The sequence below is a fragment of the Prionailurus viverrinus genome, chromosome E2, assembly GCF_022837055.1.
Source record: "Prionailurus viverrinus isolate Anna chromosome E2, UM_Priviv_1.0, whole genome shotgun sequence".
NCBI lineage: Eukaryota > Metazoa > Chordata > Mammalia > Carnivora > Felidae > Prionailurus > Prionailurus viverrinus.
In genome coordinates, this window is record NC_062575.1 from 41,597,273 (window position 1) to 41,669,361 (window position 72,089).

The following is a 72,089-nucleotide window of genomic DNA, read 5'->3' on the forward strand; positions in this document are numbered from 1 at the left end:
GAGAAAACCCAGCACAGAGACTGGAGCCTGTGACCCAAGTTGTAAAATGACAAGGATTGAGTGAGCAGTTTTTAATACAGATAATATTGTCCGTGTAGTCTATAAATATAAAATTAAATGCTGACCTCTCTGGTCCATGTCAAAAGTCCAAGCCAGTGTCAGCACATATTGTTTTTATTTGTTTCAAGAGAAAATAGATCAACAACATTAACCTCCCAATGAACAGAGAATTGAATGAATTAAAAAGCAGAGCCATAAATCGCGCTGGTTTTATTGGCACGGTGATAAACATACCCCAGGCTTCTCGGGGAGTGGGGTCTGGGATATTCTCAATACCCCGCAGCCTCTCCGCCACCACGAGAGGAAAAGAGATATTAAGGCCGGGGTCCAGCTCTCCCACCTCCACCGCCACTATCCATCACCATATGACAAAGGCTCCAGCTCACGTTTCGAGAAATATTGGAAAGGAGGAGAACCTGGGAACAGGGCAATTTGGAGAGGCCCGCGGGGATCAGGGGCGCCCAGTGGCCCACCGGCCAGCTGCATTTGACAGAAGAGCTGTCAGGGGAGAGGGGAGTCGTGCCGGGGACGGCCAGGGCACATCTGGAGCGCGGGGTCCCCTCGTGGGGGCTCCGGCGGCCCCCCAGCCACTGCCTGGGCTCCAGCTCTCTGCGGCCCAGCTGCTTATTCACGGGAAGAGCCGCTTGCCAACTAGGGAGACGCGTTTTATTTCCAGCTCAGGAATTCGCACCATAACCGGGCAGTTGCTAAAAAAAGCACCCTTCCTTTTACAGAGCCAGTTTCATGTGAACCTTCAGCACCAGCTTCATGATGAATCTGAACCGATTCTTAATCGTAGGGACGAGCCGAGCTCGGGCGCTAACAGGTAGACGGAATGCTCACGGGAGCCAAGCTCTGGGCCTCATGGGCTGGCCCCCCGGAGGCCGCGCACAGAATTCCTGGAGGCTCGGAGCCTCCCTGCCGTCCATTCCCACCCCCCACTTTCTTTTTAAACTTTCTCTCCCGGAGCTGTAGTTCTGGAGGTGGAGAGGCAGGCAGAGTGGAGACAGAATAAATTCCCCCAAATCTCTGCCGGACTCTTCGATGATCCTTTAGCTGCCACCACCAGTTGAAAAGAGGAGGGCCCCTTGATTTGGGGACAAGACTCTTCCGTGAGAGAAGGACATAAAAGGCAAGATAAATCAGACCGAAAACCACTTTCCTTTATAAACAAAAGAAATGTTATATATGTATAGACCAATGGTAAACAAATTGACTAGATCATTAAACTCAGAAATAATTACCCTTTGGAGCAAATTTACAAAGCAATAAGGAATCTTCAGCTCTTAAACTATTTGCAGATAAGTGATTATTTTACAAAGCTCTTATGCGCTGTACAATTTCTGCTGATTTAGTCGCAGATACTTTTAAGTCTGTCACTGATTGTGACAAAACTCGGTCAGATCGACCCCGGAGTTCGTGCGGGGCTCACGGACAGAAATTTTTGAACCAGTTAAGATCACATTAACCTAACGAGATCAGAGAGGCGTTCTCTTTGACTGTGTGAGGGTATGCGGGTGTGCGCTTCGGCACTTTGTCCTCAGCCTCTCAAATTAGGATTTTGTCCTTTACGGTGAAGCAGGAGAAATAGCGGCCGGCACATCCGGGGCTCACCGCGGGTTTCACTTCTACAGATTCATTTCATTTCCCCAACACCCCTGTAGGGCCAAGTGCTAGCGTCACGTGCAGAAACTGAGGCACAGAGAGGCTAGACGTACCCACGGCCACCTGATAAATGGCAGAGTTAGGCGTCCAGCCCAGGAAGTCTAGCCACAGAGTCTCTGTTCTTGGTCACCATGCCGTCCTCTGGTTCCTTCCCAAGGCACTGCCTAGCAGCACCCAGAGATGACCTCACATGGTGTCATCTTAAAGGCACATTGGATCTCGAAGAGATAAGTGCTTCACTATGTTCACTTCCGCGTTGTTCATGATATTCAAGATAGGGAATCAACGCAACTGTCTGTCAACAGATGAATGGAGTAAAAAAATGTGATATATATATGTGATATATATATATGTGTGTGTGTGTGTGTGTGTGTGTGTGTGTATAAAATCTGGATGACATTTTGCAAAATGAAATAAGCCAGACAGACAAAGGCAAGTACCAATACTGCATGGTGTCCTTTATATGTGAAACAGTGAAAACAAAACAACAAAAAAAGTCGAACTCATAGAAAGAGAGGAAAATGGTGGCTGGCAGGACCTGAGGGTTAGGGAAACAGGGAGATGTTGGTCAAGGGCGCAAACATTCAGTTATAAGATGAATAAGGTCTGAGGATGTGACACACGGCACGGTGACTCCAATTAGTAACACTGCGATACACTTGAGATTTGCTAAGAGTAGATCCTAAGTGTTGCACACACACGCACACACACACACACACAGATAACTGTGGGAGGTGGTGGACATGGTAATTAACTTGATTGTGGTAATCATTTCACCATGTATACGTATACCAAATTGTCTCATTGTACAGTTTAACCATATATCATTTTACTTGTCAATTACATTGACACACAATAAAGTTGGGAGGACAAAGGCCACATTTGTCCTTCACCGTTCACACACAGCGTGGATCTCTCAGGGCTGTCTGAACAAGGCAACAGCGTGGTTTGTGTGAGCCACCAGAGCTTGGCTGACACCGGGCACGCAGGACCCCGGTCCCCGAAGACACCTCCCCTAGTGTCTCTGGGTGTCCCCTGGTGACGTCTCACGGCGGCTCATATCCATGTCAGATGGTGCAGGCCAGCCCTGTACAGCCCCCATCCACACCCCTCGGGTCAGAGCAGAGCCAGGCTCTGGGGACACTGGGAGAAGGCGTCGCTTCCCAGCTCAGAGGCACTGTCGCTGGGCGGGGTCCCTGCAGGGAGGAGGCAGCGCCATCGAAGCTCCTGCCCTCCTCGGTGTTCCTCGGGAGGCTGCCCCTTGGGTTCTTCCCTGCTGCCCCACCACCTCAGGGCACGGGGTGGAGAAAAGGAACACCCCTCCTGTCCTAAGGATCCTCTCCTTGGGGTCCCCAGCATCCACCTTCAACGTGGACAAAAGGACCTTTGCGTAAACGAAGTCAAGCACATTCCTATAAACCTGTCCATCCATTTGTCAGACTTGCTCAAGTGGGGGCAACATCCACGGTTGAAACTTAAAGCAGGTGTATACGAGTGAGCATAATTTTTATGTTCACATCACCACAGACAAAAACAATTGCAAATCCCCACGATCTGACTTCTCTGCTCCCACTGTCCAGCTGACCAGGGTATGTTGGATGGCCCGGCTCTGGTCACCTGGGCAGAACATATGAGTGAGCCACCACGGCCTGGGGTTTTTAAGGCTCGCTACCAACTCCCGTGCCCTACCCATCTGTTGCCGTGAGACCCGGGAAAAGGGGCTCAGCTTCTGTGAGCCTGTTTCCTCAGCCTCCCAGGGCTTGTAAATGCCTACCGTGTAAAGCATCTGACACAGAGAAGATGCTCGATAAAATGGAGACAAGATCAGGGGCCACAGTTCAGGTTATCCTGCAGCCCTCTGTCAAGGGTCAGGATGAAAACCTCACGGCTAAGCAGCTCCCAAGACCCCATACTCCCTTAGGTGGTCGGTGATCTACCTTTTTGAGAAACATCTCTGGGAGACGGGCCGTGGCCCAGATGCTACGAACTGTGGTGACTCTGGGGGATTCTCCTCTTGACAAGAGTTCAGTTCTTGTTCTACAAGCTCCAGGAAGCACGCAACCTTCCAAGGACATGGCCGGCTAGTGGCAAATTTCTCCCGTGTGCCACATCTTGCCAGGCCTGAGCATAGGTGCACGGTCAGGGCTCCGAAGCTAGGTAAATGCATCCTGGTCTCGCCTGATGCTCCCGCCATCTCCTCCTCACCTTGAAGGACGCCTTTCAGTCAGGGCTCGGAAATGTCCAGAATGAAGAAAGGGAATGACGACCCGGTGATTAAATATGAAGACGCACACCATGCTGGACCCCAAGCGATACCGGCTCCACCCCAGCTAATAGATGTAGAAACAATTTCTGTTAATTGCTCTGCCTCGTAGAAAGAGACATTTCTAATTCAGATAAGGTCCAGCCAAGCTTAAGACCAATGGGTAAACTTATACCTTCAAGATCCGGGTTTGTTTGTCAGGGAAACATAAGTCAGTTTCTTTGGGGGTAAATGTTGAAAAGAATTTCAGGAAAGTGGCTGTACCGGCACCAATCTACGCAGGTTCCCAGGCAGTGAGTGCTCCTGCGTCTGTTTGTGTAGAAGATTTTCTGCCTAGGAGGTGGAGGTCTCGTCTATGGCAATTTGGATGGATTGACAAGTCGAGAACGATGAGGTTAATTAATTCAGGTGGTGTAGACACTCCAACGGGGTAATTCAAGATGAAAAGATGGAGTTCAGCACGTGTGAGAAATAAAAGTATTAATCTCCTTTATCACTCTGTTTTATATAGAACTTTTATTAACATGTGCTGGAGAAGGAGGGGCAGAGGATAAAACATCCACGTGTCAGCCCTTTTCTAAGGGAGACTGGCAGGGGGCTGGCCCATAGATCTTCAGAGAATGATGTTGAGTTATGACCCACCATTAGGAGGGAGTGTTCATTTCTCATTTGTCTGGGATAGAAAAGCTCCTTCCATAATATTGAGAGCTAATAGCTCCACAAAGAGTAGAGTTTTGGTTCCTAAATTACCAGGCTTGGCTAGGTACCAAGCTGAAAGTCAGGTAAGTTTCCCATTTCTCACCTCCCACCTGAGCACAGCGCTACCCTACCCGCCCGCAGACGTCGTTGGGGAGCAAGGGGGAAGCAGTCGAATACCCAGCCAGCGACGAAATATCATCCAGCCCTTGCATGGATCTATTTTGCTGATTTCTCAGGTTGTATCCAGAAGCTTGATCTCACGTGAATCGGGGCTAGTTTTTCTATCTTCTTTTTGAAAATGTTTCTCACTAATTTCCAAACTAACGAAAGATTCCCTGACCCCAAACAAGAGGGCTCATTTTGAAAATGATGACTTCCCTCCTGCCCTGAAGGGGGCCGAGGCAGGTGCATTTTTGGCCACGCCGTGGATATCTGTCCTCCTCTTGGCCTTGCGGGCATCTAACACTCCCACCAGTGGGGACACGGCTCCTCAAGGCAGACGGGAGGTGACTGGTTCAGGTGTTGATTAATTCCTACTCACGTCAAAATTTTCACCTCCCTCAGAGCCTGACGGCCACAGCCAACATCTGATATTCACATGTGGAAATAAGACTGGAATATAAAAATCCTGCGTCCATGATGACATGGGCTATGACCTCATTTGGTGCCCCACACCAAGCAGAGGGAGGGCCCCGACGAGCCAGGAAGATCGTGGATCAGAGATGTTGGAGCCACAGAGCCTGCTGAACAATCAATCCACTCTGTCACCAGGACCCATGCCCACTGACAGTCTTCACCATTTGGGGTTGGCAACACAGGAGGGAACGTTGGCCCTACAGGTAGGTCATCACCATTTGCTAAGGTTGTCCAAGCACCGCACCGTGGGCTCTACACGTATCTTCCCACGCGGCCCTCCTGGCGGTGCAGGTGACACGGGACCAGAGGCCCATAACCAATGGCTCAGGAGGAGCCCCTGGTGGGAACCAGAGCTCCATGCCAGGAAGGAGCACTCAGAGCGCCTTCCTACTTCATGCTACGATTCCTCCATGCAGTAGCCCTGAGAAGCTGGCAGGGAACGATCAACCCATTTCTGATGACAAAGTGGAGGTCCAGAGGTTATGCACCCACCTTAGCCCTCAGCAAGACACTCGTAGTGTTTTAAAAAGACTTAGCATGTAGCCAAAAAGTGAAGAAATGGCAAGATGTGGTTGATAAATTATGGCGTATTTTAAATATTTACTTCTTACAAGTTAACATCTTTAACAAAAAAAAAAAAAAATCAATGTAATAGTACCGGGATAATGACAGGGTTTATTATACCATTAATTCAGAACACATTATAGATAGGGTGGGCCAGTGATTGGGCCACTCGTTTAAAATCCGTGCAAGGTGGGGCGCCTGGGTGGCTCAGTCGGTTAAGCGTCCGACTTCGGCTCAGGTCACGATCTCGCGGTCCGCGAGTTCGAGCCCCGCGTCGGGTTCTGGGCTGATGGCTCAGAGCCTGGAGCCTGCTTCCGATTCTGTGTCTCCCTCTCTCTCTGCCCCTCCCCCATTCATGCTCTGTCTCTCTCTGTCTCAAAAATAAATAAACGTTAAAAAAATTTAAATAAGATAAAATAAAATTTGTGCAAGGATCCCAGCCTCCACGTGTAACTGTGCATAGATATGGCTGAAGGTTGAGCCACAGGCTTCTGTGTCAAGGCTCTGATTCAAGGTAGCACCGGGTCTGCCTCCCCTGACTCCCAGGCATGTGGGGTTTGGGCCATCCCAGGGCCATGAGGTGATCAAACGTCCAAATGGACAATTTCATGTCTGGGCAGTATCCAGGGGAAGGGACATCTCTCCACGCACAGACCTTCCATCCTGTTCAGCAAGGGCACCCTACAGAGTGAAATCGTCACTGCTTGCGCCCAAGATGCAAGGATTCATTGTGGGAATGCAGCTGACGGTGCGTAAGGCATACCCGGGTGCCACCAGGCCAAAGGAGCCTAGAGATGCAAGTCTATCACCTGAGCTTCCGTTACTCGATGTCCTGGAACACTCTTGGAGGGAAGATTTGCTCCAACTCTCATTCCCCTTCACACTCTGGAAAGTGACCCATGGAGCAGCTGTGTTCTGAATGTTCACGATGGTCTTGGCAGGGGACCCTCAAGGAGCCTCAGAGAGCATGAGCAAGAAGCAACTCGGGGACTCCTGCTTGGGCAGTTTGCAGAGGACCGACTTACTGGGGATGGGGATCCAGGGCAAGGCAACATGTGTCATCTGGCCTGTCCACACTCATCTTTACCTTTTTTGGTCACACAGCACGTGCATGGTCCTCAGGGAAACATCCCTACCCTTTTCATGGTTCTGCGGTTTGGATGGGTTGCCTCCAGTCTGGGCTTCAAGGGAGCCACTGGGACCATTAGGGTGCACCCCCAAGTCACAGGTGCAGGGAGTGCTTCCTTATCCCAGAACTTTCCTTTAGTGCCCTGTTCTCAGTTTACAGGAGTAAGACTGCTCATTTATACGGAGGTGTGAATGACTGAAGGCCGAAGACCAAGTGACACGCTTCAGAGAGCATTTGGCAGTTACGGAGTATCGGAAAGTCACAAACTTTGTTGTCAGATCCCGTCCCAGCCTCTTCTCTTCGTGACTGTGTGAACTTGAGCGATCATTGAGTCATGGAGCCTCTTTTGGGGCGTAGTCGACTCCTCCACAAAATGACGTTGGTAACATCTACCTCTGCTGTCCTCCCATGATTTAGCTGATACAAACAGCTCAGCGTAAAATATCCCGGAAATGGCCAGTGCATCGCGGGGTTGGGATGAGCGGGGAGGTATATTCACGAGCATTTGGTGTCTTCAGCGATGCCTACAGACCCTGCACCTGCCAGGCTCACGCAGGATGCTCCCCAGGGTCAGGGCCCAGTGCTCCTTCCGTGCATGGTGGTTAGGTGCCTCTCACCTCTGAAGGTCTCTTGAGCTAGAGTGTGAGCTGGCCCGTCGAGACGGTGGGAGGTCCTGAAGGCAGGGTGGCAGTGGGGGTAACCAGGGCAGTGGAAAGAGGTTGCAGCAGGTTTCTGGAGCCCCGCTGGTCACTTGCCTCTCTGCCTCCCGTTCCAGGATGTCCCTGGTCATCACTTCCTTCTTTGGACCTGACCTCCACTCACATGGCCGCGATGAGCATCCTGGGGTTGTGTCAGCAATTGGATACTTCTTGCCACGGTCAGGTCAGCGTGGCTGCAGACCTTGACTGCCACAGGCGGGAACCCCCCCCCCCCACCATACTTTACCCCCACGGGCAGTCCAGAGTGATGCATTCAAGAGCACTTGGCGTTGATCCCGGAGTCTGCTGACATGTGGGAGTTGGAGAGAGAGGTGACCTACCCTCAGGTACCTTTGGGGAAAATTCTCCAGGGCAACATGAAACCACTTCTGTCTGAAGCAGACAGAAGCAGAATTGGGGGAGAAAGAGGAGACCACCTTTGCCTGCGCTTAACCTTTCCTTTGGGTCTCACAGAGGGACATTTATTGTACACGACGAGCCCCCGTATAAACACGCACGTGTATGCTTCTGTGCGTGGATGTCAAGCCGTGTACATTTTCATACAAACACATACGAACTGCTCTGTGGAGGTGTGCACGCACACGCTTTCTTTCAGGCTGCCGGAAGGCCTGTTATGGAAATAAAATTAGCCTGAGCATTCTCATTCATGCCTACACCAGACTCTGCCTCCTACCCAGACCCTGGCCATCTCACGTCAAGCCCGTCTCTTACTTCTAACACCAAACTCCAGCTTTGGGCTTTTCTGGAACAGTGGGTACGTATCAGTTCTTGCTGCATACAAAAATACCCCCAAATACCGCGGCTCCCACAACAAGCTGGTTCACCATTCTGTGAGTCATTTGCTTGCACTGGGTTCAGTGGGGCCGTTCTGGATTTGGCGAGGCTCACGCACACGTCTGCCGTCAGCTGCCGGGTGGTCAGGAGGCTGGCCGCTCTCACGCCATCCCCATCGCGTGGCATGTCTTACCCTCCTGGGTGGCTAGTCCTCCAGCAGGTTGGCCTGGGCTTGTTCCTACAGGGTTCACGGACTTCTAAGAGGAACGGAGCAGAGGCCTTCAGGGCCTCTTGAGGCCCGGTTTCAGAAATGCACATCGCTACTTTTGCCTACCGTCTTCCGTGGCCAGAGCAAGTCCCGTGGCCAGCTGAGAGTCACGAGGTGGAGAAAGAGAGTCTGCCTCCTGAGGGAAAGGATGACAGCATTGTGTCGCCGAGGCAGAGAGAAGGCATTATTTGTGGCCATTGTTTTCCGACAATTAATCAAGGGGTATGGGGCCAAGCGCCCCGGAAAAGACTAGGTCTGGAGAGTTATGGAGAGTCCCAACTGAGCAGGGCAGGCCTGGCTTTCCCACGGCGCTACCCCCGTGCCCTCCGCCCCTTTGTTGCTACAGCAACCCTGCTGTTTCCCCAAAACACGAGAAAACCATTTTGCTCTGTTGCATTTCTCACTGACAGTTGAGAATACTTTTTTACCCATTTATGGGTGCAAATTAATGAGATGACAACAGGCTGAAACCAATGACAACTGCTAATCTGTAAGCAAAAACAAGGGATGAGAAGCTGAGAGCAGTACAGCTGTTTTATTTTAATTGAGGAATGATTTTATGTTAGAAACACTCAATATTCACAGCAAATTAAAAATAATGAAGTGAATTGATACCAATGATACTTTTTTTTCCTTTTTTTTCTTTCTTTTTTTTTGCTTACCATCCCTTTGTAAATCTATTTCTTCACACAAATTGACAGGCCTAATTGATACATACGCTATTATTCCTCATTAGTAGGCTGAATAAAATAATTCTTGATTAAATTTATTGCAATTTCCCAATCCGGCATAACGTTTGCAAGCCATAAAAGTCAATCAACAGGAAACCAGGGGGAAGCCAATGACATTATTACATTTTATGTCACACAAAAGTGGTCTCCCCACACTGGCAAAGGGAAGGCCACCAGAAGACCCCCAAAGACACCGTGAAGAGGGGACTCCAACCTCACACTGGTTTTCGTAGATGTCAGTGAGAGCGCCAAGGGGCTCTCATCCAGTGCAACTGGCTTGGGCTCAAGCCATCCCTGCTCTCCTGGCCCATGCCCATCCTCAGACAGGCCTCCAGCTGCTAGTGATGACGAGCCACAGGGACCCCCAGGGCCTTGGGGCTGGCAACGAAACCTGTCACCCACACCCATCTCCCCTCACAGGATACCAGAAGGGAGGCTGGCTAGAGGGAAGACGGCCCCCAAGAGCTTGTCGGCCTCAAGCCCACATGCCAGGACACACAAGTCGGAGGAGGTCCTGCACCCAACTGAGATCTGCATGGAGTGTCAGCCTCCCCAGGGTCTCAGGGGTCACCCACTGGTGGCATTAGATGCTACATGTGGCTCCATGGTTGTGTTCTGTTTGGGTCAATGGGATTAAAAACCAGAAGAAGAAGAATTAGTTTCCCATCTTTTTTTTTTTTTTTAATTTTTTTTTTCAACGTTTATTTATTTTTGGGACAGAGAGAGACAGAGCATGAACGGGGGATGGGCAGAGAGAGAGGGAGACACAGAATCGGAAACAGGCTCTAGGCTCCGAGCCATCAGCCCAGAGCCCGATGCGGGGCGCGAACTCACGGACCGCGAGATCGTGACCTGGCTGAAGTCGGACGCTTAACCGACTGCGCCACCCAGGCGCCCCTAGTTTCCCATTTTTAACAACCTAGAGATGGCACAGAAAGGCCTGGCGTCCAGGTTTCTCTTGAAGAATAGGACTGTCTGGCCACACCGGCCTCCTTTCTCCACGGGACAGAGTCAAAGCTGCCCCCTTTAGTGCGTTCTCTAATCCCCATCGTCTTACATTGTGCCCCTTCATTGTCATTACCCACTGCCCCAAAGGTATGTATGTTTGTGCGACTTTTGTAGGGTGGCTATTGAGCACTCGGAGCTCCACCTCTGGTGGCTCTGGGTTGTCTCAGGGTGGCCGCACACTCCAGACGAGGCTGTATTAGTGGACACTCGGCTTTTGATATGGCAAACCTGTAGTGACGCCCTGGACAGTGAGGGTTGTCCACGGCATCTCCCCACCAGCCCTTCTCTATTCCATGCCTGACACTACATTCTGTGCTAAACTCTAGCCCTCCCTCCCTGCTTCCCAGTCCTCCATAACCCCCTCCACTCTCTGTAAACTCACCCCTAATGTGTCCCGTTCCCCAGGGTCCTGCTCTCCAAGCTCGTAGCTTGGAGAGCTGTGAATATCCACTCCTTCCCAAGGTCGTGATGATGGCAAAGGGTCTTCTGGACCCTCTCCCATCTGGATCGGTGCCCTGACAGCAGTAGAGACAAGGATAGTTCTTTTGACCAAATGGCCCTTCATGGAACCTTTCCAAACAGACCCATAGCATCAGAAAGAACTCCTGGAACATAGCAAGTATTCAATAAATGTTCGTGGACTTTGGTGCTTTGACTACCTCCCTGACCATTCCTGACACTTCCTTCTTGCTTCCAGTAGCAATAGGCATCATCCGGGAGATTATAGAGCAGATTCAAAGGTGCCTCGAAGTCCCTCGTCTTCTGACCCTGGGATTCTGGAGGTCTGCTAGGTGTGGGAGGAGCAGAAGACATCTCAATGGGGGAACCACGTGAGGCAGGACTGGCAAGAAAATGTCTCTGGGAACAGAGAGGAGCTCCCCGACCCAAGACACCATGTGTACAGCCAAATGCGAGTAAGGCGCGGTGAGCCAAGTTCTCAGGGCGAGGATAACCACTCTGCTGGGGGTCTCCCCGGATGAGCCTGGAAGCATGCTGACTTCTCTGCAAAGGCCTCCGATGCTCCTGGGGCTCTGGGAGCTGTGCACACGTGTGCCTAGTAGCTCCGGTCCAAATCTCTTTATGCTCCAATACCGAGAATCTGACCTCTGACAGACCTGTCCCCCGGAACAGATACAAAGCGGGCCGCCACTTCCTGGCCCCAAGCCTCTTCCCCTCCATCATGTCCTCCTCCTCCTGGTCCCAGTCTGCCACCCGTATGTACTCCAACTGCGGACCGGGAAGCCACCTCCACCTTCTTCCTGTATGTTCTACGGCCCATGTCCCATATCCCCCCCAGCTGTAGTGTTCCCTGGGTTATTCTTCCTCTCTCCCCCCGCACCATGCCATTGACTTAGTTCAGGCCACCATCATGCCCCTGCATGTAGGAGACCCTGTCTGTCTTACCCACCATTGCGGCCTTGCACCCAACAAAACTCCTGACACACAATAATAAAAATAGGAATAGTGACAACGGTATGGTCCCTTATATTGGGCGCTTACGTGCTGGCTCTCGTGTAAAGGTTTTATGTGCATAGTCTCGCGTAGTCATTCTCTGGGGTGCTATCATTATCATCCTTAGTTACACGTGAGGAGAATGAGGCTCAGCGAAACCGGGCCCAAGGTCCCATGGCCGGTTGAGTCCCAGAGCCAGGATTCAGAGTAGGTCCTCTCCACCTGCTCCCGGAGCCCGATTTCTTCATCCGTAGGCTGCCTTGCCTCAAAGGGAGCTCAATGGGTCTTTGTCCATTACGCAACTCCGCTCAATCTCCCGGCCCCCAGCAGGCCTCCATCCACGTCACTGCTCATGTTGCAAGCCCCAACAGCTACAGCTGGAAGTCGTCAGCAGTCTCCAACTTCCGATCCCGGCTTGGGAGATCTAGCCCCTTTTTCCTACCCTGCGGCAACTTCTTCACTCTTCCGTCGGCCATGCTGATCTCCTCTGACGTTCCCAGAACAACGCTCCCGTTATTTCTTGCACAAGCCAGCCCCCAGGCCCAGTGGCCTCCCACCACCTGCTCCACCAGACCTGGAGCTCTCGGCCTGGACACTGCTTCCTCCTGCCTCATCCTGCTCGCCTGGTCAGGGAGCCCATCTTCTGTGTCCCCACTTTGCCCCACCCGTGTCCCGGAGGACCAGAAGGGCCAGGTACTTTTGCCTCTGCTCTCTTACTCTGCCGGCTCCCTGACCTGCCAGGGGTGTGGCATGTGTTCACTCTTGGCTCCCCATTGGCCAGCATAGCGGCCAGCCTCGTCGGTGTCAGTGCCTGACATCCATGCCTCTTTGGTCTCTTGAGGTGATTCAATGGCTATTAGGGACCAGAGGCAAACGACATACAACTTAAGTGGGCTGCAGGAATCAGTGATCAGAAAAACTCATGAAACCCGGTGAGGCGGTGTGACTGACAGTCTAGGTGAGTGGTCTCAAGGCTTGGTGGCATCAGAGTCACCTGCTGGGCTTATGAAAACAGATTGCTGGGCCCCATGCCCAGAGTTTCTGATTCAGCAGATGTGGGAAGATGTGGGTGGACTGCAACGTTTTTGATACATGTCCAGGTGACGTTGATGGTGCTGGGACAGAAACCACACCATGAGCGTTGCTCTTCTAGAAGATTCTGAATGGGTCCAGCAGGGAGCCCAGTAGCGCCCAGTAAAATTAGGATGAATGCAAAAAGAGAAATGAAAGGCAGGCTTTTATTATATAGTTTGCGAGGCACCACAGTCTAATGTAAAGTTTGCTGTCTGAACAAAAATTATTCCGGGGGCAGCCACACTCAGCCCAGTGTCAACGTTGACGTGAATTCCACCCGGTCCCTCGCTGTGGAAATCCTGGCTTCGTACAACATACTGATACAGAACCACCACATTCGGCACCAGGCTCTGGGCACCAGGCACGCCGGCCCGGAGCACGGGTGTCACCGAGGTGTCCCGTGCAATTTGCTGGCCAGGCAAACAGCGCCTGACCCCTCCTCGCCGACGGGAGCAGCTCCAGGCAAACCAATGGCATCACTAACAGGGAGGAAACAAACAGATTAATCTTTGAAATCTGATACCCGTTCCAGACACAAGTAGCAACAAACTTAGCGACAGAGCTGTCAAAATATGTTCCACAGCCTCATTGGCAAGAGATCTGGACACATGAAGGAAATTCAGCAAAACCAGATCAGTTGCCAAACCGGGAGGTTCGACAGCGTGTTCGGGAATACATTTAGATCAAAACAGGAACACGTCCAAAGGAGCGAGTGCCTCCATAAATTATTATGGAGTGATTAGAAATAATTAGTCAGTGATTTCAAAATATTACATATATTTTTCAGTGGTATTGAGGGGATGTGTTATATAACGTGGGATTTTGTTTTTACATTGGGTTTTTCAACTTTTTTTCCTCACTGCTCTCCAGCAGTTTTTGGTTTGTTTTTTTTTTTTCAAATGGGGGCCACAGATGTGACGCTCCACCGTGCAAACCACTGCAGCTTAAAAGGATAGGTTTTCAGGCAACAGGATTCCTTCGGAAAGGTTCTGGTGGAAGCGAAGTGGCAGAGAGAGATTCTCCTTCCTTTCTGGGCCTTGTTGGTGGCCGCTGGTCTGTAGCTGTCGTTCCCGAGTGAGAGGCTGGTCTAAGCGGGGTTACAGAATTTACCTTCCAAAGGCCGTTGCGCCAGCCCCCGATTCTACCGGGTCCCAGAGAAGTTGAGGCCAGCCTCGGCTCGCGTGGCCCTCAGAGAGCTCCAGAACCAAAAGGCCCCTGTGGCCCTTTCTGCAGAAGCCCCGTTCTGGGGAGAGCTCCCCAGAGCAGATCTTCCCCAGGCTTCCTGCCATGCATGAGAACTCCCGTCCAGGCAACAGGGGGAGACCTCACGGGCTGGCCCCGGAATCTCCCGCCGGACCTGAAACAGCCGCTCCAAACCAGGGCGGCCTCGACAGTTGGCGATACTTCTTCTAGCCTTGGGATCCTGGAAGACAGAGACGGGAAGGCCTCCTCTCCTCAGTGCAGTGAGAGCCCAGCTCTGCCCCCCTCGCAGAACAGGGAGAAAATTCTGGTCCCTCAAACGTACGGAGCCCCACAAGGCCGCACGGGACTGACGAAAACGTAAGCCCTCCGTACCAGCTCTGCCGACCTCTCCGGCCCGAGTCTGGTTCACCCTTCTCTTGAAGACTTAACATCCAGCTAAGGAGTATTAACTTTTAAGCTGCCGTAAAACCAAGTAATCTTATTTATCAATTTGTTTTAATTACGGAGCACGGCTAAGCATATGTATGAGTTAGCCTAAAAAGCCAGAATGTGCACCTGCTGTGATGACTACTCTCCAAAATGAGACGTGAAGAAAATATTTGAATTCCGTTTCCCTGTTCCAAAGACCCATTTGGAAAAAAAAAAAAAAAAGAAAGCAAGAAAGAAAGAAAAGGGGGGGAAAAAAAAAGGAAGAAGAGGAAGAAGAAGAAGGAAGAAAAGACAAGACTTCCAACACCGAAGCAGGCCTTTACAGTTACGGCCTTTTACAAGATGATCCTGAGCTATGTTCCCTGTCTCTGAGGAAGGCACCAGCATATAAAATGGTAGTGAATTTGCATTACTTCCAATCCATCATTCTCTGGGTGTTCGGGAAAAACCAGGGGACCCGCTGCAACAAAGCTCAGCCTTCGTGTTGACAGATTCTTATTTAAGTGACTATGAATACAACAATTCCACAAATAATTTGTCAAGTGTGTGGCTGAACTGGCTCTGAACCCTGATAAATACCGACTCTCCTCTCGCTACAAAAGCAGCGCATTTCGGAGCGCGGACACCGCAGAGCAGGCTCGAGGATTTAACAATCCATGCCGCTATATTTCTCTCTTCTCTGTGGTTTAACACAACACAGCAAAACAAACAAACAAAAAGCCCAACAACTTTCAAGGAGGCTTTTTTTTTTCCCCCTCCGTGTTGCATTCCCCGGGATGGAGATGCCTCTCAACTCTACACCAAGCACGGTAGATGGAGCGACAACGGGGGTCCCCTTGCAGCCCGCGTTGACGGCCCCGCCCACACAAACCTCTGGCTTCCTTCTTGGCCGCGCTAGTCAAGTCACCTGAAGCTTCCGGTTCCCCGAGCTGCCGGCCAGAAGGGCGCACCACGCGGCCGGGAGGCCGGGCCCCGGAGCGCCCGTGACCGTGACCGCACAGGGCAGCCGGTAGTACTCGGGCGCACGGGCAGACTTGCAAGACGCGTCTGGAAGATGGGGTGACAAGTCTCCTTGAACAAAACGTAAATCCAATCATCTTTGAAGACTGCAATATACACCTAAATGTCTCTTGCAGATGTAATTTAGTATGCATTATTAATTTATTTTTCATAAAGCTCCCCAGCTCCTGAGAGGGTGAGCGAGACCACGGAGCTGCCCGGATGATAAGGCTCGTTTGTCAGCGGAAGGCGGGCACAGGCACACAATTTCCCTTCTTAAGACCCCATCCGGGAAAATGCACGGACTCTTCTTAGGGAAAGAAGCCTCCTGCAAACTAGATTACTCCAGACGTTTTAATAAAGTGCCGACCTCTAATGGGACATGAACGCTCCTGCACCATTTGCAAAGTGAAGACACAACTTCCAGATGCTGGGCAGCCAGGTATCTGAAGGGATGTCTATGTGTCACTTACACTGAAACTTTTGGCTCCGGGACCCTAATGCCTCTGGAAATAATTAAGAAATAATTAACTGGTCCTAACACAAAATGCTAATTATTTATTGTGTATAAAGCAATTTTAAATAATGCAAAAGCTCGGGCAGTCGGGCTATCATGATTTTCCAGTCATTAACTTAACCAGAATTTGCATTTTGGGACTCTAGCCAGTGACTTACATGCAGCCCTTAAGTCATTTTTCAAACACCCTGTCCTATCTTAATCTATTCATCATTAATCACATTTGGTCACTTTACATAGAGAACACTATTCAGATGAAAGATAAAAGAAATACATTAATAAAACGAAAGCAAGTTGGAATACTTCAAAACATAAGGTAGGGGATGAATATGGTTATCAAAGCAATTTATACCTTGTGCACTTAGTGTTTAAGTGCCACTGGTGGAGCTCTTGCTTATTATTTAAAAGGGGTGGTGAGGAGGAGCTGGGCTTTTATCACATCAGACACCCTTTCGCACTGTTCTGAAATGAGAGCACGCATCTCCGCTGGTCCCGGGAGCAGCTCTGCCTTCTGACGGTCGAGGGCAGGTCGACAGCACCTGCCGGCATCCCAGCCAGGCTGCTGCTGGAGACCGTGGGCCACCCCGAGAACACTCAGAGAGCCGCTCTGAAGGCCCAGTCCGTCCTCACCCGGTGTTGATCACTCCGGTTTCCTTGGGGGGGGGGTGGTCACAGGGAGGCCACGCCGGGCCCCACTTAGTACCTCTTTGCCCCATCATGCCCAGGCTTCGTCCTCAAGGACGCGGGGTCCAGCCCTCTGCAGGCTCCTGGACACGATGTGCCGTGTCCCCTCCCTGGAGCACAGGCAGAGCAAAATCACGAGCTGGCTTCCCGCACCAACAGAGGCAGAGGGAAGAGTCTTTCAAAGAAAAGCAGAAGAGAGAGGGGGCAGGTGGAGAGGGAAACTCTGTCTGCCCCTCCATTTCTCCCCCTTCCCTGGAAGGGTCACAGGCATCAGGAGCGTGCAACCCGCTCAGCGCATGCCAGCTGGGGCCGGGGCCCTGTCTCCAAGCCTACAGACTTCCCATGTGCCCGTGTTTCTTGGCGAGGGCCACCTTGGGGCACGTACCAGGGGTGAGCCTCCAGGGTCCCATGGGAGATGGTCAGATACGAGGTGTCTTCTTCAAGGATTCCCACCGATTAGATGGCGGTGGGGTACAGGGATCTGGACTGTGGCCATGGGCTCTTTGGTGAACCTGGGGTCAAACTGACATCTTCTGAGGAGGACAGCTGAGTCCCTGCCCAGCCATACAGCTGGAAGGAGAAATAATACCGCCCCCCCCCCTCCCCCAAGCCAGGTGATGCTAATACTGGGGTCAGCTACGCTTTGGTAGATAAGCATCAAGTTCAGTTTGGAGGCATCATGGGGCCCAAGGAGGACGACATATTCTCTATATTGCTGTGTATACTCAGCCATTTGGACCACTGCAACGAACTAGTATAGACTGGAAGGCTTATAAACAACAGACATGTATCTCTCACACCTCTGGAGACTGGGAAGTTCAAGGTCAAGGTGCTGGCAGATTCAGTGCTTGGTGAGGGCCAGCTTCCTGCTTCATAGATGGCCGTCTTCTCTCTGTGACCTCACAGGGTGGAAGGCGTGAGGGAGCCCTCGGGGCCCCCTTTCACAAGAGACTAATCCCGTTCATGAGGGCTTCACCCCCATGAACCTGAGTATCTCCCAGAGGCCTCACCTCCAGATACGATCACACTGGGGGATGGTTTGGGCGTGAATTTCAGGGGACCTGAGACATTCGGTCGATAGCATTTCGGATACAAGACTGATAGGGCGGACAGGAGTCAGACAGAGAGAACTTTGAAAATCTGGCTAAGGTGCTTCAATTTACTTCGCAAGGAGCAGAAGAAAAATGACAGAGCACAGATGAACCCAGGTGTTTGGTCAACGCACTAAAATGCACTGCTGTGCTGCGGTCTTCAGCAAGGTCCCCTCCGACGTGAAGTAGCTCTGTGAGGTCAGGGACCTCCAATCTGTTTGCTTCCCTCCGGATTTCCAGCACCCACAACCGTGCCTGCCGTAGAGCGGGTCTCCTGTCTACTGCCCGCTCGCAGGACGCTAATCGAAACTAACTCCAGTGGAGTGGTTTTAACGACACCAGGCACATGTGACCGACCCATCCCAAAAGGAATGAATGAATCTGGACATCTCCGCGACACAGAAGGATCTGGGATAAACAGTTTGGACTGCTCTCTGGTGTCTTTGGGCCCTAATCTGTATTATTTTATTCATATCATGTTTCGGGGCTCTCCGATGTGCTGCTAAGTGCTGTGTGAGACGAAGCCAGTGCCCAGACCCTGCCGGAAGGGGTGGGGGAGGCTGTCTGCCAATCACGATGGGGGTTGGCCCAGGGATGTTTCCAGAGTGCCCGAGAGGGATGTCACTGGGGCACAGAGTGCTGTGAGAGACAGCGTTGGCTAGGCAGTGCAATGCTTTTTTCCTATACAGTGCGCTGCCTGAGCTCCCGAACGTGGGACACACCAGCACAGTAGATCTGACTCTTTAAAGACAGCCATTGTTAGATGAGAGGGGAACGGGGGTGGGGGAAAGAGGAGGGACCTGAAAAAATGTGCTGGGTGGGGCCCATGACAGGGCAAGACAGGCAGGCTCTCTCCAGGGTCTAGCCTTTGGTGACCAGCGTGTGCGGGTCACCACACATCCTCGGCTCCTTGGAGGCGCCGTGAGGCCAACGCCCGAGGCTCCAGCCCTTGCCTGGACACCAGCATGGCTGCACTGGGAGCGAGCTGGTGAGCAGAGCACCCAGAACGCCACCTGAACAAAGGAGCAAAGACACAGAGGAATGAGAGATCTACTTCCAGGGCCCGTCCCTTTCTCTCTGACCTGCCATGCCACCAACAGGAAATCCAGAAGCAACACTATCCCGTCCTTGATTTCGGAAGGGGTGGGATTCCCAAGGCGGCCGCACAATCACAGCCAGGACGGGTGCTGTCCTCTGCAAGTTTGTTCCCGTCCTTCGCCAGTTTCGATGCAGGTCAGATCAGAGAATCACAGGGTAATGTGATGGGTGGCCTTTCAAGCAGCTTCTCAAGGGTTTTTTGTGGTTTTTTTTTTTTTTTTACTGTTGTTTTTTTTTTTTCCCCCATGAAACAAAACTCCGGCCAAAAGAAACTGGTTTCTGAAGTCCCAGTCAAAAAGTAGTAATGTTCCAGCCACACATTAATGATTCCAAAATTCTCCATTATGAACAATATTTATCAAAAACAGCCCACTATCAGATGAAAGATGCGCCTTATCTTTTCTTGTCAACTAAAACATTATTCACTGAAAGTTTCTTTCATATCTGTTTCAGGGGCTTCAGTGTCATTTTAAATTGCAAATCAATCATTGCTCTCGTAGCCCTCGTTCTGCAGGGGAGATTAACGCTCTGGCTAAAATTGTTTACAAAGCCATTTGTAAACCTTCTGCGGATGCAGATGAGGAAAGTTTACCAGTTTAACATTGTTGATCCCAGAGAAAGCCTTAAGCAATGACTTCAGAGGGCAAAAAAATTTGTTCATTTATCATTATTGTCATGGGCTTTCGCAAATGATAACAATTTATCTTCATCCTATTTTTAGACAATGAGCCACAATAGAGTCCAGAAAGCCATTTTGCCAGATGGGAGAAGGTGCTTTCATTGCAAAATGTTGTCTTTTCTTTCCCTGCCCTATAAAATTGGCTTAAGTGAGAAACCAAGGATATGTTTTAATGTCAGGATTCCCAGAAGACCTAATGACACACAATAAAGGCATTGCCAGCCCCAGAAAGGATGTGGTTCAAGTGCATTGAATACTATTTTCAATCCAAAACAGCGACTTCGGGGATGCAAGCTTGGTAAAAGCTGGGAAGATAGTTATGGATTTTAGCACGCTTTCATTCCTTATTAATATTCCCCCTTTTTAAATGAAACACTGGAATAGGAGGCCCAATTACTTCTCATTAAGATGAATAAAAATGTTGGAATAAGCCGGACATAAAATAAACATTTAAAGTGATAGATGGTTAATTCCACCGAGCTCTGAACTACTAATCAGGAAGAGTCTATGGGAGAAAAGATAAGGAAATCCAGTTTTCATTAGAAACGTTCCAGATTCTGGCAAATTTCATCAGGCTGCTTGCTTGTGTGCTCGCCTCAGCCGGTTTGGGGCAGCAACCTCAGGAGGAGGGGTGTGCTCTTGATTTGGGGGCTCTGACACCCCAGGGCTCAGTGAACCAACCCTTTCCCAGACAGCCCCCAACCACCCTGCCCGGTCCAATAGTCCGGTTCCCTCGGCCCCCCTCGGTTCTGTAAGTCTATCCGTGATCATCGTTTTATGGTTAGTACATCTTTCACACAAAGGGCTCTTTCACCTGTTTCTCCTCTGTTGAGGACAAATAAACAGGTAAGCCGAGCAAAGATCTCGCAGTAAAACATCAGTACAGATGTCATAATACGTGGTCCTTTTTGGCTTGGGTCCAGGTGTAGGGGGAACACACAACTTCGTATTCTGGAAGCCTCCATCATTGAGCGGCCATGTCTCAGCCAAGGGTACTGTTGGCGCACGGAGCACGTGTTGGAGAAATGAGAGCGTTCCGGAGCATTAATCGGTCTGAAGACACGTGGCATGTTCTGGAACAGCCCGCAGGTGTGCACGGGCACGTGGGTGCGGGCACTCACGCACGCACACACGCACGCACGCACATCTTGGAGTCGCAGGGGCCAAAGCGCTCCGCCTGGGGAGCCAGGAGAGGCTGGTGGCCCAGGTCGGGGTGTCGGGGCGCGCCCCGGGCTTTCGGGCGAGGCTGTCGCCGGCCCCGCTCCGCACAGGGCACAGGGCGGCTGCGGCTGCAAGGAGCTGACAGCCTGCCGTGACTGTTGCCTGCTTTAATTTAGCAAACCGGGTAATGGCCCCGTTTCTGCTTCTGTTCCTGCTGTCTGAATTGCAGACCTTACCTGACAGAAAGCTGCTTCTTCACCAGCCGTTTTCTTAAAAGCAGACAAAGAGACACCTCTGCCGTGTGATCTCCGTGCTGCTTCCGCACCGCGAAGCCTAATCACAGCCCCGCTGCGCCACCCGCAGCGCTCACCCTGCCCCTGCCCTCCCTCGCCGTGCTCCCGGCCCCCGGGTGCTCCCGGCCTCCCTTCCAGCCGCAGCCCCCCACCTCCCCGAAGTTCTCAGATGGCCCCAACCCCAGCCACTCCCCCCCCCCCCGCCCCCGTCCAAGCTCCCCGCCGCCTGGCTTTTAGTCCAGTCTGAAGGGGGACAGCTTCATTTCCCAGTCTTGTGTCTTTTTCTCTATTTTTTTGGTCAGTGGGAAAGGATTTATGGACTGGGCATTTTATCGCTCAATCACTTTAAGACCGCGTAGAACAAGACATAATCCTATACGTAAATTACCTTTTTCCTTCTTTTTGCTTTTTATTTTTAATTGTGGTAAAAGGCAACTAGCGTAAAATTTGCCATCTTAACCATTTTAAAGTGTGCCAATCTTCAGACCTCTTTTCAAGTACAAAACAAACTCCATATCCCTTAAACAACTTTTCATTCCCTTCCCCCCCAGCACTGGGCAACCTAATCATGGCCCTTTTGGATGCAGTGGCCAATGTCCTCATCCTTCTGTGTTTCCTGTCATCCCTGGGCTCTCCCTCCGTTCAGGCCACCGGGGGCCCGTTGCATCCGGGATGAGATGGCTAACAGAAACCAGAGAAAAAGAATTCTCTTATGACTTGCAGTCTTGAAAGTCTAAGCCTGGAGGAGAAGAGAACAAGAATGAACGCCCCAAGGCATGAACAGTAGATGGGGAAGAATACAGGATTAATCAGAGCCAGGCTTCCTGCCCCAGAGGAAACGCATGTTCCAGAAGAGAGAAGGTGGAGAGGAGGGGTGCCGGCAGATCCCCCCGAAGGATCCTGATCCTCGGCCAACCGGGGGGGCTAAGCCCCAGCGAGATGAGAACACCTACGGGCACCCTGGACAGGGCTGGCTGGCCACCTGGCCATGACCAGCACCGGACAGAGAGATGGCCACGGGGCGCCACACCCACCTCCATCCAAAGATACCTTGTCACGACAAAGGAGTCTAGGGAAACCTGGACCCGAACTTGGCTAACATTGTTCTCACACCTGACAAAATGAGGGCTTGCGTTAGGCATTAAGTCGAGTATAGGAAAAGAAATTTGTTGTTTCTCTTGCCTATCGTTCCACACGTCTCCTGCTCTGCCAGGAACCAGACCTCCCACTGCCCTAAACCCCCCCCCCCCCCACTGCCTTGCTCAGACTTCACGCCTGAGGACTGACCCAGCAAATCCCTTCACTTATTAATGGCAATACATAATAATTAATATCAACAAATAGCAAGCAAATGATTATTGAGCACGCACTGTGTACCAGCCATCGTGGTAGGTGGTCAGGGTTCAATGAGGCGGGCACAAATCCCTGTCCTCAGGGGTCTTATATTCTAAGGGAAGAAGACAGATCGTTAAGGAGGTAAATGAGTCCTGGTAGAAGGGAAGGGTGTCACTCAAAGGTTCATTCCTTGGGCCCCCTGCGTTCTTTTTTTTTTTTAATATTTTTTAATGTTTATTTATTTTTGAGAGACAGAGCATGAGCAGGGGAGGGGCAGAGAGAAGGAGACACAGAGTCCGAAGCAGGCTCCAGGCTCTGAGCTGTCAGCACAGAGCCCGACACGGGGCTCGAACCCACAAACCGCGAGATCGTGGCCTGAGCCGAAGTTGGATGCTTAACCAGCTGAGCCACCCAGGCGCCCGGGGCCACCTGCTTTCAACAGGAATTTTATGTGTGCCCGGCACCACCCCGCCACGACCCCACGGGAGGATTTAGAGCCCAAGCATCCTGGTGACAATAGGTATCTGAGGCCATTTCTTAAAATGAAGGAGGTCAACCTGAGAGGAATGTGGTAAGCGGAGGCCTGCACTCACCCTCGTAAACCAGGTTTGTGGATTCCCTCTTCCTACTTCCTTAACCGGAGAATTTGAAACTGTGTCAAATGAACTATATGGCCGATCATTCAACAACACTCACTGTCAAGTCATACCTGGATGCCCTTTACCCGCCACTGGCCCACCCCCCACTGCACGCGGGCTGGTCCCCCAGGATCCTCTCGCTTTCTCCTGTCGTACAGCCAGGATCGTGTTTGTGCAGCCTGCCTGCTTCCAGGGAATGTGATACCTTCCCCGCTCCGATCTGGGGGCTAATCTGCCCTAAAGTAATCTGGCTCTAAGCTAATCAGAGTCCTGCTGTCCACCACTTGGCCACAGGGATGCTGTTCACGGCAGGTCTGTGACCCGAGCTGTCCAATCGGAGGGAAGCTCTGGGACATGCCCTTCTCTGCTGGTCACGGATGAGGAGCCAGAGGCCTGGCGTCGCCGGCAGTCATGTCAGAACCACGGACGCCGGGGTGGAGTGCTCACGGCTTTCCGGTACAGGGGTCCCCACCCCTGTCTGCGGGCGTGCAGTCCAGACCCCCAGTGGATGTCCAAAACCGCAGATAGAACTGAATCCTACACAGCCTGGTTTCCCCTGAACATACAGATGTATGGTAGCGTTTCATTTATAAATCATGCACCATACGAGAGGAACAAAACTACCTAATAACAAAAGCGCACACTAGAACAATGATACCAATAGTTTGTCATAGGAGTCAGGTGAACGCGGCCTCTTTCTCTCTCTCCCTCTCTCAAAATATCTTCATTGTCCTGTACTCACCCTTCTTTTCACAGTGATGATGGGAGATGATCAAATGCCCACGTGGCGACATGAAGTGAGGTGAATGGCGTAGGCGTTGTGACGGGGAAGCCAGCTGCCATGTGGTGAGGAGGCCCCTGTGGGGAAGAACTGAGGCCTCCTCCTGCCACCAGGAATCAGCACAGCCGGCCCGCCAAGTAAATGAGCCATCGTGGACGCATATCTGCCTGGCCCAGGCAAGCTTTCAGATGGCTCGAGAACCACCGGACATCGTCAGGGCAACTCAGTGGAGATTCTGAGCCAGAACTGCCCAGCTAAACCGCTCCCAAATTCCTAACCCACCGTAATTGTGAGGTTAAAAAAATATTGTTGTTGTTGTAAGTCGCTAAGTTTTTAGGTAATCTGTTACATCGTGATAGAAAACTAATACAGGAGCCCATGTCAAGACAAAATCATCAAGCTGCTGGATCAACCCTCACCTGAAGCTAAGATTTTTCAGTGAAGGGAGTCCAACAGAGTCCCTTTATTATTTCAATACCCTTTGAGTTGGATTTTCTGCTATTTTCTATTAAAAACATATTGGCAGATACATTCCCAATTCTCCCTCCCAGGCTCAGACTTCTAAAGGGAACTAGAAAATGTGGATTAACTGACTCCATTTAACTTCCGCTCGAGAATCTTCATTCCAGCTACTCCCGCTTCTAACTGTGGCATTAATGTTAATGGAAGCAGATGCTGTGGCAATCTCCATGCAGAGAATTCATTCTCTTGCTTAAGGATGTAATAAATGGAGATGGAAAGGTAGTTCACACCTGCATATATAAAGAGTCTATAGGTAATAACCCTTAAATGCAGCATCACTGTAGATACTGGCTGTTATTTGCCTGTCCGAAGCAGCCAAAGAGAAGGCGCGAGGGGAGATGTTAATTCCAAGTTGACAGTGGGCCTCTTAGCATTCTTGAAACAAAAACAAGAAACAAGAGACTTGTATAGTGATTGCAGTGCTTTGATGGCTGAAAACACAGGTGTGGCCTTTCTGTTCCCTTTGGAAGTAGCTGGTTGCAATTCACAAAAAAGAGAGCAGGTCTTTCTTTCAAAGGAAGGAGAGAAAAACACAACGGTGTGTGTGCGAGGGGGTGTGGGTGACTAAGTGGAAAGAGTACAATAAGAAAACGTAACTCATTCTGGCTGACAATGCTCAGAATGATCTGGAAGGAATAAGGTTGACAGTGGGTTCTGAAAGGCAAGAAATCAAAGTTAAAAGGAGGCATTGGATGAAATACATCTCCAGGAGCCCTTGGCATTCTCCCTCCTCTGAACAAAATGAACGTTGGCCAGTAACAGTTGTCCATCGTGTGTAAATTGTGGATATTGATTTACTGCATGGACATGATCATGTGACATCTACAGATCTATGGTCTATGAAGGCCTGGTAAGAATTACCAGTAAATTACATCTTTATTAGTGCTCTTATGCCCACTTCTGCATTGGCTCTTTATTCAGGAAAACACTTTGAAATTCACTTCTCCGCATTTCATCCTGGAAATTCATCACGTTATTCCTCGTTGCGTGTTCCAAAGAAACTTTCTTGCAGGGAGGGACGGAGTTAACGTTTGGCTTTGGAGCCATAAGAATTCGATATGGACCTCGCCGTAGACCCGCCAGCTAGTGATCGAGTCTGTCCAAACATCAGTATTTTCATCGCTAATGTTAATTATTTTGTGTGTGGTAATAAAAATAACACGGGCTCCTATAAAACTTTTTATGTTTCAGACCTGGTCTCAGCATTTTCTTTTTCTTAACCCATTTAATCACATCACCTCCTGTAATCTCTTATCCCAAAGCTTGGCACACAATAGACACTGCAGTGGCAATTTTTCCTTTCATTTGGAAATGAAAGATTAAAAAGCATAATTAATAGAGTGTAGAATGATCTATTGCAACATTTCTCACACATCTAGGTGACATGAATCTAAAAAAAATATTTTTATCTTTTCACTCTGACCAATTTCCTTAGAGCACACACACACGCACACATGCACACACACACACACACAGTGAAAGAGCATGATTTCTAAAAATCAATGTATCATTGCCTTTTCTATAACATCCATTTCTATCCAGCCCACCTGGATCACTGGGGACATCAGAGGGACACCATACTTCAAAGACAAATGCCATCTTAATTGGACAGGTCTCTTTTTAACATTTACCATTTCCTGTTGGGTCCAGCTCAAAGCAGTATATATATATATATATATATATATATATATATATATATATATATTTATAAACAGGGGAAGCAAACAAATGCCTTCCAAAATCCAAATCTCCAAATTACTGGCGTGTGTCTGGTGACGGAGGCAGGCACAGGGCTGAGGGCTGTGTCCACATGGTACCACGTGAGCCAGTACGAATAACCCAGTGCAGGGCTACTCGACCACAAGCTCATACCATCACCCACAGTGGCAAAGCCCCAAATTGCTGGGGTTGACCCAGGTCTGCCCACTATGCCCAAGTTCTCGGTTAAGACACTAAGAGATGTCTTGCTCCTGCTCCACCTGACTTAGCTGATGCAAAAACACTGAGGCAATGCAATGGAATATGCTGTCTTAACTTTAAATTCAGACCCATCCACCAAAGCAACGTGGTGAACCCTCCGCAGAGAGGCCATGACTCAAGAGGCTGCATCAGAGAGACCTGGGTTCAAACATCAACTCTAGCAGCTGCTGGCAGCATGAATTCACTTCTCTGAGCCTGTTTTCTTGTTAGGACTACACAAGGCAATATTTATATACTCCCTGCAACATAGCAAGCTCTCAATAAATGGCAGGAGCAATAAAATAATAATGATCCTTGCCTTTCATTCCTTACCTCTTTCCCTAAGCTCCAAATTTATACAGAAGACTAACTACTCAATGTCTCCACATGGGTGCCCCATGGGCCCGCAGAACTCAACAGGATAAATCAGACTTACCATCTATTCCTTCAACTTGCACAGACTGGAAACCCCGGGCCACCACCACACCTTCCCCTCACTCTCGGTTCACACTGACTCCGTGACTCAGTCAAGGTGCTCACTGGACTTTGGGCTTGAGCTTTGCTTCACAGGTCGGATTTTCCTCCTCCTGGAAATCTACAAAAGCAAGACGGGAAACAAACAAACAAAAACACGCTCATAAATTTTCAGGGAAATTCAAAGACCAATGTAATGCGAGGCTCCGAATAGGCGCTGTCGGCGTGGAGCCCGATGCGGGGGCTTGAACTCACGAACCGTGAGATCATGACGTGAGAGGAAGTTGGGTGCTTAAGCAACTGAGCCACCCAGGCGCCCCTGAAAATCTTTTTAATAGATCAGCCGAGCCCATTTATATTTGATCTGACACATATTTGGTCTTAGAAATGCCATCGTGTATCAGATTTTTATTTGTCTGTTCCTTAAAGTCCGTTCTCTACTTTGTGCTCTATTTTGTTTGCTTCGGGTCCCCTGATATTTAAGAGGGTTTATGTTTTGTTCTAGTCATAACTCTTATAATCATAACTTTATAAGACACCTTTAGTTCTTATTTCTTTAGACACTGTCTCATTTTCTATTATCGTTAATGATACAATTAGCATATTTCCTTTTCCTTCTCTTCTCTTCCTTTGTTTTTCGCCACCCAATTTTAGTTTGTAATATTATGTTAGTATATTCCTCGGTGCTTGGACAGATGCACATGATTTTATCACCAGATTTATTACTTTTGAATGATAACCTTTAACACCGACCCAGTACATGTGAGACAAGTGTTTCTTCTTTGTGATCTTTCCCCAGAGATGTGATTGCTTCCCATTTTTTTTTAAAGTTACAACAAAATGTTTGGTCACAGACTTTACCTGCTCTGTGAAAGCATGACTGCTCGTGAGAGTTTTTCATTTTGTTACATTTTGTTTCCCTTTTCCAATTTTTCCCCTGTTATTACTCCTAATTGGGTGTGTTCAAGTTTCCTCTATCAGGTATTATCATAAGTTCCAGGGAAGGATAGCAAGGGCAGGATGGGGTAGGTAACTTTCCAGATTTCACAGGCCAAACATTTTCCCTTCTGTGATGCCTCAGAGACAGGCTGCTTCCCGCAGCTATGGCTCCCCCTGCCACTCTGTCCCAACCAGGCTAACTACGCCCCTGGAACAAGCCTTGTTTGTTCTCTTTTCTATATCCGTTGTCAAAACCAGGGATAGCCTTGCCCTTCAGGTTGAGTCTTTGTCCTCGGATAAATGTCTTTTTCTTGGTGTTTTCTGAGCTATACCATCACTGAATCCTCCAGCCACTCACTGAACTTCTTTTCACTGCCTCTTATGTGGCTTCTGCTCAACCACATGGCAGAGGCCATCCCATTAATATCTGAGAAGGCAGGATTCAGAATAAAAGCAGAAAATGGGACATGGAGGGGCGCCCGCATGGCTCAGTGGGTTGAGCGTCCGACTTCAGCTCAGGTCATGATCTCTCGGTCCGTGAGTTCGAGCCCCACATCGGGCTCTGTGCTGTCAGTTCGGAGCCTGGAGCTGGCTTCAGGTTCTGTGTCTCCGTCTCTCTCTGCCCCTCCCCCACTCACGCTCTGTCTCTCTCTATCAAAAAATGAATAAACGTTAAAAAAAATTATAAAATGGGACGTAGAAGGTCACTTTATAACGGTAAAGGGAAAACCCACAGTGCCGATGTAAACCGCTCTGAGCACCCATGCATCAGATGACACAGCGGATGCTAATGAAGCAGACATTACAGGAGACACACAAGAATCCACGGTGACACCAGCAGCAGGGGACAATTCAAATTCCACGACAAACCAAGTGGGTGAAAACTTAGGATAGAGCCGCCCCAGATAACGTAATTAATAACACAGGCTGTACTGAGTCATACAGATTACACACCTTGACAATGGATCATTTATTTTCTTTTCAAATGCCCACAAAATATTAATGAAAGAATTGATCACATTCTAGACCACAAAGGAACCCTGATAAATTCTCAAAAAGCAGAAACAACATAGACAATATTCTCTGATCACAGTGTCGTAAAAAATGGAAGCAAATTAAAAAACCAGCAAGTAAAAATTCCTTTCCATCTGAAAATTAAAACTTAAAAAAATGTTAAAAACCATGCTTAGCCATACTCTGGGGCCAAAGAAAAAAAACCCAGCCCCCAAATTAAGACTTTCCAAAAAACAATAGTGGAAACTGTGTATCAGAATCTATGGATGCCCTAAAAAGCACTCAGAGACAAGTCATAAACTCAGAAACCCAGGTCAATACAAAAATAAAGAATGCAAACAAATAAATTAAGGACCTGACTAAAAATGTTAGAAATAAAACAAAGGGTAGAAGCAAAGACCTAATCAAGAAAAAGAAACAAAAATTAGTATGTTAGAACATTAGAGGGGCACCTGGGTGGCTCTGTTGGTTAATCATCTGGCTCTTGATTTGGCTCAGGTCATGATCTCATGGTTCGATCTCATGGGTTGGAACCCCATGTTGGGCTCTACACTCATAGCACAAAGCCTGCTTGGGATTCTCTCTCTCTTTCTCTCTCCCTCTGCCCCTCCCTCATTCATGCTCTCTCTCTCTCTCTCTCGATAAATAAATAAACTTTAAAATAAAAGAACATCAGAAACCCATAAATAAATCCACAAGCAGTGTCTTCAGGAGAGGATGAACAAGAAGTTAGATAGTCCAATAACCTAATCACAAGAGAGAAAGAAGAAAATACGAGAATATAAAGAAACAGACAGAAAATGTAAATAGGCCAATTTCTATTGAAAAAAATCATTAAAAATTGCCTAAAATCTTTTGATAAAAATCGAGCCGAAAAAGTTCTAGCCCTGGGGAAATTTTATCATATTAAAAAAAAAAAAATCAGGGGCGCCTGGGTGGCTCAGTCAGTTGAGCATCCGACTTCGGCTCAGGTCATGATCTCACAGCTCGTGAGTTCGAGCCCCGCGTCAGGCTCTGTACCGACAGCTTGGAGCCTGGAGGCTGCTTCTGCTTCTGTGTCTCCCTCTCTCTCTGCCCCTAACCCACTCTCATTCTGTCTCTGTCTCTGCCTCTGTCAAAAATAAGTAAACATTAAAAAAAATTTTTTTTTAAATCAAATCCAATAATGTTTAAACTGTACTAGGGTAAGTAAAAAGAACACAAATGTCCCCAAAATCTTTTACTGAAGCAAATACAACGTGACACCTAATCTGGTAGAGATTGGGGGGAAAATCAAAACAACATCCCCCCCCAAAAAAAAGAGCCATAGCCTAACCTTATTATGCAGATTGGTTCAAAAATCAGATAGTAAATATTAGTAAATAGCATCCATTAAGCCGTTAAACAATAGTACACTTTAAAGGTAGATTTTACTTCAGGAACTTAAGAACAGCAAATTAATAAGAAATCCATTAAATAAGTCATCACATTACTAGATGTCAGAAGAAAAATCATACGACCGTCTCAGACACCAAGAAAAAAGGTGCAAAAAAACTAACAAGCTTTGATGAAAATATAACACAAGCTCAATCTAATATGACTAATGTATAAGATATGGTTTGCAAGGAATGTATAAGAAGAAAACAATGACCACGTTGAAAATGGAGGCCAAGAGAGCTCACAGAAAAAGAAATATAGATGGTTAAACATAGGAAAAGAAGTTCGACTTCACCTTAATGAGAGATCCCCAAATTAAAGCTGTCTTGAGATGCCATTTACACCTATCGGACTGGCAAAAATCCAAAAGGTGGAGAACACTTTGTCCATGAGGCTGTGAGGAGACAGGCATCGCACGTTGCTGGTGGGAATACGAATTGGTATAACCCCGGTGGAGGGCAGATCAGCACCATCTATCAAAATTACGTATGTATATACCCTCTGACCCATCAATTATACTTTGGGGACTTTATCCTCCAGCTACATGTACACACGTGTGAAATGATGTGTGTACAAGGCTATTCATTAGCATTGCTTGTAGGAGCAAAAATGGCAAGCACCCTAACTGTCTTCCTGTAGGGAACTGGTTAAGTAAATTATGGTACATCCATACGATAGAACACCATGAGGTTGTCAAGACGTAGTGATGCTTTCTATATATAGGTGGATACAGACAGGGTGCCAATATATATCATTAAGGAAAACAGTGGTAACAAAATCACAAGATGCCTTTTGTGTAAATATATATATATATATATATATATTTATTTATAATTTAAATATATATATAAATGTATATATAAATATATAAACTATATATGTACATATATAATATATTATATTAAATATATATACATGGGGCGCCTGGGTGGCGCAGTCGGTTGGGCGCCGACTTCAGCTCAGGTCACGATCTCGCGGTCCGTGAGTTCAAGCCCCGCGTTGGGCTCTGGGCTGATGGCTCGGAGCCTGGAGCCTGCTTCCGATTCTGTGTCTCCCTCTCTCTCTGCCCCTCCCCCGTTCATGCTCTGTCTCTCTCTGTCTCAAAAATAAATAAAAAACGTTTAAAAAAATTTAAATATATATACATATATATCTTATGTGTGTGTGTATCTTATGTGTGTGTGTGTATATATATATATATATATATGTGTGTGTGTGTATCTTATGTGTGTGTGTGTGTCTCTCTCTCTCTCTCTATATATATATATATAGACACACACACATAAATAAAATATATATATTTGTCCTAGGTTGTAGGCAATTCCCTACGGGTCTAGGAAAAAATCCTTCAAATGTTGGCCCCAGTCTATTTTTCCAGGTTGATCAACCCCTTATTCCCTCCAACACACGTACCACTCTGACCGCGAAATTTTTAGTTTAGTTACCCTGAGCCGCTCAACCGTCTCTGGTCATCTTTGTGCGTGTACTGCTTCCCCTGCCTGAAGTACCAAGATGCCCCCTATCTGCCAGATGAGCTAGCTACTCATCCTTCCAGAAGAGCCAGGTCCAATGATGCCCCTGCACTAGGGAGAGAGAGAGTGTTTCCCTTCTGTGGGGTTACATGCGTACCTTGCTTTGTCAGATTGTATTGAAATTCCTGGCACAGATACATCATTCCCTAAGAAGACTATGCGAAGTTCCGAGGCAGCAAGCGTGTATTATACTGTCTTGCACCCCCATGACTTATCTGGCCCAGATCGTGCACACGTGGCGAATGGTGGGCATAAACAACCCACCCGTTCAGCAACAGATGAACAGGTTAACAGACTGTGGTATATAATACAATAGCACATTATTCGGCCTTAAAGAAAGGCAATTCTGATACACGCTACAACATGAATGAACCTTGAAGACGTTGTGTTAACTAAAACAAGCCGGACATGAAAGGACAAGTATTGAAAACAGACACCGGAATCATATAAATTTTCTAGGACAAATATTGGAAATGTATACGATCTTTGCCAAATGGTCAAATTCATAAAGATAAAAAGTTAAAATGCTGGTTGCCCGGAGCTGGGGAGGGGCGGAGGAGGGGAGCTGTGATTTAATGGGTTCAGAGCTTCAGTTTGGAAAGACGAAGAGGTTCCGGTGACGGTTGGTGGTGATGGTTACACAACAGGATGAATGTACTCAACGCCACCCAACGGTATACCTAAAAAGAGCTAAAATGGCAAATTTTGTGTTGTGTGTATCTTACCACAATGCAAAAGTATGCCTTGACTGGGAGCGTGGGGATCCAAGGAATCCTTAAGATAGAAAGTCTCTGTCCTCAAGAACACTTTCATATCCTAGTCTTGAAGATGGTAAATGTTGTACATTGTGTCCCTGCTCATCTGTCAAAGTCAATTCTATCCTTACCAAGCTTTCTCTTGGGACTTAACTGAAAGCTGTAAATGAATGGTCACTAAGACCTTGGTAAATAGGCTACGCCAGCCATTTGTCGATAAGTATCGATGACCCACGAGGTGGCAGACACCAGGTGCCGGGGATGCAGAAGTGAGCGAGACGGGTGTCTTTTCCTCACCTCAGGGAGATTACCACACAACACTGAATCCACCGATTCAGTGAAACACATTGAAGATCCTTCACCTGCGGTTCCTTCCAGTCTACAGGGTCACCCTCTCACTGGCCCCCTGTCCTCGTCTCTACAGCCTGTGGTAGTTTTCACTTGGGGTCCTGCTAACGTTCCACAGGAGGGAACCAATTCCCTTAAGTAAACAAAGCACAAAGAGTTTATGAAATACCTGTCTGGGTAGAAAAGCACTGCTCATTTTTATGTTTTATTTTCAAGTTGGTTATTGCTGGGGTAGAGAAGTGCTATTGATTTTCGTATGTTGATCTTGAGTCTAGCAATCTTGCTGAAACTCTATTATTAGTTCTAATAGCGTGTGTGTGGATTCCTTTGGTTATTCTGGGTAGATGATCATATCATTTGCAGATATTGTCCATTTTATCTCTTTCCTCCCAATCCTCACAACTCCGATTTCTTTCTGTTCCTTCGTAACATTGGTCGTGACCTTTTAAATAAAATGTCTAAAAACAAACACCACAAGGCAGCAAAAAAAAAGGGGGGGATTGATTTTATTATATTGAAATAAAAGATTTTGCTCAAAGAAACCACGAGCAAAGTTCCTAAGCAATAGAAAAGAAGATATTTGCAATATCTAAAACAAGAGGTTACTATTTCTAGAATACGTAAGGAATTTCTGCATACCAACAAGGAGAAAATGTCAAGCCACTGGAAAAATGGCCAAAGGATATGAACGGTAATTTATAGATGAGAAAACTCAAAAGCTAACAAGCACGTTGAAGAGATGCTTCCAATCATTAATAATCAGAGAAATGTAAATTAAAACAACAATGAGATACCACTTTATATATATATTAGAGCGACTCAGAAAAGCTGGATAATGCCAAACATTGGAGGCGATGTGGGGCTAAAAGAACATAATACAGTGTTTGACTTAATATGAGCGGTAACAGGCAGCTGTTAGTCAAGTTTGATAGATACGTCTGCTACAAGGCATGTATCTGAATTCCCACACGTGTCCATAAGTGGCATTGTACAAGTTCACGGAAGCCTCGTCTGAGATGTTGAGGAGTTGGAGACAGTTGGGTTGTCCACCATGGGCTGAGTGCCACAGAATCCCACACGGCAACTGGACGGAACAGCACAGATGTGCACATAGCAACATGGATGGGTCTCGAGAACATGGTGCTGAGTGAGAGAAATCAAAACAATCCATGATGTCTCAGCCAATGCCATTTACAAAAAATTAAGTTGCATGCTTACAAACGAAGACTACACATTCATGGGGGTAAGGAATGGGGAAAGTGAACGAATAAATAGAAAAGGACCCGGCCCTTGCACAGAACGATGGTATCAGAGCTCCATGATGGAAGGGAGAGATTCATTGTTTTTTAAGAAAAATAAATAGGGGCGCCTGGGTGGCGCAGTCGGTTAAGCGTCCGACTTCGCCTCAGGTCACGATCTCGCGGTCCGGGAGTTCGAGCCCCGCGTCGGGCTCTGGGCTGATGGCTCGGAGCCTGGAGCCTGCTTCCGATTCTGTGTCTCCCTCCCTCTCTGCCCCTCCCCCGTTCATGCTCTGTCTCTCTCTGTCCCAAAAATAAATAAACGTTGAAAAAAAAATTAAAAAAAAAAGAAAAAGAAAAAGAAATAAAGGGGCACCTGGGTTGCTCAGTCAGTTAAGCTCCTGACTCTTTCTTTCCGCTCAGGTCATGATCTCAGGATTCTTGGGATCAAGCCCCGAGTCAGGCTCTGCACTGACAGCACAGAACCTGCTTGGGACTCTCTCTCTCTTCCTCTTTCTCTCTCTCTCTCTCTGCCCCTCCCCCTCTTGTTCTCTCTCTCTCTCAAAATAAATAAATAAACTTAAAAAAAAATAAAAAGAAATAGAAGCAACGCTGAGAGACCAAGAAAAATAAAGGTGGTGAAAGTGTGTTGGCAGGGAGTGGGATTGGGGTCGGGGGCCAGTCATGAATTCAGAATGGGGGCTGCCTAAACCCAAGGGGAAGCATGGAGTGACCAGTGTCCTAAGCGAGGGTGGTTCTCATGCTCGGTGATTTCCAGGCAAGTCCCAGGGGGATCAAAGTGAGTTTGAGGGGCGCCTGGGTGGCGCAGTCGGTTAAGCGTCCGACTTCAGCCAGGTCACGATCTCGCGGTCCGGGAGTTCGAGCCCCACGTCGGGCTCTGGGCTGATGGCTCAGAGCCTGGAGCCAGTTTCCGATTCTGTGTCTCCCTCTCTCTCTGCCCCTCCCCCATTCATGCTCTGTCTCTCTCTGTCCCAAAAATAAATAAACGTTGAAAAAAAAAAAAAAATAAAAATAAAAATAAAAAAAAAAATTAAAAAAAAGTGAGTTTGAGATGAATATGTTTGGTGCCCAGAGTGAAGTGATAAGGTTTTATATGAGGACGACGGCTCAGGCCCTGAGGGGTAGCACTGCCTTCCCCACCCCGTGTGACCATGTGACCGTCTGGAGGGAGGCAGGGCGCAGAGGTCAGGGCTCTGCAAGGTAGATGCTTGGCACACTTCTGCCGACAGCACTGGGTCTCTGACACCAGAAGAGAAACAAGTTGAGGAACAAGTCACTTGTACAGATAGTGCTGAAACCGTTATTCATAAATACACCTTCATGAGAACTGAGAAGACAAAGTCTAAATGCAAAAGTTCGGAAAGCATCCCCGAATCCAAACCCACTCACAAGCGCTACATGGAAGGCACACCTGTTTTAGATGTCATAGGCCCACGGCCGTCACCCTTGAGCAGCAGCCACCAAGCTTTCAAAGAGCACGAGAACGAATCAGCATGGTTTCCCTGGGCCTCCAGGGTGGGGAGAGCTGGTCTCCCAGCGTCTCCTGATTCCTACAGTTCTCCAGAAGGATGTCACTTCGGTGGTCCCTGAGACGCCCCTGGGCAACCACCACAGCTGCAAAAGTGAATCAATGAAAAATCGGTCTTGAAAACTAGCCCTACCATGCATTTGCAACAAGCGTGTGCAGCTGAGAAACCTGGTCCGCTTTCTGACTTTTCTGATCATCTAAAGTAATCCTCTGGGAGTCACACGCCCCTGATATGTGACACCTATCCCTAGCGCTCCCATCCCCTGCTTTCCCGGTCTCTGTGCATTGCACGCCGCTCAGGATCCCTGAATATCAAACACCCCATACACCATTGTGACGATTAGCAAGACGTGGCCCCAGTGTCCTGAAAGACATGGTAACATCTCTGAAATGCCAAACTCGCACCCAAGGCTTGGCTTTGACTCCCCCAAAATTAAGGTCACCATGTGCCTGGGCATCAAATCAGAGAGAACTGTCAACCCCTTCAACTTGTCAGTTTCAGTGGTACTGAAATTTCTTTCTTAAAACAGTATCCAATTTCGAGTATAAAGGAAGAGAACGTATAATACAGATGTTTCATGGAGTTTGAAGTACTAAGAGTCTAAAACTATCACTTTTACTTTATCAGCCACCTCTGAAGACTTCAAAGCATTTTGTGTGTGTGTGTGTGAGCATGTTAACACAAAATTTCACAGCAGCAGACTGGGCAGACCTTGTCCTGGCTTTACAGAAAGAAATGGATGAACCACCAAAGGTCTGCTGAATGAGCCTCTTTCCACCACATGTCATGGCCTAAATAAACCTAAAGGTCAGGACCACACTTTTAAAGCCATGCGCCTGGGGCGCCTGGGTGGTTCAGTTGGTTGAGAGTCTGACTTTGGCTCAGGTCACGATCTCATGGCTCCCGAGTTTGAGCCCCGCCTCGGGCTCTCTGCTGTCAGTGCAGAGCCAGCTTCAGATCCTGTCTCCCTCTCTCTCTGCCCCTCCCTCACTTGTGCTCTCTCTCTACCAAAAGTAAATAAACATTTTAAAAATAAATTAAAAAATGGGGCGCCTCAGTAGCTCCGTTGGGGAAACGTCCAACTCCTGATTTTGGCTCAGGTCACGATCTCACGGTTTTTGAGTTCCAGCCGGCATTGGGCTCTGTTGCTAACAATGCCAAGCCTGCTTGGGATTCTCTCTCTCCCTCTCTCTCTGCCCCTCCCCACTTCGTGCTCGCTCTCAAAAATAATAAATAAGCGCTTAAAATTTTTTAAAAATAAATTTAAAAATAATTAATTAATTAATTAATTAAAGCAGTGCCCTCAGATTCCCAGGCTGTCCCAATCTTCCAAGGCGCTAGCCTCTAGAGGCAGAGAGGCAAAAGCAGAAGTCAAGCAGTGGAAGGAGGTTCAAGGTGGTCTGACGCAGACCCTGACAAGCCAGGACGCTCTTGGTCTATTCAGAGAACACAGTGGAACCAGCACTGGCCAATCCCTGTCACACCCCAATGTGGACCTCCGCGTTGCCAGATAATCTGATTTTTTTTTTTTAATTTTAAATATTTTTTTAATGTTTATTTATTTTTAAGAGAGAGAGAGAGATAGATCATGAGCGGGGGAAGGGCAGAGAGAGAGGGAGACAGAATCCGAAGCAGGCCCCAGGCTCCGCGCCCGACGCGGGGCTTGAACTCACGAACTGCGAGATCATGACCTGAGCCAAGGTCGGACCCTTCACCGACTGAGCCACCCAGGGGCCCCGATAATCTGATTTTTAACGAGAAGATACACATGTAATAATATTTGGATAAAATCCACCGATTTTTAAACGTGAGCTTTTTTTTTTTTTTTTTTAATTTATAGCATGCCAAACAAATCACATCTGTGAACCAGACATGCCCCAAGGCAGCCAGTTTGCAACCACAGTCCTAAGATGTCACTGCTGAGAGCAACTTCTTTCTATATTTGGGGGGGGGGGGTTGGGGAAGAACCCCCGTATCAAACCACAAATGACCACAGCCACATTTGCCTGCTAGAGGAGTTCCATCCTCTCTTACCTGTCTGGAAGTTTCTAAGGAACATACTGTGATAGGCCGGGGCTGGGATCCTCACGCATGGTTTGAAAGGAGAAGGTAGCTTTTACCTGCTTAGAAACGGGGACAGAATTTGGGGTTTGGAGGTCTGAGCGCTGCTGTGCGTGACGGCCCTTCCTTCCCCCTTCCCGGTCTTCAGTGGAAGTTTACATAAGAGACTGCCTTTTGACAAGGGAGCTCGGGATGAAGGGAAAGCCTGGGGTTCCCTGCCTGTGTCTATGTGGTCGGTGGGGGAGAAGAGGCCACGGGGCCGGGCTCCAGGTGTGTCAATAGTTCTGCGTAAGAAGAGAGTGGGAGAAACAAGTCACATGGGACCCCTCAGGGGTATTGGACGGAGGTTACTTGGCCTCCCCTGGTAGGTGGGATGGGATTGGGGATTTTTTTTTTTTTTTAAGATTTTTTTTTTTTTTAATCTTTATTTATTTTTGAGAGAGACTGAGACAGAGTGAGAGCAGGGGAGGGGCAGAGAGAGAGGGAGACACAGAATCCGAAGCGGGCTCCAGGCTCTGAGCCATCAGCACAGAGCCCAATGCGGGGCTCGAACTCACGGACTGTGAGATCATGACCTGAGATGACGTCGGACGTTTAACCGACAGAGCCACCCAGGTGCCCCCCCCCTTTTTTTTTTTTTTTAGTTTTAAAGGTCAGCATGACCTCGGCATCCTGGAGGTTTGAGGCCGTGTTTCGTCAGGCAGCCAATAAGCTTTGAGTCCTTAAGACCAGGTCACATATTACAGGCTGCTTCACGGTGGACAACGAGGACTTCTGTCCTGTCAAGGGCCCCAGAATTATCAGATCCAGGGGCCCAGGTGTGGGACTCACAGACAAAGTTTGTCTTCCAGGAGCTGCGATCTCTCTGTATTAAGTGACCAAATAGAGGTGCCGTGTGGGGCATCGCCTTATGACCTCTGAGCAAAGCCTAGGGCAGCTGGGGCTTTGGCTCTTTCCCTGGGCTCCTTCAGTGTCCTGAAAACCCAATCTTGGTGGCAGCAAAGGTAGTCTTGAGTAGATAGAAATGCCCTGAGGACCCTGCTTAAAGCATCCCTAGGACTAAAGAAGCTATGGCTACCCTTGGAAACAGCTCTTTCTACACCAGACACCAGAAGGCTTCCCACCCCTCAGCCCCCCAACCCTCCAACCCTCTGGGAAGTAACCTTAGCCTGCAGAGACCCAGCCTGAAGGTTTGCAGTTCAGACCAGGGCCAGTGACATCTCCCAGGCTGGCCGAGGGACGTTGTTATTCAAAGGGCCTTACGTGACACAGAGGCGCTCTTTCTTCTTGTTACTTTGAGTGGGTTTTAGAGCCGCTCTTCGGGAGTCACAGTGGAGAATTGGGTTTTCCTTACCTCTGCGTGGCTACAATTAATGCATGAATTGTTGGCATTTTGCAAAGGGAGTGTAGTGTGCCCTTCTATGGTCTGACTACCATCATCTCTCCTAACCAGATCAGTTTATTTGGTTAAAGCAATGTGAACTGTAACCCTGAATAATTTATTGAACTATCGAACCACTTGTAAAATAATTGAAGTTTGAGCCGAGTTCTCCATAACAGATTTAAACTGGAGAGAAATGTATTAGCAAGAGCTCAACCTCCAGGAATGAAAAAGGCAGCAAGGAACCTGACAAGTCTTTACCATAGCACACAACACCCATCTCCAAAGCATTTCTAACCGGCCACTGTCTTTGGCAATGACTCAGTAGCATCTCCCATCCCTCCCCAACTGGGCCCTGCCACACAGGGCAGGGGGCTGGGCTGGTAGAGGAGAACGTTGATGAGGAGATGGGGGAGCAAGGAAACCTTTCGGCCATAGCATCTGCCATCTTGATGGTGATCTCCAATCCAAGAGTCTGGTGAGGACGGCCTGGAGGAAGTTAGCTGTGCACCAATAAGCTGGGCTCCGCTGGTACAGGGAAGGAGCTGTTGGTCCCACCCGGCTCTGCGCCCTGATGAGACAACAGCGGGCATATCACGTGCACATCTGGGCCCACATGATTAGAGGGGCATTGACAGACTAAGGAATCCTATAATCAGCATTCGGGGTGGAGCAGGGATTTCGACCCCGTCCAACGGGGATCAGTTAAGGAGCATGCTTTCTCCCCTGGTTATTAAACTTCCTTTTAGTCTGCGAGTGTTTGGGCACCTATCCTATACGCAGATACTATTTTGATACATACACTATAGTAACAAGCTATGGAAAATCCAGATAAGCAAAGGAGAAAGAAAAACGCCAGAACTCCCAATCTCAACAGCTAGTGATGTATACCCTTTCAAGTTTTTACATGCTGCATTACATGATGAATTGTTTATAAAATGCAGTCATGTGATTTCATAACCTGCTTTTTGCCATCAATCCCTACTGTCGTTATATATAACTATGTGTATTTTGAATACACACGTCTCGAACGTCCATAAAGCACGTGTACAAAATTATGTTTCATGGCCACGGTCGCTTTCGAATGAATGTAGGCTGAGTCTGACTTTCATGTCCACAAGCAAAGCTGTGCAGAGGCTAGTATTCCACTAACCAGGAGGACTTGGTACCAAGGAAGCATTCTCTCTGCTTTGTCTTTTAATCCTTCTAACCCTAGGAGGGAGATCCTGTTAATGTCTCTGGGTTATAGATGAGAAAAATGAACTTAGAAATCTTAAGTAACTAACTAGCTGTGACATTCTGGGCAGGGAGCAGATCTGGAATTTCAACTCAGGCCTGTCTGATGCTGCAGCCAAGGCTCATAATTACCACAATCTACTGCTGTCTGCACACATCCAGCGCATTTTTTCTGACTCCTTCTTTAGGATGAATGACTGAATGTACACTTACTAGGACAAAAGGAAATCAGAACTTTTCAAACAAGGAAACGGGAAAAATAGCCACCGTGCTCAGAGATCGGCAGGCTCCTGGGGGTGGGGGTGGGGGCGGGGGGGAGGGTTGGGCTGCAAGCTTTGATTCCTTCTGGGCTCTTCGACGCAGCCCATGGAGGACCGGGATGGTAAGGGTGGATCATCTGTGCTCCAAGGTGGAACATCCTCCCGTGTGAGGAAGGCCCTCCCCGAAAGCATCCCAGCTGGATATGAGGGGGCGGGGGGGATCTCTGCAGAAACCCAGCCCTGAGAGGGAGATTGAAGGGGAAAACGCGGGGCCTGAGTGAGTCCTCCCGTTGTGAGATGCCACGGCCCCTCCAGCCGGCTGGTACTACAATTATGATACAGAATCTGGGGTGTCTTTGTTTGTATGCCACACTTACTAAATCAGCGTCTCCAAACTATTCATGCAAAAGGGAAGCCACCTTTGATCTCTAAAAATGTAGGGGTAGGTGGCGGAGGGGGAAGGCACGAACCCATACGTGGCAATGCGTTCCATTGGAGCAAAAATGCAAAACGGCTTCTGCTTCCAATTACGAGCCTTTGTTCCCCGGCAGTGGTCGTCTTCCACCTTGCCGGAGCCTGCTGCCCAGCCTCGTTTTATTTGAGGGAGCCACACATTATTACGGCTGAAAACGCATGCTCACCTGAAGAAAGCTGGGACGTGTGCACGAAACGAGGCACAGGCTTCTCAGCCTAAGTTGGCCTCTCCTCCCTTCTAGTCTAATAGATCTTTCTTCCCCCCTTTTTGTCACTCAAAATGAGTGTCTGATGTACTAGCATAAATTGTTAAAAGCAGTTTTAGGTAAAGGAAGAGAGAGTAAAGTGGAGTTTTTTTTCACAAAAGCCAACCTCAATTTATGTCAAAGAGGGTTAAAAGACCTTGGGATTAAAGCAATAAACTTGCTGCTGTCAAAGCTAAAACCCGCTAACAATTTAGTGCCAAACGCATGTTGTTCAATATCATTTCATATTATATTATGTCACAAAGAGCTGACGGTTCTGCATCACCCTGACAAGGCTGATTTACTCTGAAGAATTCATCGACATTTTGCACAGTCAAAGCTGACTTCATTTCGTTTGGATGGACGGTGGGAAATGTCTCCGCACTGGGGTTCGAATATTAGTCTGAAAATCATTCTCAGATTAAAGATTCAGGAGACCATGGGTCCACCGCTTTGCCAAGTAAGGTGTTTGAGAGGCAGGCATAGACTTTTCATGGCTCTCATTGACGAAGTGTTTAGACCAAAGGCTTTAATAAAAATCAACAGAGGTTAAATTCGATTTTTTTTTTGGCATCCCCTAAAGTACGTGAATTGTTTAGCCAAGTCTTCAGAAAAAGAAAATCGTACAAGAGCGTTTTCCCCGATCGAGACATAAATCATCCATAAACTTCTTAAGAGAGGTTGATCACCTTATTTTCTTAGTTATGTGTACTCATGATTCCCTTCGCCCATTTTCTTCCTCACCAGTAAAGAGGCACGGGTGCGGTTGGTGAACATGGCAGGATGTCCCCAGGCTCAGAGGCTCCAGGACAATGGACTTGGAAAACTCTAAGCCAGTGAGACAAAGGTTCTTCCTGGGACAATTACGGAGGGAAAAGGTGGATCTAAAATCATCCGACTTGTGCCTTAAAGAACTAGATGTGCATCAGGCTGTTTTTAAAACCACATCAATAGGGGCGCCTGGGTGGCGCAGTCGGTTAAGCGTCCGACTTCAGCCAGGTCACGATCTCGCGGTCCGTGAGTTCGAGCCCCGCGTCGGGCTCTGGGCTGATGGCTCGGAGCCTGGAGCCTGTTTCGGATTCTGTGTCTCCCTCTCTCTCTGCCCCTCCCCCATTCATGCTCTGTCTCTCTCTGTCCCAAAAATAAATAAAAAACGTTGAAAAAAAAAATTTAAAACCACATCAATAAATACACTGCGTAATATGACTTGTATAAATGTCTACCGCACGTGAAATCTGTGTCTATATTTATATACTTGCGTGAAAGATTATGCAAAAAAATATTAAGACTGGTTATTGCTGGACGGTGGGATTAGAGGCACAGGTGACTGTTTTTCATCTTCATGGCTATTGTCAAGTTAAAAAATGTGCATGACTGAGTTTTGTTTTAAAAATGTTACAGGGGCGCCTCGGTGGCTCAGTCGGTTGAGCATCCAACTTTGGCTCAGGTCATGATCTCCTGGTTCGTGGGTTTGAGCCCCACCTGGGGCTCTCTGCTATCAGCTTCGAAGCCCACTTTGGGTCCTCTGTCCCTTTCTCTCTCTCTCTCTCTGCTTCTCCCCTACTCACGCTTTCTCTGAAAAATAAAATAAACGTTAAAAAAATTTTTTTGTAATTTTTTAATGTTTATTTAGTTTTGAGAGAGAGACAGAGACAGAATGCGAGTGGGTCAGGGGCAGAGAGAGGGAGACCCAGAATCCGAAGCGGGTTCCAGGCTCTGAGCTGTCAGCACAGAGCCCAACGTGGGGCTTGAACTCACGAGCTGTGAGATCATGACCTGAGCTGAAGTCGATCACTCAACCGACTCATCCAGGCGCCCTAAAAAACATTTTTTTAATTAAGATAAAATAAAAAATGTTATAAAACTGTACTAAAGGAATTTGTTATCCACAGCAACCCCACAGCGGATGCCCTCTTGAAGTGTGGCCCTACTCTTGAAATCGGGACAAGATATCCCTAATTGAGTGAGGTTCTAAAGTTAAAGTTTTCAAACGTTGCTTTCTCTGAAGTTTGGCCTGTACGGTGGTCAGCTCTGTATCCTGCGGGGAGGGGAGCGAAGAAACGATTTCTTGAGGTGGTGCACCAGGGATCCCACACTGGGTGTCCTCGTGGCTGCCGTGTGTATCCCAGCTGACGTCCACCAAAAAATGCTGCGAGGCTTTGGCGTGTGGTCAGAACAATTCCAAGGTGGCAGTCAGAGCTGAAGGGCTCCAGAAAAGGGAGGCTTGTGCGTGTGCGTGTGCGTGTGCGTGTGCGTGTGTGTGTGTTATGTTGTGTCTCCCACAGCCAGGAAACGGAACATTTCTCAGCCTCGCCTAGCTGCCCTCCCCCAGGCTCAGACGCACCCCTCATCCTCTGTGTTCTGGCAGGATCCCTCGGCCGCCCGCCTCCTGGCCGAGCCCCTCTAGAGCCTCCCCCGGAGCCCAGGGGAGCACTCCACCAACGTGACTTGCTAAGCAGAGTGTTTTTCCTCCCAAACAGTAAGTCGATCCAGGGCGCCGTGTGTCCAAAGCACCAGGACACCTGTTCTGCCCGACACGGCTATGTGGCCTCAGTGTCCCCCTCTGTATGAGTGGCACCAGGGCCCGTGCTGGGTCTGCCTTGCCGGGGTGACGTGGAACCGATGCCGGGCTGGGGATGCCACAGGGAACTGAAAAGTTACCCCAGTCTCAGGATGAACCCTAACTAAGGCCCTGATGTGGTAAGCCCAGAAGACAGCAGAGGATGTGGGGTGCAGACCCCTCACTTCTCCGGGAGGAGGGGGGTCCTGGAGGAGGCAGAATGGGACGGTGTTTGGAGGATGAGAAGACAGTAGCCTATCCGACATGGCAACGGGGGGCACGTATGGCTAGGACAGGAAGTGACAGTGACCCCCAGTGAAACAGGGTCCCTGGAGAGCTGGGTGTCTCTGCTCATCTCTCAAAGAAGGCAGCATGCTCCCCTTCCCCATCCCAATCCTGCGTGCACACAGACTCAGCACTTACGCGGTCCCCAGCCCTCCCGCTCCCTCCCTCACTTCCAGGAGGCAACCTCAGGGCCTTGAGGTGATCCCCTTTTTCCATGTTGGCTCCTGTTCCTCAGTCAGCGCTTCTGTTCTAAGCCACTCTGTTCCCAGTGAGCCTAACGCTGGCCGAGCATCCATCACCCGCGCGGCTGCTCCACTTGACCTCCCGCCCTCACTCTGGCCAATCCGACCTCGGGCGGCACCTGACGGCCTGGGCCGCCCACGGGAGGCGGAGACCAGGGTGAGGACGGTGTTATGACGGTCTCCGGGATGCAGACTCGGTCATCCTCACCGACCACTGGCTCCCGCCTGGCCCTCTGTGAAGAACACGGCCCTGGGACGAAGCCCTGCCCTCCAGAGCGCCCCGGCTGATATGGAAGCAGAAAAGAAGTGGCAAGAGTTCTATAGCCCAGAGCACGACGGGCTTGGCTGCATGTGCTGGGAGGTAAGAGGAAGGACGTCCTGGTCAAGGGCAGAGAAGGGGGCCCAGGTGAGAGGGCACCCGGCCTGGGTCTCCACAATGGACAGGCAAAGCCAAGTCCAGAGGGAGAAACCGTGAGGGAATTCTACAGAAAAACTGACAGGCCAGCGCTGGTGGCAGAGGGACAGAGGATCAAACTGGAAAGGCGGGCTAGCCTGAGATGTTTCAGGGAGTCTGTACTTCATCCTCTAGGTGCCCGTCGGTGAGGGCTTTGGGCCAAAGTGAAGTGTACTGTCTGTTGCTCGGGCTGCAAAGTGCTATCTCATTGTCACGATTGGCATCTCTCCAAGGAAGAATGGTGTTGGGCATCTTTTCATGTGCTTATCAGTCATCTGTGCATCTTCAGAAAAATGCCAGTTCAGATCCTTTGCCCACTTATATTTGGGTTACTTTTTCTTATTGGATTGTAACGGTTCTTTATATATTGTGGATACAATCCCTTACGAGGTAGATGATTTACAGACATTCTCTTCCATGCTTCTTTCCTTTCAACCACTAAAGCAGCCTCTGGTTGGTCTTCCTTATTCTCATGCTCCCCTGCAACCCGGGAGCCAGAGTAATCTTTCAAACGCAAATCAGGTTATATTTCTGCGATATGACCTTTAAAAGATACTGCTCCAAAGAAATCACTCCCCGGCTTAAAAATAGGTGGAAGAAAATAAAACTCCTCCTCTGGCTTCTCCTCACTAGTGAGGTGAAGTCCAGGGTTCCTTCCCCAGCCCGGGGAAGCCCTAAATGAGCCTATTTCTGCCTGCCTCTCCGCTTCCCTTTCCCACTGTCTCTGCACCCCCATCACCTCCAACCACACCCATGTACTTTCAGAACCTCCACACTCCTTCACAGCCAACGCTGTTCACATTCCAGAAGGCATCCTCTCTCCTTTTCCCCTGGCCAACCCCTTGTCGCCTGTACCAGGTTAAATGCCACTTCCCCGAGCAGAACGTCAATGCTCTTTCACCTGCCTTAGGTCCCTTTGACACAAGACGGGCAGCACTCATAAACTCCCCACACTTTGATGCGGGGAATTACTGATTGATGGCTTTGGGGCTGAAATCTGCAGAAGGCCCGGGCCACCTTGTGGTGTGCCCAGCACCCAACAGAGTGTCTGCAGAGACAAGCGGCAGAATGAGAGTCCCCTCCGGCCACCAGGGGCGGAAGGGTGAGCTGAGGGGACACGGCCCCTTCCCTGAGAGTGCGATCCGCCCAGATGAAGGCAAACCCGAGAGAGCTTATTTTAAAGAGCATCTATGATATTTCCGTCCTATTCCCGTATAATCTGCACACTGTTATTCTCAACAGATTTGGAAATCGCAAGAGTTACCATTTCGCCCCAAAGTCCTCTCTGACGTTTAATGTTGGAGAAAGTGCCATCAAAATCACCCCTACAGTTCATCAGCAATCCATCCACCTTCTTTCTCCACCCCACCCCCCTCAAAGAACAAAGGACCATATTTCCTAGAGTTTGGGAGACATCCATTGCCTTTGTTGTTGTTTCCTTTTTTAAGTTTTATTTCAAGAATGACTTTCTAAGAGGCCTTTGAAGTATAAAGTAGCCACCTTTGCTAAACCTAATGTTCTTGTGGATCTTCCCCTTGGGTCTGACAGCAATCAGGAAAGAGCTGAAAGGGGGCTTCAGTGATCATCCTCGGTAGGAAATAGGTCCAGAGGGTGATTCAGGTTCATCCAGATATTGTCATGCAGCTGGCATCACAGCCAGGTCCCTGGACCCCTCCTCCGCGATCTTCCGGCTTTGTCTCCATTTACCCTGCACTTGGTAACAGTACCCGGTGTTCCAGTGCGGCCCCCAGAAACCCCCCTCTCTTTCCCACACCCTTGGCCTTCTTCTTTAAGTCGTCCCTTGCCCGTCTCAGAGGCGGAGCACGAGAGCCCTGTTTCAAGCCGGCAACACTTCCTATTCATCTGTCCAGTGTGATTGGTTTAGAAGTGGACATGTGACCCAACTAGAGCCAATGAGATGCCGACAGACTGTGGGACTGCCGGTCGGAAGCTCACGTTCTACCCCAGGCTGTGCTTGAGGGTGGGTGCAAATGCTGGAGGTGTTGCAGCCGCTCTGTGAACAGAGGTGAGAGGGACAGGCCCCTGTCGACGTTGGTCTGAGCCTTGTCCCAGCCCCCAGGCAGCTGGGCCTGCGGGCAAAACCGCTGCGCCGCCATCCTGTTAGTGATGCACGTTGGTGAATTCCCTCCATCACAGGTTCGTGCCGCCTGCGCAGAAAGTATCTTGCTGAGTGAACTTCACGGGCTTGCGTCCCCTACACCCACACCTGCCCGCAAGCGAAAGGGACTCTGGGATGTGGCTGCAGCTCACGCGGGCGAAGGGGGCTCCACTGAAAAGGCGTGAGCATCCTGCAGCCTGCTGTGGTCTCGCCTCCCCACCTAGCCATGACCACCGTCAGCTCCTTCACCACCCCTCTCTAACTGGAGTGTTCTTGCATTTCGCGGGGACTGATTCTTCCGCCGTAGGTCCCAAGCGCTACAGTGAGGTTAGCAGTCGGCCTCCCCCGCCTCATCACAGCGACAACCGTCAACCCCTCCCCCCCCTAACCCTGCACACTTGCTGGGAACACTGGAAGCAGGGCCTGCGTTCTCCCGCCCTCCCTCCCTCCCTCGCCTCTAGTCCTGCCGTCATTCATGGTGGGGAAGGGGCACTGGTGGCCCAGGCTCACCCATCCCATCACTGCTTCCCGAGGTCTCGCTTCCGCCGCCCTTGAGAGGTCACAGGAGGACACAGACACTTATCTCCGTGTTGCCAGAGCCCCCTCCCCAAGGCTGTGAAACAAGGCTTTTATCCTCCAGGCAACATCCGCTGTCAGCCCCGCCTAGGCGGCTGGTCCCCACCTCCTGCTGGAGGCTTTTCAACCACTTAACACGGGTTTTCAATTTCCACTGCTTATGCACATACATCTCCATCCCTGCGAATGGATTGCCACGGGACTTTCCTCTCCAAAATTCTGATGGACGGCATTTTTACCCGGGGATGATCCCTAAGTTAAAGTGATATTCACCAATATTCATTACGTGGTAATGGCACAGAGCACCAGATCAAAAATTCATGGCAAACACGCTCTGCAACATTCTCCTCCCTGGATGCGTGCAGAGCAAATATATGACTCCATGTATATGTATGTACCCCCCCCCCCCCCCCCCCCCGCATATGTGTGTGCATGCATGCACAGGCAGCCCGTGTCACGCCCTCTCCCTCAGACCCGGTCCGGTGGCGTCGCGGGAACCAACCATTCCAGGAACAGGCCCGGGTGACAGGGTTTCTGACCCAAGAGGCTGGCGGCTGTGAACTTAGAAGAAGGGAGGAGCCAGGGAGCAGGGAGGTCGGTTTCCCTACCACCAGCCCGGAGTTAATTCATCAATTCCAAGGTGGGGAGCAAACACATCCTGGGAACGCCTGCTCTGTCCTGTGGAGGGAAGCAGGGAGGATGGAAGGTCGGGCTGGGCCTCAGCACCAGGGATGTGTCAGCCAGAGCCCAGGGCCCGGACCCACGCGAGGGAGAGCAGTGAGCCCCACAGAACCCTCCCAGGATCTTTAAGTCAAGAGCATTTGTTGAAATTAAAAAAAAAAAAAAGACTCTTCACAAGTTATGACAGAGATCCTTGCCCCTCGCTCCCACAGGTAGCAAGAGAAGAGAGGGCCCTCGCCCTCTCTCAAACCCCAAGGATCCCCCTCCTGTCACGGTTGAACCTCTCTTCTTTGTGTCCTGCCCCACCTGACTGCCCACCCCAACCCCGCCTCGGGGACATTCCCCAAGAAATCGCTTTATTTCCTCCTTTCCGATCCTTATGCCTCTAATCTGTTTTTATTTTCCCACAACCGCGGCCAGCAACGCCGATGCAATGTTAAATAGAAGTGGGCTGGGAGTCAGGGATCGAGTCCTGCCTTTCTGACCATCTTTTTGCCATTATAATTCCTCACCACCTATTGTCAGGCAGCCCCCGTGCTCTGTGGCAAGAATGCAAGAACATCGTTGCCGTGGTGTGAAAACATTTGGTTTTCATTCTTCCATATATATCTGTATACACATATATCTTTATATATATCATTGTATTTATACTTATTTTTTCCTTTTCTTCCTCCTTTTGACCCACAGGCAAGAGAACCCTAAATCCTTACACCTTATTACTTCATAGATCTTCTGTCCCTATTTATGCCTCTGGATCACTCTCGGCCAGCCTTTCAAGGGAAATGTTACCTGGCCTTCCGTGGTTGGGTTTATCATCTGGGCTGCTTTCTGCCTGGTTTGCTCCACCATGAGAGAAGGGTCTTTAAAGACTTGAATTGTTTACCAGGGAGATATAGGGTGTTGACAATCAAAGCTGAGGTTTTTTTGCCTATATGCAAGTATATATATACTATATATTTCATATATATATAAATATATATAATATATAATATATATAACATATATAATATATAATGATGTACATATAATATATATAACATATATATAACATATAATATATATAATATGTAATAACATATATAACATATATAACATATAGTTAAATAAATATATATATAATATATGTAAATATATATAATATATAATAACATGTATAACATGTATAACATATATAACATATATAACATATATTATATATTATATGTTATATATGTTATACATGTTATTATATATTATATATATATTTATATATATTATATATATTTATATAACTATATATTATATATGTTATATATGTTATTACATATTATATATATTATATGTTATATATATGCTATATATATTATATGTATGTCATTATATATTATATATTATATATTATATATTATATATATATATTTATATATAAGTACTGAAATACTCCTCAACTAAGATTTCTCTCAACCCCAGGGCTTCTTGGGTCGGTGTCTGACCACATGTGCCACAGGGGGAGCACAGAGGACTGGACATGAAAGGTGCATCCCCACCTCCTGGCGCTGGAAGGGTCCCCAGACGAAGGCACACCCCTCCTGTCCTCCACCCCCTAGCATGCATGTTCTAGTCCCGTCAAGGGCAAAGGGAGTGCAGACCTTCGCCATTTCCCATTCCAAAAGTGTTGAGGACGGAGTTGCCAAGTTCACAAGGAGGGAGAAAAGAAAGAAGTCGAGAAGCATTAACCCCGAAGCAGAGAGGACAGATGAGGCTCTGTGGGGAAATGGCGCAGCCTTGGAGACAGACGCACTTTTAAGGAGGGTCTCCCTGGCGGAGAGGGAGGGCGGGCAGAGCGGTTAGGATCTTAGCCAGAGTTCAGACTGCAGGGCAGTCTCAGTCCCCAGCTCAGAGATTTTGAAACACAGGTACAGGGCTCCCACTTTCCAGGCCTTCACCTCTTCCACCTGCTCCAGCCGAGATGCCCCAGGAGTGGCGAAAACGTGCCACCCGTGCACAGAGGGAGAAAACAAAGCTGAGACGCACAAAATCAGTCCCAAGGCGAATTCGTGGACTCTTGGACACATCCCCCAACCAGAGTATCCGTGTTTCCAATTTTAAAGCTGAGAGAGTTGGACAAGAGTCGCTACCTAAAATATAGGACCTGCAGGTAAACTTGAATTCCAGGTAAGCAATGACTAATTCTTTTGTAGAATATTTCATGGGAAATGCAAATACTAAGGATTTAATATTTTATTTTATTTTATTTTATTTTATTTTATTTTATTTTATTTTTATTATTTTTGAGAGAGGGAGAGAGCAGGGGAAGGGGAGAGAGGGAGAGAGAGAATCCCAAGAAAGCTCCACATTGTCAGCGCAGAGCCCAGTGTGAGGCTTGATCTCGTGGACCTTCAGATCATGACCTGAGCCAAAATCAAGACTCGGAGGCTTTACGGGCTGAGCCACCCAGGCACCCCGGTTTGGTTTATTGCTTACTTGAAATTCAATTTTAATCGGGCATTCCGTTGGTTTCCCTTTTCTTAAACCTTGCCAGATTTCGGTCAGAAAAAACGTCCGAGACTTCTTTGCAACCTGCCATCCTCTATTTCTTGTCTCCGCCCCGAAGGGAAACACACCCACACACCCACACGGCCGTGGATACAGGGACGCGCACACACGATGAGAAGTATTGCCCACTGTGGGGAAGGCAGATATGGGGACAAAACCAAGTGATCCAAGATTTGTTAAAAAAAAAAAAAAAAAAAAAAAAAAACACCCAGTTCATCAGCAGTTAAGGCTGATGCATTAAGCCTGCATCACTACTTACAGTCCGGAGCATCCTATGCCAGGGAACAACTGGGAAACCCTAATTCATGGTTAAAAGGATAAAATTCTGTTTAATCTGTCTTGGTAACCCCAGAAACTGACACTCATACCAAAAGGAAAAAAAAAAGGCTAATACTCTGTGTGACAAAGTGTATTCATATTTTTGTCTAAACCGCTAATTATTTTACCTGTATGAAATCCCTCTATTATTTTCGCTGCTGGAAAATCACAGGGTGGTAACTGCCGCCGGTACCTGTCACAGGCAAGGCGTAAACAGTGCGATGCAATAAAGCCTTATATAGCACGGAGCACACGGTAGCGGTTTGCCGGGCTCACCGGCAAAACAAAACATCAAAGCAAACAACGTTGACCAAAGGTAGCCTGTAAGGCGAACCGTGGCAAGTGAGTTTGAAGACTGAATTACTAATATCCCCGGGCGACAGACTTCACAGATGAGGCGGAGTGGGAGGGGAAGGTCCTGGAGAGGGGGCTGACAATGCGTTGTCAAGATCTGACCAGAAAGAGCCCCTCAACGCCTCTGCTCATAGAACGGGAGACGCGGTCCTGCACATCTGGTCAGCCCTTTTCAGTTTACAGACTGGCCTTCGGATCTTGCCCCAACTCCATACGATAGGACAAAAACCCGCAGCTCTCCAGGAACGAGCTCTTGGAGAGGTCTGTGATTTGTGATTTGACCAAGGGTACTGAGACTTAGGGCGCAGTGGGTGAATAGGTACCAAACAACGACCCCCCAAATTTTTAAATAGCTCCTAGAGCACCAGTCTAACCAGAGGGACGCCAGACTAATGGAGGTCTAATTACAATCGGAGCTCAAGAAAAGCAGCGGGCTCTGCGTAAGCGTGTGGGAGAAGACTCCGACCCTAGCTGCATGGACTCAGGAGAGGCTCCCCTTTGGGGCTGATGCAGAGCTTAGAGCTAAACGCCTTCCAGTTGAGAGCAGAGTCCTGGGCAGACACAGTCTGGTGGCTCACATACAGAGTGAAACAAGGAAGCTGAGAGAGAGGGGGAGAGATTGGGGCAAGACAGGGAGAGTCAGCAGGTGCCAGAAATTTCAGGGTCCCCAAGGCCATGCTAAGGTTTCAGAAGCCAGGGACTGATGTTAGGCAGGGGAGTGGCAGTTGGTTTTGTTTGTTTGGTTTTGGTTTTGGTTTTGGTTTTCTTTCCAGAGTTGTTTGCAATGCTGCCTTCCCTACCTCGCTACCAGGATCGAGGCTTCAGAGCCCCGCCTTCCTTCCAGGTGTAGAGGAGTTTCCTGGGTCATCAAAAGTAGGTTTGCGATCAAGGAGTGAGCCAGATGTGACTTTGCAAAGCCTCTGTTGGAAGTGTGTCCCTCCTGTTGGTGGTCAACAGCTTACGTGGAAGAGAAGTCCTTGGTGGATGCCAGTCTACCGGAAAGACGTTCATCCTCAGGGTGACACGGCTTTGGTCGTTGCTCAAGTGGAGACTAGAGGCCTCTGGGTCATCAGCCAGGAATTCAGATCATGGTGAGGAGGCTGCACTCTCTCTGCTCCCTACTCCCGGGCCCTGAAAATTTTGTGCCTTTGTCCCAAGCCCCAACCTCTCTCTTTCTCTTGTTATAGCCCCTTTATCTTCCCCCATCCCTGCCATCGTGAGAATTCTTTTCAGTTTGGAATATGGGAAACTTTTATTTATAGGCATACCTCCAAATCTATTGTCCATGCATATAACTCCTTCCCATCCCTCTTCTGCCTAATTTTGGGTTCTCACCAACTAGATTTCTTTTTCTCTGCACTCTGTGATGTGTATCATTCTTTTTCTGAGGTTCTGAGTGTGAAATGCCTGGACGCATGAGTTAAACTCAGGGGGTAGAAAGAAATAATGTTAGTCTATCACAATCAGACTTTCCATTTGCAAAAACTGTGCTGGACACATCATGGAAAATGGTGGCATAAGAGTGGATTGGTTTGTAGTCACCAATGACTGAAAGAAGGAGATGACGGTTCTGAAAGAGGGAGATGATGACTTAGACTGGTGTGATGGCACTGGACGTGGACACTCCAGACTCCATATGGATGACGAGATAAGACATTGAGATTTGGCAATATTTTGGATATGGAGAGCAGGGGAAGAAATGTGCAAGGAGGACCTAACGCTCCTTCAGGGCTGGACGGCTTGGGGCTCCTTCACTGGAAAGGGGAAACTAGAGAGGAAGAAAAGTCATAAGGTTTTCTTTTGCACACACTGAGTTGGAGGTGCATTAGAAGCATTTAAGTAAAGATGGAAACTGGCCAGAGATATGACCCCAGGGCTCAACAGAGAGGTATTCACTGCAGATGACAATGTGGAGGCTGTAGGTGTATCTATAACTAGTAAGAGAAACAATAAAGATTTGCCCAAACAAAAATGAGAAAGGGTAGGAAATATCTTGGACAACTCTAGTATTTCTTTTCTATTAAGTAGAATAGATTGAAAAGGAGATTGTAGAGTGAGAGAAAAAAAAAAAACACCAAGAGGATGTGCTATCACAAAATCCAAGGGAAGAGATGATTTCAATGATGAGACATTGGTTACCAGTGACCCTGCTAAGGGCCAAGGGAATAAATCATTTAAAACAGCCATTGGACTTAGGAACATGGAGGTCATTGATGAACTAATGACATTGTTGGCAGAGCGATGAGGGCAGAAGCCATGACGTGAACTTCATTGTGAATTGGGGGTGTGGAAATGAGAATGAAGAGTGCAAATGGCACAGACCATGCTACACAGAAGTAGAGGCCACTCTTTCCACCAGTTTGGCTGTGGCCGGAAGGAAGGAAGGTGTGGAATACGGGAAGGTGTGGAATCAGGCAGTGGCCAGAGGAAAATGGGGAATACAGGAAGGTGTGTTTATTTGCTTGCTTGCTTATTTTAAGATAGGAAATGTGAGTGTGTTCACAGCCAGTAGGAAGGCCTCTGTGGTAGAAAGAGTAGTTGTAAAGATAAGAAAGAGAAGGGATATTATATAAACAGTATTGGGTTCCTGTAAAGGTAGGAGCAGGGGGACCCAGAGCTTAGGCGGTTGATGGGGAAGAGAATCCGCCTTGGAGAGACAGACCCACCCTGGATCCAACAGTAAAGGAGGGAGGAGGGAAAGGATCTGCACAGGTGTAGGTGGCTTAGGGCTTGTTACTGGGATGCTTAGCCCCTGTATGATGTCTTCTACATTTTTTGATAAAGCAGGAGGAGGCGCCATCTGCTAAGGGGGATAAGTCAAACATGTGAGTGGAGTAGGCATGTTTTGAAATAAGTCTGTAAGAATAAGGACGCAAATTAATCTGAGAAGCCAAGCAAAAGAGCCTTTCGTATTTGAAAGATCGAGGGTTGGTGATCATGGTGGAAATAGAGAAGCTTGTGAGCCAAAAGTGGGATGGTTGACTTGGCCTCCATCTGTTCGCCCAAAGCATAGAGGCATGTATCTATTCCTGAATCACGTAAACCTTATCAGTCTAAATAAGATGACAATTTTGTACGTGGTTACACATAACTAGTTCTAGCTCCCCGGCTAACATACACATTCTGAGAACATAATTCCTCTGTACTTCGTCTCGTCCCTTTTCTACTATCTTCCTATGGCTCTAGGCAGAGAGCACATCAATGGCATTCAAACAAAAAACAAGGTGAGACTCATGGAAGCATTTTGAAAACTTTGCAGCGTGCAAGAACGAACTGAATATTTACATTATTACTATATCGATAAGGAGGTCTAATGTGGATGATGGTAACAATGTGCTTTTTGAGTGTCTTGATTTGTTTTTCAAAGTGCATTCATATACGTAGCATCTTACTTACTCATAAAATCACTGATGAGGTGGGAATTATCCTCATATTCAGTCCAGGAAACCAGGGTGAGGGGCTAGTTGAAGATCAAAGAATAAGGATATATCAGAACTGAAAGTGGGTTCAGGTCTTGGGACACCAGGGAGGAACTTGTTTTCCGTTAGTGCCCAAAGACACCAAAACTTGAGAACTTCCAATGTGGATTAACCAACGTCAAAATAGAGACGGGGGGATGAATCTTCAGACTCTGGTTTTTTGTTTCTTTGGTCAATTGGTTGGGTTTGGATTTTTGTGGTTTTTTGGGGGGGAGGGTTGTGTTGTTTTGCTTTTGATTTGTTTTTATTCTTTTTTAATGCAGAACTTAGTTTTCAAATATCCAGACACACACTCGGCCAAGACTGAGAGGTGCAAAGGGATAGCCACAGACGATAGAGAACCACCTTCCACAGCTTCCCTTCCTCCTGCAAGGAGAAAAACAGCTGTGGATTGTATTTGTCTAAAATTGTCCTCTTAACACTTTTGGGATAAACCTGATGAAGGAAAAGGCCTTCCTGGGGGAAAGGACAATTTCCTGCATGTGTAGAGGCCAGAACCACATGGTCAATGCCTGGCCACAGTCTATGAATCTAAAACTAATCTCAGAGAGCCTGAGGCTGGTCAGAGGAACCCAGTAAAGGCATCATTTTTCAATGAGCTTTGAACTAAACACATTGTCCACACAAGACGTGCACCTCCCATGTGCACTAATGCTTTGCCAACATTAGCAAGGAAAGAAATATCCAAATAGCTTTCAAGACAGAAAAAGGTCTCTGGAAGTTCCAAGGGGAAAAAATAGTAAAACCACCATTGGACAACCCAGAACAAAATGCCAAGGACTTGACAGGTCTATTTTTCAGAGAGGCATCAGGAAGAAGGTCTCCACTTAGAAATTGGGACTGATACTGGATGGTGAAAGCAAGTCTCGTTTGCCTTCAAAAGAGTTCTTTTTTTATCAGTGTGAATCCAGGAATCCATATCGTGCTTTGGAAGACGTCCTTGAGTTTCAGGGAGAAATTAGTTCCATGCATTCAAAGCTAGGATATGACTGAGTCTATTCCATTTCTTAAATGTCTAAGAGATATCAAGAGGATCTATTAAGCTAAAGGACCCATGTTAATGCAACATTAGAGGACTTGATTAGAGCCCAGCACTCAGGAAAGTCATTTTCAGCTTCGCACATGCTACATTGCACATGTAATATGTTGTGTTTGATGTTATTTGTCATTTATTAAATGTATATGCTAATATGAAGTGTTCCATTTCCTGACTATGGGGTGTTAAAAAAAGTTCACTCTCACTTCACACTCGAGCCTAAGAATTATGATTTCCTGAGCCCTTCCCTGAGCCGAGGCTGAAGGTCAAAGGAGCATTTCTTAAAATTATATTTATTAAGTGTCTATGGCTGTGAAATATGTCTGGGAGATCGTAACTGAACCAGATACCGCCTCTGCCCTCCAGAGGCTTATAGTTCAGTGGGGAGAAAGAGACGTGGGAAACTAATTAAATATAATATGCCAAATGCAATAATATGTCCATATCAAATGCATCAAGACAGAGAGAAAGAAAAAAAAAGAGATATTCATCCAGATGGGGGTTTGGAAAAGACTCGTATAGGGTAGGCAGCATCTAAGCTGGGCATATGGAGTAGTGATTCTGGCTTAAATAGAAGAAGAAAAAATTGAGGAACAATTCTCAACATTTTTTAAAAGCAACAGATTGTCAGAGTGAGTTTCTTATAGATTTGATGTATGAAAAATATGCAGTGGGCATAAAGGAAAATGTGTTCTTCAACTCCCGATATTGTCATTTGGAGATTAATATTAAAGAGTCTAGAGAGAAGACGGTGAAAGGACCCATAAAGAGATTTTCTTCTCCAAGAGTCTCTATCCCAGTGTGAGGCCCGTCGTACCGTGTCCCTGACCTCCCTTCACCTGAGAGTCACACACTAGTCTGGGGCCTGTTGTCACTTTGAACCAGGCATAGGAAAAAAATGCCCCCAGTGAATAAAGCTTAAAGGGAAGGTAGTTAAAGTCATGCTTGTTTAAGATACCAGTTATTGGGGCGGCTCAGTCGGTTCAGCGTCTGACTTCAGCTCAGGTCATGATCTCGTGGTTCCTGGATTCGAGCCCCGCATCAGATTCCTCACTGACAGTGCGGGACCTGTCTGAGATTCTCTCTCTCTCTGCTTTCTCTCTCTCTCTTTCTCGCTCTCGCTCTCTCTCTCTCTCTCTCTTTCCCCCCACACCAACCCCGCTCATGCTTGCTTGCTTTCAAAATAAATAAGTAAACTTTAAAAAAAGAAGATACCAGTTATATGAAACAATGCAAAACTTTTACTGACATTTAAAAATGTGGCACAACATTCTGTGCTATTGCTTATTTAACAGTTTTCCTACAGTGTTCATTATTCATCCATTTAGGTTTTTTCTTTCCTATTTGCAATGTTTCGATGAATATGGTTGGCTGTATCTTGAGCTGATTTCTAATGCTTCTCCATGATAAATCCTGCAAATGCAATCATTAGGGCACAGTTCTCTGCCTTCCAAATTGGTTGCCTTTCTTTAAACTATTTAAATATTCTTTATTAACTATTTCCATTAGACTGCTTGAATTTTCTTATGATTATAAACATTCTCATGTATTTTTAGAGTAATCCCCACCACTTTCGATGCAAATACTTTCTTCCAGCATCATTTGAAATGTTTCTTGATAATATCCATTTTGAAAATGTTGGCAATGTCAAAATTACCCATCTTTTCTATGTTTTTTATGACTATTAAAATAAATTCTGTAATTATTTTTGATACTCTTAAATTTTATCACTCTCTTCGCTCCTTCTTTTTTGGCGTGTGTGTGTGTGTGTGTGTGCACATGCACGCATGTATGTGCATTTAGGTCTTTAATATGTCTTAAGTTCATTCTGTGACTTTTGTGAGTTAGATATTTAACATGTAGGACTAGTTCTCCCAATTTCTTGAATGTCCCTTTCTCTCTCCCCTGGTTTCAAACATTAGTGCTTCACATAGCTACAATACATGCAAGGGTCTATTTCTGGAATTTTGTTTCTTCCAACTGTTTTATATTCTTAAGCAACACCTCACTTCTTTAATGATTAGAGCTTCATAAATTTGATATCAGGTGGTGAAAGTCCGTTCTTTTGATCATCTCTTTCACACCGCGTAGCTGTCCATGAGTATTTATCTTCTATTTGAATTTTAGAATCTGCCTGTCGATTTCCATAATGATCTCACTGCAATCTTGACTGGTGTTACATTGTATTTTTACATAATTTGGGGAGAAACAACATCTTTAAAATGGATCTTCCCAGTCATCCATTTATATTCAAACTTTTATTTATGAATTGTTTAGGTTTTTCCGTAAAGTCCTATCATAATTATAATTAGATTTATTTACTCTCAGGTGCAATAGTCTATAGATTGGTGTTGTTCCTGTTTTGAACAAGATGCATCGCACTTGGTTAGCACTGATGTATAGGAAAACTTTTGACTTTTGCATATTAATCTTATATCCGGCCACTTTGCTGAAATCTTATATCAGTATCAGTGGATTGTTAACGGGTTATCTCAATTGTTGATCGAATCTACTGGTTTATTTAAAGTAGTTAATTATGTCATATCCGAGGAAAGACAGGTTTTTTTTTTTCCATTCCAACTTTATTTCCCTGCTTTTCTCCCTTGCTGATTGACTACAGCATCTAGTAAGATGTTGAATAATGGTAAGTATTTTTATGTTTCCTAATTTTAATGGAAACGTGTATGTTTAACCAATACTTTGTATATTTTATGTACTTTTCTCATATTTCCTTTTATCCCTAACTTATTATTTTCATCATAATGTGATGACAGATCTTTTTAATGTTTTTGGACAGCTATTAAGATAAACAAATGGTTTTGCTACTTTACACTGTTAATGTAGTAAATTACAATAATAGACTTTATTAGGCAGAAACTTCCAAATTTACATTTCCAACCATGAATTTTCCCTTCGCCTCTAAACTTGTTATAACCAACTGCTTCTTGACAACTCCACTCGGATGAATTGACTTCCGGAACTTAATGTAGCCCAAACCAAACTTTTCATTTAAGTAAATGGTAACATTGGGGCGCCTGGGTGGCTCAGCTGAGCCTCCGACTTCGGCTCAGGTCGTGATCTCACAGCTCGTGAGTTCGAGCCCCGCGTGGGGCTCTGTGCTGACAGCTCGGAGCCTGGAGCCTGCTTCGGATTCTGTGTCTCCCTCTCTCTCTGCCCCTCCCCTGCTTGCGCTCTCTCTCTCTCACACACAAAAATAAATAAACATTAAAAAAAATAAGTAAATGGTAACACCATCCAACCAGGGTGTTGCTCAGGGGAAAACACTGGAGTCATTTTGGGCCCCTTACCTTGTCTAAAATATCATATCTAATCCATTTGTAAATCTCATGGACTCCACTTTCGATTTGTCTGGAATTGCAACCATCTCCACTTAAACTCTCTAGGTCAAGCCACCACACTTCTCACCTGGGTGGTTTCAATAACTTCCAGTTGGTCTCCATGCTTTCATGTTTAATCCCTTCATTCTATTCCCAAATCACAGTGCTCCTCGTGATATCTTCTAGTCCCAACGTTCGCTCCCTACCTTCATAATTACAATAAAATCCAAAGTTATTCCCATAGCCTATAAAACACAACACAGTCTGGCCCACAACTCTCTCGGCATCTTCTTCCACCTCTGGGTTTCAACAACATTAGTCACATTGCTGTTCCCCTGTGTACCAAGCACACACCCAACTCGGGGCTTTCACAGTTGCCGTTCCTCTATGTGGAAAACTCTACAGCGATTCGTGTGGCTTCTTCCTTACTTCATTCAAGCGTCTCCTGAAATATCACTGAGAGCGACCTTCCTTGACCGTTCGGTCTCAACTGGCCCGTATTCATCATTTGCTATTTCTTTAGCCTGCTTTGATTTTCATCACTGCCTGACATCATATTGTATATTCTAATCTTGTCCCCTGCTGTGTCTCCCATTAAAAAAACAATTCCTAAGGGGATTTTCTGTCTGCTTTACTCATTTCTCTATTCCTGCTGACTAGAACAATTAAAATGTATCCAGACCCTGCCTCATGTCCCCTAGAGAGAGGGAAAACACCCCCATTTAAGAATCACTGCATTAAATGCTGATACTAGAAAAAAAAAAAAAAACTAAAGGTCTCAAAGTCAATAGATTATTATGAGCTTTCACCTAAAAACAAAAAAAACAATGAGTGACTGGGACGCCAGATGGCTCAGTCGGTTAAGCTTCCGACTTCAGTTCAGGTCACGATCTCACGCTTCATGAGTTCGAGCCCTGCATTGGGCTCTGTGCTGACATCTTGGAGCTCAGAGCTCAAAGCCTGGAGCCTGCCTGGGATTCTGTGTCTCCCTCTCTCTCTGCCCCTCCCCTGCACACACTCTGTCTCTCTCTTCCTCAAAATAAGTAAACATGCAAAAAAAAAAAAAAAACCAATGAGTGACAGCAATGAGTGACAAATCATGAAACATATGCACACACATGTACAGCAAAAAAATAAAGAAAAAAAAAACAGAAAAAATCAACAAAACCAAAAGCTGTTTCTTAAAAAAAAAAAGAAAGAAAGAAAAGAAAGAAAAAGAAATTAATGAATCTCTAGTTAGACTGACCAAGAAAAAAGAGGGAAGATATATATGAAATATATATGACCAACATTGGGAGTAAATGATAGAACATCACTAGAAACCTGAAAATAGAGATGAATAGGTATATTATTATTATTAGACAAAATAAGCTTCAAGAGCATAGAACACATTTACCAGAGCTAAAGGTAAGACAGAGAAATTCCAAATATGTATGTATACAATTTAAAAAAAAAATTTTTTTTAACATTTATTTATTTTTTGAGAGACAGCACCAGCAGGTGAGGTGCAGAGAGAGGGAGACACGGAATCGGAAGCAGGATCCAGGCTCTGAGCTGTCAACACAGAGCCCGACGCGGGGCTCGAACTCACGAACCGTGAGATCATGACCTGGGTGGAAGTCGGTCGCTTAACCAACTGAACAACCCAGGTGCCCCATGAGCCCCAATATGTATGTATACAATAACAGACTTTCAAAATACACAAAGAAGCACTGACAGAATTGAAGAGAGAAACAGACAAATCCGAACTTATAGTTGGAAATTTAACCCTCCTACTCAGTACCCAATAGAACAAGTAGAAAATTAGGACATAGAAGACATGAACAACATTATCAACCAACTTGACATTTGTAGACACTCCATCCAAAATAGTAGAATGCACATCCTTTCCAAATACTCAGAGAATAATCACCAAGATAGACTATATCTTGGGCCGTGAAAGAGTTGCCGATAAATTTAAAAAGATTGAAATCAGGGCTCCTGAGTGGCTCAGTCAGTTGAGCATCCGACTTTGGCTCAGATCTTGATCTTGCAGTTTGTGAGTCTGAGCCCCGCATCAGGCTCTGTGCTGACAGCTTGGAGCCTGGAGCCTGCTTCAGATTCTGGGTCTCCAGCTCTCTCTGCCCCTCCCCCACTCACACTCTGTCTGTCTCTCTCTCCAAAATAAATAAACGTTAAAAAATATTTTTTACAAAAGATTGAAATCAGGAGTTTCTGTGACTTCAATAAAATTAAATTAGAGATTTTTTAAAAAAGTATTTGAAAAAAAATTATAAAATATTTGGAAAATTGAATAATATTCTTAAATAACTTAGAGATCATAGCAGAAATCACATGAAAAATTAGAAAATATTTTTAATATGAATGAAAATAAAATTACACTATATCAAAATGTGTGGGATACAGCTAACACAGTACTTAGGAAGAAATTAGTAGCTTTAAACACTTGTGTTATAAAAGAAAAATGGTCCAAAATCAATGATCTAAGCTCTCAGCTTAAAAATTTGCAAAAACAAAGACAAATTAAAATCAAAGTAAATAGAGAATGGGATGTTCAAAAGATAAGTGCAGTCAGAATTCATTAGCCAAACAATAAAAAAATAGTAAAACTTGAGCTTTAAAAATAGTCAATTTGATAAATTTAAAGGTTTACTGATCAAAAAAAACCACAAAGAAATCAGAGACTAACAATAATATGAAAAAAGGAGACCATCTCATATCCTACAGGCTTTAGGGAATACTACCAACAACTTTATAGAACATAAATTACTAAAACTGACTAAGGTAGAAATGGAGAATATGAATAGCTCTACCTATCTACTGAAGATATTGAATTCGTCAACTAAAAAACTTCCCAGAAAGGAAACTCCAGGCCCAGAGAGGTTTTCTAGAACAGGCCGCTCTTTTGCCTGCCCATTGACTGGGACCCACTATTGCTCAGCCCCATCTGGATCATACCCGAATCCTAACAACTGAACTTTCACTCTGTCTTTTATACATCAGTAAAGTTTGATCAATATCTTCTAATCTGTGGGTAAATAGTCCTTAAAGGATCAAGAACAACCTTGTTCAAAAAGCCACAGCTTATGTTCCGTGATGCCTTTAAGCCAGGTGTTGCCATTCCCTGTCCTGCACCAACACACGTTATCCCATTCCCCCTTTTCATCAGCTTAATGGAAGTACGATTGGTAAGTAAAATTGTAAAATATTTAAAGTGTAAAACATGATGGTTTGATATAAGAATGCATCCCTCCACCGAGGGAGGCATCCCTCCTTTGCACCACCGAGGGAGGGCGCATCCCTCCACCCTTAACACCTCATTTACATTCTATACTCTTGACAAGTTTCAATTATACAAGATAGTGTTACTTCTAGTCACCGTAAGTATAATTATGTGTAGCCTCCGTGTTATACCTTAGATTCTCAGACCTTGTTCATTTTGTAACTGAAAGTTTGTACCTTTTACCAACCTCTCCCTATTTCCTCTACCCACCGATCCCTGGCAACCATCATTCTCTTCTCTATTTTTATGTGTTTGGTCTTTTTTTTTTTTTTTAATTTAAGCTTCCACATGTAAATGATACTATACAGTATTTGTCTTTCTCTAACTTATTTCACTTAGCATAATGCCCTCCAGTTTCATCTACTTTGTCACAAATGCCAGGATTTCCTTCCTTTTAAGGCTGAATAATATTCCATCGTATGCATGTGCCACAGCTTCTTGATATAGTTATCTATGGACACATACTTAGGTTGTTTCCATGCCTTGGCTATTGTGAATAATGTTGCAATGAACATAAGCTCGATGCATGAAATTCAGAAAATTTGGAAAATTAAATAGCACAAAGTAAACGACCCAGCCAGAGATACTCAGCAATCATATTCGGCACATAGTACTATTAATATCTAGAAGCCTTCAGTAAATTTATAACTGATTTTTTGACTTTGGTACTATGTCTGGAAAGGACTCTCTAACCCTCAAAGGATAAAGATCTAATTTGTTTTTCCTAGTATCTAAGCAACTTCCCCCAAACCGTTTAATGATTTCATAAATTATAATACCTGTTTCACATAATAAGCAATTTTATAGGTTATAGATCTATTTGTGATTTTATGATTCTCTTCCATCGACCTATTTTTGTATCATCCATTTTTAAACAATGCGACACCATAAATATGCTCTAATATCTGGTTCAAGATTTCTCTAAATATTTTTCCTCTGCAGCCTCTTTTTTGCTCAATTCACATTTATTCTTCTAGATGAAATATGTAAACAAAGTTTTTCAATATGCCAAAAGTTCACTTTGAAGACTCACTGGGATTGCATTACATTGACAGCTTGACTTAGGAAAGGAATAGAGTCCTCCAACCCCGCGTCCCATTTATTAAAGTCTTCCTTCATTTTTCTTAAAAATGCTGTGTTTTGCTTTATTTCCTTTTAGATACTCCATATTTTAAAAATGACTCCTATTCAATAGTTCTATTTAATAACTGTGTTTGAGATACCTTGAAAGATAACTAAAACTGTTCAGCAAGACCCACGGCTGGCTGCACCACCAAACAGGTTCATTTCCAGGCGGTGGAGGAAAACTTTTCTCCATGGAACTCCAGAACACAGGAACCTTTCTCCATTTCCTGGGATCCTACCATCTCTCTTGCATGTTGTGTGTCCTTTTTGCATTTTATTTAGCATTTCAAAGTTGATCTGTATTCTATCAACTGCTTATTCTTATCAAATGGAGATTGCAAAATGACTACAACTATTTGGGGGTCAATTCCTAGATTCCTGACACAATGACATATTTTGCAGGGGTTTTCTTTGCATTCATTCTAGGTTGCAATCAACTATGATCATCTTTTATGAATTAAAAAACCGGGGATTTATGCCAGGAGGTAAAGGCAGTCTGACTCAAGAGCCCATACAATCAAAATTACACACTTTTCCCCCCTTCGAAGTAGAGAATTCTGACCCCAAGGTGGATTTTACCCACACCATGCCTCTACAGCAGTGTTGGGCAATACACTTGCTACAGTGGATGTCTTCATCCCCAGTAGCTCTTCAATGACTACCCCAGCTCTCTGTACAAGGTTCCAGACTCTCCTAAACACATAGATGGGAAGCCTATGTAACTAAAATCTAAGATAATATATACGGTAACACCTCTCTGGAGTCACAAAGATCCCTAATAAGATCCTAATTGCATTCTTATTACCAATTCTTAGATGATGACTATGTCTGACCAGTTCTTAGGTTGCATCTGCATTGATGCAAACACAGGATTGTCTACATGTGACCATTCTGATTCCTGCCTTTTAATAATGATGCTTCTCCCTCTCCCAATGTTTATGCCTTTTATTTATTTTTCTTTCCTAATTGCATTGGCCGTATCTCCCAGATAATTTCGAATAATGTTGATTACTGTGATTCTTTATTACTCAGCCTTAACAGGAAACTTTGGATATTATATAATTTTATAAGAGAGTGATTCGCGAGTCAAGATATGTTTTTACAGGTTTCAAAAGTATCATCCTAATTTAGTTCTTATAAGAGAGATGATTTTTAAATTTTATCAAAGGTCTTTTCAGAAGTTGAAGAATTTTTTTTCATTTTGCTTTACTATTCATTAATTATATTAGTAGACTAAACATATTAATAGATTTTCTAATATTGAATCACTTGTCTTCTGTAAAAATGTTTCTTTGGCCAGCAAGGATTTTAATTACAATGCTGGATTTGATTTGAGTATTTTAACATTTAATAATTTAAGACTACATCCTTAAGTTAGATAGTCTGTTGTTTTCACTTTTGTGGCATATAGTCCGGTTTTAACATCACTAATTTGCTAGCTTTCTTGAATAAATTATAAAGCACTTAACATAGAACTATTATGTGTGTTAAAGCTTTGAAATAACCCACCCACATTTGAAACTTGAAGAAATTTAGAGAAAACTCTTGCCCGAGTTTTTGTGTTTATCCTTCATTTATTTATTTTCTAACAACGGCTGTATTTAGAGCTATGAATTCTTTCTAAGTCTTGCTTTTGTTTCATCTCAAGAGTTTGCATTTGTAGTGATCTCATTGTCTTTTATTTTCTAAATTTTCAGTAATTACAGACTACTGGATCTTTTGGAATCAGCTCCTTCCCCTCCAAATTAGAAGGTATAGATGACATTTTGCTAGAATAGACACTATTTAATGTTTACATTGGTGCCTTTTTTTTTTTATAGCAAGAGGTGTCTACCATCAGACAATTTACAGCAGAATTCCTCAAAATCTGTGACATGCATCTTTAAACTCTGATAGTCCTCTGACCTTTTTATTTAGTACCAGAAGAGAGGATCTGTAGCCAATACGCAAATTACCATGGTTTCCAAGACTCCTCCTTGGAGGCGACTTTGAACTGTGCCCAGTGTTGATCTGACATCCCGACTAAACTGCTCATTCTCAGTTCCCAAACCAATCCTCATTTCTTGGGGAGACCTTTTCCATTATTCCCTGTGAGTCTCAGTTTCTCCCAATATCCTCCCCTTGTATCCTTAAAATAATAATTTTATCATTTTATCTCTTAAAATAATCATTTTCCCCTCTAGACTATAAGGTATGTACATACATACATACACACACACATACACACACACACACATACATACGATCTAGTACTCCATATACCTTGTGAGACACCACATCTCCAAGGTATCACCTGACATATGCTTCTTCCTGGACTCTTAGTAAGTATTTATTGTCTGATTTCTGGAAGACAGGGATCTTGCCATCTCGTGTGTCATTTCCTTCCATGCAGTTCTGGATGCAGATCAGATACCCCGTAAACCCCACATTTCAGAAAAGTACATTGAATTGATTAGTTTTCCATTTTCCTGTGACTCCAGTCTGTTCCAGGGGTCTTTAGAAACTGCGTTTTGATTCTTGCCTTCTCTAGAATCTACAACTCAACAGCAGGAAATAACCCCTAAAGGTTATTTGACCTCAGCCTCTGATAGTAACATGTTGATGATAATTTAGGCACATATAAGAATGTTTTAAAACATAATTCCAAAAAAAATTGATTTCCCTTATTTCCTTGAGTTCTTCTTGTCGCAAATATCTCTCTCTAAAAAAAAAGTTCTTCCTTATATCAAAGTGTATTCCCGCTTGTCGCAATGTCAGGATTTTGGTTTTTGTTTTCTCCCTGGGTATTTGTAGCTATTCCTGCTGTAATTACTTGCCGGCCAACGTTTTGTCTGTCTGACAGGGAGACAGATAGAAAGACAGACAGTATGCCCACCTTTAAACTCAAGGAAATCCCTCTTTTCCCTTGGAAGGTTAGAGGCAGATCCAGCAAAGAGAATTCTTTGCAAAGGCCAAGGGATCAAAGACAGAAACTGCATCCAAAAATTGTCTCTTAAAGCCACATCATCTTTCCCCCGAAACTTGCAAAGGCCAAGTAGACAATTGCCTACATGGCAGGGAGAATTTCTGACAGAGTTTCTTACCTCCAATTCTCTTTCTTCCACAGGTCAAATTCAAGCCTCACCATTTTATCCAAGGCACTGATTTACAGCTCTGAAGACTTCTGTCATATCATGCCCCGTGATAACTGTCATGACACGGTGGGCCGTGGTTAGTTCCTAATATCTGAGCTTGGGTTAGCAAAGTTCTGAGTGTATGACACTTGGGATGGGTAAGTTTCGAAGGAGAAGAGGCAACAGAAGTAATCTGGAGCTCAGGATACTCCACTTTGATGTAGGATAGAATGTCTTCCTGGGTGAGATGTATGTCATCATGAAGCACAAGGACATCAGTTTGCTGATAGAACATGGGGGTACACTCAGGATAAGAAAATGACCAAAATTGAGACCAGGCCTCAGATCAGTCAGAATGCAAGGAAGAATGTGTTACCTGTCAGGGCAAAACCCTATAGTTGGGACAGCTGTCCATCTGTGTATTAAGACATTTCATAAGGTGATGCCTTCCCAGTCCCCGGAGGCCTGTGCCTAGTCATGGCTCTGTCCTGGAGAACCTCACATTGGCTTCCAAAAAGAGCAGGCTCTCTGAGGTTCCTTCTGACCTAATCAATGTAGAATAATGGCATCCAGGGTGGTCCAGACTACAGGGTAAGAAAGCATCCATTTCTCTATATCTCACCAAAACAGAGACTTCCAATGGTATCTTTTTAAAAAATTTTTTAGTGTTTATTTTTTTTTTTTGGAGAGAGAGACAGAGAGAGAGCACAAGCAGGGGAGGGGCAGAGAAAGAGGGAGACACAGAATCCAAAGCAGGCTCCAGGCTCTGAGCTGTCAGCACAGAGCCTGATGTGGGGCTCGAACCCATGAACTGTGAGATCATGACCTGAGCCGAAGTCGGACGCTCAACCGACTGAGCCATCCAGGTACCCCCCTATGGAATCTTCTAGAGTATGCTGTGGCCGTCCACCTGTTGCCCTCCTTACCATTCATTTCCCCGTGTCCTTTCTCAATAGCCCACAATCTCCATTATTTTCCTTAAACTATCCCATAATTCTCCTTATGATTCTGATGAAGCTGTGGGGGTAGAACATATGACTCTGGCTGAGATAATTAGGATCCTCCATTGCCCTAACCAGCGTGATCGTTTTAATGACTAAAAGTGACCTTGGCTGGACCAAGCAGGGGATGAAAGAAGAAAGCTGCCCTTGGAGCTGTTGGCAGTCAAGTCATTTTGTGATCAGGAAACAAAGACAAATCTACAGAAGGCAGGGGCAAAACCCTAGCGATGTGGTTGAGCCTCCAGATACATCTGTGTTGAGTCTGCCCAATCTCTGGACATTTGTTAACCCGTAAATTAATTAGTGAATTCCCTTCCTCATATAAGCCAGGTTGAGTTGGGTTTCTCTCGCTTGCAACTGCATTTGCTCTAACTGAGGAGCATTTATCTGATGTCATGGCTCCTAAGTCATTAAACGATTACGGGATATTCATTCCGGGGTGTGACCAGGAGCTTCCTCAAGGCACACGAGCAGACAGACCTGGGGTGTGAGCTCTCCCTGGCGGTGGCAGGGACCAGGCTCCTCACCGAGAGCTTCCTCCTCTGGGTGGGAGGGGGCCTGGAGATGCAGCATCCCAGGGACCAACCTTGCGCCCCTCCCGCTGTCTCATCTGGCCACCAGCAACCCTGTCATTTCCCTGCCACTGGGCTGGCTCAGACAAAGCTCTAGTGGAAGAGATTACAGACAGATGCTCTGGCACAAATCAGAGACGCTGTGGAAGCAAAGCAGTCAGGTTTTCTCTTAAGCGACAGCCATCATTTTCGGCAGGCAGGGTAATTACAGGTTTGCCCTTGCGCAGTGCAAGCTATCTCAAGGTAAAACAATGGTGAGCAGCCTGCGTCTGCCTCAAAGGATGGAGGGGAGAGAGGAGAGCAGAAGGACTCAATCTCTTTTAATTTATTTTAATAAAGCATGGGTTTTCCAAAGGGCCAAAGGGCCTCATTTGCCACAACGTGGTTGGGATCCACCAACAGCTTCCCTCAACCTCCTCTTTGCTCATAATTCAATCAGAGCTGCATATGGAAGCACTCAGCTGGCGTCTTCATGGTTTTGATTTTTTTTTTTTTTTGGCCCTTTCCGAATCCTTCCTGTGTCGCTGCCTCAGCTAGAGAGGGAGGCCTGCTCCTCCTGACAAGCAAGCTTCCTCATTCTCTCTTTCCTCCACACCCTGGGGCTTCCGTGAGGCTCCCCTCCTCCTTGAGTCCCTTGCAGATGTTCATAAATGGTGGGACCTCGATATTTCCCTTTATTCTGGCTGTGGTCGCCTGGTGCCCTAGCGGAGCAATCGGCCCCAAGAAGGCGACACCCTGGCATTTCTCTTCTCCTGAGGCTCAAGGGGTCATCACGGCAGAGGGCGGTCAAGCAGAGGGGAGAGAGCAGCCTCGCTGAAGGATTTCTGAGGAAGATGTGCTCTAAACGTGACCAGAAAAAGAAGAGTACAGTCTGGAACAGCGACCGCTGCCATCCTCTCTGGCCAGAAATAAACCCGCTTGGAGCTCTGAACCGTGCTCAGCGCCCCAGGGAACTGACCCCCAGACCAGCTCCGCCCCCTGCCCCTTAGCCCCCACCACCGCTCTGGCCGTCTGGAAGGTTCGTTGAGAGACGTCTTCTCCGCTTTCACCCCAATTTGCCTCCAAATCTCACAGCCCAGAAAAACAAACACCACCTTACTGGTTTGTCCTAAAGAGCAGAAATAGCAAGAATTTCGCGAAAGCCTCAGGGAGGAGATTTTGGCTCATTTGTAGCAAATGGATGGGTTAATTTTTCTACCCGGGGCTGTGGAAAATGAGTTCCCAAGGAAACAAATCTCTGTTGTCACATGGACGCAAGGTCCTTTCCCTTCTTCCCCTCATCAACAGAGAACAAGGGCCACCTGTCCCTCCTTCTCTCCTGGTGGAACTTTCCTTACAACTTCTTACTGCTCCCAGGCAACTGCAGTGAGAGGGGTTGTCACCAGGGAAGCAGCCCCTACCCTCCCTCCCCCAGGACATGCCTGGTCTCTGGGGGGAGGGGGAAGGGTGTCTTTTCTGCATCTTGACTCCAGGGGCAAAGCCTGGGGATCTCCTCGTCCGCTACCCCACGTAGACCTTCCCTTGTCTGGAGCTGATGATAATGGCAACCGATGGCCTTTGTGAAGACCTCTCTTCCTTCCGGTGCTTTCCTCCACAAAATGCTGGGCAGTGTCCTGGCCTCTGGCAGGGCTGGAGTCTTGATAGGATTTGGGGGAAGAGCTCCCCACCTCCAGCATTTCATCCCGTCCTCACTAGCCTGCCATGCCTTCGCTCCTTTCAGATCCTCCTTCCTTATCCCATCTCCTCTGAACTGACGTGAAGGACTTTCTCCAGAAGGGCTTTGAGCCAGATGCCCCCCCACCAGGCTGCCACGCATGCCTCTCTCCTTTCACGTACCCTGGACCCCTCTCCTGGTCTCGGCTGAGAGGTCTAGCTCTGAGCATCTCAGACACCCGGCTTGTTTCTCACTGTCTCCATTTGGGCAGGAAGATCCACCATGAGCCATCCAAAATGAACCGGTTTTGAAGAATCAAATAGAAGTCAAAGTCACTTCTTGTTTGATAGGTTCTCAAACATAGGTGTTTGAGAACCCCCTTGCCATGAAGGAATTGATTCATGGCATGACATTGGTTAGGCTTTTCTGAGGCTCCCAAAGACCTGGAGTGGGTCCTATGTACAAGCACCAGGGCATCACAGAGAGTCAGCTTGGGGGGTTAGAGACGTCAGACACTCTAAATTCATCTATCCCAGGCACTTCTTCCTTTATGCTTAAACACACTTGTGCTGCAGAGGAAATTGAATCCATACGCCCCGATTCTTTTAAACCTCAAGCAGCCACATGTTGTTTTCTGGACCTGTTTAATTGTCCATGAAACCTCAGCGTCATCTGTGACACGGAGGGCACCCACGGAGAACCCCATCCCCATCATTGCCGCAGAGCACACCCTGCCAGAGTCAGCCGCCTCCCTTGGCATCGTGGGTGGGCAGGCAGATGGGGGCTGGGCCAGGACTTACCGTTAGCATGGCCGGCTGACATGTTTGTCCTGCTGACAACTGGTTCAGAATGGGAAGGGCCATCACAGACTCCTCTTACTTCTCCCAGACGTGGTTTCTGAAGGCAACATCGCTGCAGATGCCTAGACCAAGAGCTTGGAGACCTGGTGTTACCCAAGCTGCGAGATCTTAGGCAAAGCACCCCAAGGGCCCTGATCTCCGCTTCTTCCTTCATCCAGTAGGGCTAATGGTACGTGCTGTATCCATTTCAGTGGAAGTTGAGATGGGCGTCACCAAAGAGAGGAGGCACTTCCATGAGGCATGTGAGGGTAGGAGACCAGGCAGTTCCCTATCTCCCTGCCCCCTAAGTCCTACTGGTTGACAGAACAGCACTGGCTCTAGGGCACCCCCAGCGGCAGTCATTCATTGCTGTATACCTTACATACTGCTTTTATCTGGATTATCTCGATCATTCTCTACAACACCCAAGGGAAAACAAGCGCTATTATGATTCCCATTCAGGGTGACCCCAAGTTTCACGGATACTCAGCAATGTGCTCAAGACCCAGACCCATGAAGTATCCAGGTTGCCCCCAAACCCGGACATGCACCCCCTGGCCTCTCACCCCAGCATGGTGTCTGTTTGCCAGTGAGCAGAGGCTGACTTCCACGTCGGAGACGGCTCATGCTCAGGAGGTGCTCGCCATGGCATATCTGCCCCATCGGCTCAGTGGCCCACCCTTTCCCACTGCAGCACACCATTCTGTGACCCAGAACTCTGTCCCCACCTCTTCTGGGAAGGCATGGAAAGTCCACCTGAGGCTTTGAGGTCAACTAACTCTTGGCTTTAATGGAGGCAGGTGTCTGGTCCAGTGCTGGAGGTCCCCTCGGGCAAGCCCTGGGGCTACAGGCAGATGTTCCCAGCCAGTCTACATGTTCCCTGGCCATGAGCCAGGTCTTTATTGTAAAGGACACATAGGACCCAAATGCAACCCCCTAATAACAGAAACAGATTTAAGTGAAAACCAATGGGCTTAACCAAACAGACGGGGGGTAGGAGCATCTGACATGGCTTGACTGAAATAAAGTCATTGGCTCTGACTCCCTTAATGAGCATTTCACTGGGACAAGATGCCTCGAGTTCCAGCTACCTCTGCGTGCCCTGGTTCACATCTCGCAGGACGACCACCTACTTCTCTCCCAGAAGCCCCGACACAGACCTCAGTGGTCC